Source organism: Oryza glaberrima, chromosome 1 (genome assembly GCF_000147395.1).
Source record: "Oryza glaberrima chromosome 1, OglaRS2, whole genome shotgun sequence".
NCBI classification, from domain to species: domain Eukaryota; kingdom Viridiplantae; phylum Streptophyta; class Magnoliopsida; order Poales; family Poaceae; genus Oryza; species Oryza glaberrima.
In genome coordinates, this window is record NC_068326.1 from 5,469,752 (window position 1) to 5,540,990 (window position 71,239).

The window sequence follows — 71,239 nt, forward strand, 5'->3', positions numbered from 1 at the left end:
AAACGAATGGTCAAACATGTGCTAAAAATTCAACGGTGTCAAACATTTCGAAACGGAGGGAGTATCTTGGGTGTGTTCAGTAGCGATTACTATCGCTGGTTCGGAGATTTGGAATGGTTGCAAACGGACCCGGTCTGGGAGAGGCGGGACGTTACTATTAGTATCTTATCTTGGGTGTATTCAGTAGCGATTACTGTCGCTGGTTCGGAATGGCTGCAAGCAGCAACGACACTTGTGTTGCTTTGTGAGGGTAGTCTGTGGCCTATGAAAGCTGCCAGATGTAAGCGGTCCCGGCCTGGGAGAGGCGGGACGTTACAATTAGTATCTTGGGTGTGTTCAGTAGCGATTAAAAAAACTTATGTTTTGGGATAGGGGTAGGTTTTGAAGTGACTATAACTATGTCGGAATATTATGAAATTTATATCGAAACTCTTAAGTTTAATCTTCGATGTGAATTTTCATTACCCTGCTAAGTGGGTGCCACTTAAAGCTTCTCAAAGCACCTTTGCACGAATGGAAGCATAACCAAATTAATGGAGCGCCTCACTGTCCCTAACAAGCAACAACAAAGGAACAGAAAACTAATAAAGATTTGACCATAACGAAGTACTCCTTGTTGTCACGAACCTTTGAGAAGATTGTGGTGGAATTGGACAGATCAACAAGTTAGAGCTTCTTTTCCAGTTGTTTCTAAAGTGGAATTCTAAAATCACAAAGAAAATCCAGGAGTAGAATATAATTGCGTGTTCAATCCTCCAGATCCCCATGACATGGTTCAATCATATTGTTGAATGCTTCAAAGAAAGAAAAACAATACAAAATAATTACGAAAATGAGAAGACACGGATCAAGATTTCCACGAGATTGGAGACCTAATACTAGATAATGCAACGTCGGATTATCTTTTCAGATAATGCAAGAATAAAATTGCAGATTTGGTGATAGTTATTGTTTAGGCATAATGATTTACTAGCTATAGATATCATCATTGATTATATTCGCGCGTAATGTCGTGTAATATCCTCAGCCACAGGTGATGTCAGAGTTCTACAGCGAATACGCCGCATTTTCTAATCTATGAATGCGACTGCAAAAGACAATTGAGGTAGATTGATTATTGCCTTGCACTGATCCGGATCTGTTTGGGATTCCATCTCGCAGCAACTCCCGGCCATAAATAAACCTGGTTAACTAATACAGTTCTGAACTACTGATGAAGTGACGCAGCGGAAACCTGGGGCGCGCCGGCCGGCCCCGGCTTCGGCTTGGCGTCAGTGCCGGGGCGGCTGGGAAAAGAAACACCGGCCGTCGGCGACGCCACGCGGCCACGCCTGTCTGCACTCTGCACGCGCGGCTTACCGATCACACGCACCAACGTACCGAGCCACCGAGGCACAGTGCTGCTCTGCTCTGCTCCAAGGTCGAGCGCTCTCCAATGCGGCAAATGCCCAATCGGAGAAGCGCCTGTTCGCCGACTGGTCCAGACACCCGAAAAAATAATTAAGGGGGTGTTTAGAAGAGAGGGGCTACGAACTTATGTTTTTGAGAGGGGATGTTTGGGAGAGAGTTTAGTCCCTTAGAAGTTGACTTGCCTAATTCTCCCTTGTCGTCGATTCGCCATTCCTTTCCTCCTCAACGATCTACGCGTAATTTATTTTCGCGACCGAGCAAACTAGCGTACTACTACTACCGAACTATTCCTTCCTTGCTTGGATTTTCTGTCATGCCTAGTTAATTTGTTCCTAGTGCCGGTTTTATTTACTCCCCTGTTTCATATTATAATAAGTCACGTTGAATTTTTTCATAGTATCATCTTTTTAATTTGATTTAACTTATAAGAAAATTTAACAGCATCCAAAATATCAAGTTAGTTTAATTAAATCTAACATTGAATATATTCTAATAATATATTGGTTTGATTGGAAATGTTTATAAACTTGATTAAACTTAAAAAAATAAGTTAAAAAAATTAAAACGACTTATAATATCAAACGGAGGAACTATATATGTTGAAACCTACTAGGGTAAGCTGCATTCAGAACATGCTAAAACGTGGGAGGTGTACCGACTCTCATGCTTGTTTTTGCAGGTTATGTTGCGTGTTTGGACGTAGGAGTATGCATACAAACGCAATCGCTGACGCAGGTAGCTTTCCCTTGAACTCCATTGTGCTTTGGTTTAGCTGTCAGCTGCCAGAAAATTGTGCATCTCCCTAATAGTAGTTACTATAGCTACTTGGTACAGTACTTGCCAACTGGTACTATACTATTATACGTTGCTAGTTTCATTTGAACACGAAACGTTTCTGAAAAATTAAAATAAAGCAATGACCATGGTAGTCGATAAGCTGTAGTAAAATGAATGAAGAAAGTAAACAACCAATCAAATTGCTGCTGCTAATTTTTTTTATATCTGTATTATTAACAGTTTAAAAGTAATCAATATGTATGTTGAATAAATAAAAAGGGACTGCATGTGCACCAATAGCAAGAAAACACATTCCCATCTCAGTCAATTTTTTATCCATCGGATCAATATTCAATAGTCCAATATCAACTCACCCATCTGATATTCACAGCAAACCCGCTTATTTCCGCCCTACTAGCCGCATGTCCTATATTTATCTCAACCTCATATCGGATAATATTTAGCAAATCCGTAATTAAAAGGTGAAACATCATATGGCCCTGCTAATTTTACCCTTCCAGGCAAACCACGCGCGCAGTCATAATCGACTTGCTCGGATAGTGATTCATCATTTCAGGCAGCAGCTACTAGATGCCAATTCTAGACACATTTTGTCCCCGATCATGTGACCACAACATGACATGGCGCCACATATGGCGATTCAGAGCTTTGTTGTTTGTTCACTGGGCTTTCCGTCCAGTTATGCAGTCAGCTTATTGATAATTAGTTAGCAGCACACATAATTAACACCTAAACCGCCGTGGTTTAGCTAGAAGTTTTAGTACCAATTTGTGCAATTTGCATCATGAACTTAACGTGCGTGAGATCCGGGGTCTGCGTGATGGCCGGTCACTGACAGTACCCGTGAGGAGACTGCAGCTCCGCACGTGAGATGTGCCCAGGCGCAGCAGATGGGTCGGGGTCCCTTGGTGAGGATTGTTTCATTGTTTGCATGCATCCATGCGTGACGCGTGAATATTCTGTTCATCATGCCGATCCAAACGTTGTGCGCACATTGTTCGTTCGCCAGTCAGTGTTAGATAAGAAAGCCGTCGTGAATATAATTGCCCGTAGCCAAGATGGATTAGAGGACTACTGGGGTCGTCTGCAGCATTACACGCAGGCACTGTATAGTCTATAGCTCATTGTAGAGGCATTACTGTGGCAAGGAAATTGCATGGCGTCTCATTGTAGCAATTCAATGTAACCCGTCGCTGTTTACCTCTGCCGACATAGCAGTTGCTGTGGTAGAGGAAAATTTTTTATAAAAAAAAAACGAATCGGCGAGCCGCCAATCTATCTATTATATTATTAAAACAGCCTTAAAAGAAGGCACAACGTTCGTTGTGGAGGCTAGAAATTCCCACATTAATCAGAAAAAAAAGAGAAAAAGAAAAAAAAATCTTAACCGTTTGATCATGGTGGGTCTGGATTATAACGGTATAGATTGATTCATACAGTTGTATATGAAATACAATTATATCTACAAAAATAGAAGTTGGGAGTTGTATATAAAATCTGGATCTTATAAAAATAGAAACTAAGAATTGTATATAAATCAAAATATACTTAATGGTTCTTATAGAAATAAAATTTTAGAGTTGTATATTAAATCTAACGGGATATGTAGACTTATAGGAATATGCATATAAGTTTTGATTTTGCGTTCTTTATTTAGAATTGGAACAAATACGTGTACCTGAGGTAAAGTATGTCATGTCACCTTCTAAGCAAAATAAATATGTCCAGGTATAAATTGGTGTCCGATTCCAACTATGGCTTTCAATCAAGTCCCAATAAATACCAACCAATAACAAAAGCAATCACATAAGTACAGAATCTCCAGCAAAAGAACATGCATTCTTGAAAAAGGTTACATCTAGATGCTCTGCAATGCTGAAGGAACTTAAAAAATTAGAGATCAATTCACCGGATACAGTATGCGTCCTTTACTAAAAGATGAGAAATACAAGACGTGAATGAGCTGGATCCAAGTAGCCTGTCCTCAATACAGTGTACCACCATAAAAAATTGGATCTCAGTTTACCAGATATAAGTGTGCTCATTGTGCCTATCGGCCAAGCGTAAGTCGTTGACGCTCAATCTGATTGTCCTAAGCTGCGTAACTAGATCAAAATCCATCCACTAAAAATCTCTCTATCTACTCCCTTCGTCCAGCAAAAACCCATGCGTCCAGTTCAAAATCAAGATTAGTTTTTTTTCGGAGAGAGTATCTATTATATCATTAAGGCATCTCAAAAAAAATCCAACACATTTGCTCCGAAGGTTAAAAATTACCATGTTAAGGAAGAAAAAATATTAACCATTAGATCATACTAGATCTAAACTGTAACGATCGAGTTAATATGTATTGATAGTATGGTTGATAAATCAATAGAACTCCAGTTGAATACGATAAGGATTCTAGATTTAAAAAAAAAAACCAATCGGACATAGGCTTCCATACTATGATACTAACATGGATTTGGACTGAAAAAAGAAATCAAATTTGGAGCTTTGCAACTTACTGTACTGTCTATACGACATTAACTAATATTCAAAATAAAAAAATAAAATAAATTGTGATATTAGAAAAAAAAAGAAAATTAATACTTCAAGTAGGAATATAATTTATAAATAAATAAAATTCAGAATAAAAAATAAAATAAATTTCGAAAATAAAAACAATAATTATGAGAGTTTAACTAGGAATATAATTTATAAATAACAAAAATTCAGAATAAAAAATAAAATAAATTTAGAAAATAAAAACAATAATTATGAGAGTTTAACTTAGGAATATAATTTATAAATAACAAAACATCGGAATGAAAAATACGGAATTTTCAAAAAAAAAAAAAGTCCATCTATAACACAATGATGACAAATGACAATAAAGAGAGAGAAGTACCATGCCAGTAAAGGAGTAGGCTGGTGGCAACCGAGCATATAAAACTATAAACAAAACCCCAAATAAAATACAAATGATGACTAATAAGAGAGATACGGAGAAGCCACTCTGAAGAGTAAAAAAAATAAACCCCAATAACAATCATGCACGATTTTTAAAATTTCAATAAAAACAAAAAGCGAAGTAGCGAGCGGGCTATAGAGAAGTAGTATAGCAAAGCCGCAAACAGTTGACAGGACTTCTTGAAAGTAAGAAATAAAACCCCAATGATAAATATGTTAGACTTTTAATATCCCACTGACAATAAAGAGGGAAGGCAGCGGGCGGGCCGTAGAGGAGTACAGTGGTAATGTTTGACGGCACTTCTAAAATTATAAAAAATAAAATTCAATGAGAATAAACTCTCTAAAAATATACGATCCAATTTTTAAAGGTTTCAAGAAGAATGAATAGAAGTCATGGAAGATCGAGTAAATAAATAAAGGGTGACAAAAGGACTATGAGGTAGTGGACTGGTGTGACTTTTAAAAATTTTATAAAATTAGAAACCCAGAAATGATAAGGTTCGGTCTTTCAAAGCCCTAAGACAAAGGGATAGGTATTTGATAAATTTTAAGTATAATCACATTAAAAATAGATAATTTTGTATATGTGCTAGCCGCGCAATTGCGCGGGCCATCTAGCTAGTTATATTATTAAAACAGCTTTGAAAGGAGGCACCACATTCGCTGTGGGGGCTAGAAATTCCCACATTAATCGGAGAAAAAGAAAAAAGAAAAAAAGAAGAGTCCAAGTAGAAATACGATTTAAAAATAGCTGAAATTCGGAATTAAAAATAAGTACATTGAAAGAAGTTTCCATATAACAACCCAATAGGAGTTTAATCAAAATTCGAAATAAAAATAAAATAAAATCCAAAATTAGAAAAAGGAAAGGAGAGTCTAAGTAGGAATACAATTTAAAAATAGCTGAAATTCGGAATTAAAAATAAGAAATATTAAAAGAAGAGTCCATATAAGAACCCAATATGAGATTAATTAAAATTCAGAATAAAAATAAAAAAAATCCGAAATTAGAAAAAAGAAAATAAAAGAAGAGTTCAAGTAGGAATACAATTTAAAATTATCTGAAATTCGGAATTAAAAATAAGTAATATTGAAAGAAGAATCCATATAAGAACCCAATACAAGATTAATTAAAATTTCAAATAAAAATAAAATAATAACCAAAATTAGATAAATTAAAAGAGAGTTCAAGTAGAAATACAATTTTGAAACAACTGAAATTGAAAATAAAAAATAAAAACATTAAAAGAACACAATACGGTATTAACTAATTTTTTTATAAAAATAAATTCTGAAATTAGAAAAGGAAAAATAAGATTTCAATTAGAAATACAATTTATAAATAATTAAATTTGTGATAAAAATAAAGACTATTGAAAGAAAATACCATCTAAAACACATGATGAGATAAAATTAAGTAACAGGCCTATAAAGGACTAAAGTGGTGGCGGTTGATACGATATGTAAAAATTGTTAATAAAAAAACCAAATAGAATCCTGATGACGATTAAAAGGAGGGACGTCAGGCATGCCGTAAAGCAAACAAGTAAGGCGGTTGCCGGGACTTCTAGAAAGTAAAAAAAAAACCATTGATAATCATATTCGATTTTTAAAATCTCAGTGACAATAAAAAGGAGAAGCAGCGGGCGGGGTGTATAAGAGTATAGTTGCAGAGCCGCCGACGGTTGATGGGACTTCTAGAAAATAAAAAAAATGAATTCCAACGATAGTTATGTTCGATTTTTAGAATCACAGTGACAATAAAGAGTAGGCAGCAGACGGGCTGTAGAGGGGCATAGTGGCATCGTTTGATGGGACTTCTAAAAATTATAAAAAATAAAACTACAAGTCCTATTTTTAAAGGTTCAGAAGTTTTAAAAAGTAAAAAAACAATGATAATCATGTTCGATTTTAAAATCTCAATGACAATAAAGAAGGGAGGCAGTGGGCGAGCCGTAGAGGAGTACAATGGCAAAGCTGCTGATGGTTTGGCAGGACTTTTAGAAAGTAAAAATGAACCCAAATGATAATTATCTTTGATTTTTAAAACCTCAATGACAATAAATAGAAGAGACAGTGGACAGGCCGTAGAGAAGTATAATGTCAATGTTCGACGGGACATCTAGAAATTATAAAAACGAAACCCAATGTGACAATAAACTATAAAAACTATAAAATCCAATTTTAAAAGGTTCCAAGAAGAATGAATAGAAATAGTAATAGATCGAGTAAGCAAATAAAGAAGGAGATGACATAAGGGGTAGCAACTGGTGTGACTTTTAAAAACTATATAATTAGAAACACGAGGATGATAAGGTTTGGTCTTTCAAAGTCTTAAGGCAATGAGATAGCTATTTAATAAATTTTAAGTAAAATCATACTAAAAGAATATATGATTTTGTTTAGGTGCTAGCCACGCAATTGCGCGGGCTAACCAGCTAGTTTTTCTGAATAGGGAGTTGTGGTAGAGGATCTCGTTCCTCCTCTTTAATTTAGTGCATTTGCTGGTAATTTGTCTGCAATTTATAAGTCACACCTATCTATGCATCATTTAATCATTACCCTAATTACGCATTTAACATTGTAGACCACATTAAAAAACCTATGCATGTTTGTGAGAATTGAGAGTTCAAACTAAATATAAATATAAGTTAGTTTTTATTAATTCCAAATTTCACTTATTGAACATGAAAAAACTACAACTAACATTCCTAACCAAGTACATATTTATTAAATCATGATAATCTCCTTTAGTATTTTCAAATATCAGTAACAAGCCGTGCACCCACGTATGGGTTACCAACAAGTATAAAGAAAGTAAACAACTTTCCTTTCTTTCCTACGATACAACAAAGTTACAAACTAGACCTTGCCCCTCCCTTGCGTCACTCAAAGGAGACAACCAAACCCTAGCAGCTGATGTCTCCCTCCTCCCCGCTTTACTACCACTTGAGCTAGTCGCCGGAAGCCCAAGCGGCCAACTAGGACGGTGACGGCAGGCCACAATACCAGATTAGGCAGATAAGTGGCAGGATTTGAGCAGCAATGTGACTATGCATGGTCGATTCATGGCGTGTCCCCCTGTGGGGCTGCTATTTTAAGGAACCTTTAGGCCAATTGTTTATTGTTTAGTTCCTAAAAAGTTTTTCCCAAAAACATCACATCGAATCTTTGGACATATGCATGGAGCATTAAATATATATAAAAATAAAAACTAATTGCACAATTTGCATGAAAATCGCGAGACAAATCTTTTGAGCCTAATTAGTCCATAATTAGCCATAAGTGCTACAGTAACCCATATGTGCTAATGACGGATTAATTAGGCTTAATAAATTCGTCTCGCGGTTTCCAGGCGAGTTATGAAATTAGTTTTTTCATTCGTGTCCGAAAACCCCTTCCGACATATGGTCATCGATGTGACACCCAAAAAATTTCTTTTCGCGAACTAAAAGACCTAGTGTAGTGGCAGCCGGCCGTAGTGGCGTAGTGGTGTTTGTTTGTTGAGAAGCTTGGTGGGGCTTTTGTTTAGATGATGTCCTTTTTTTATGTAACTCATTCGGATTTTTATTTTGTTTAGTGAAATATAATTGGCATCTGTTCTGGTGGTTAGGTTTCCTTTAAAAAAAACAAAGTTACTTCTCCGTCTTAAAATATAAGCACATCTAAAATTTGTCATGTACATCAAAGAGATAAGTGAAGTCAAATAGGGATGCATAGTACTATGTACAGAAATTAAATGAGATATGATTGTAATCGTTTGAAATGAGATAGTAGATGAAAAAGTAGTTGTATTGTATTTTTAAGATAAAATTTAAATACTAGAAAAGGCCTTTTTTGTGACAGAATTGAGTTATACGACAAATGGATGTGGCCATGTGCCATTAAGGACAAGATCGACGGTGCACGTAGGGTATAACTCTCGGGCCGTGTGGGCAACCGAATTAAGTTACCGTGTATATAGTTAGAAATATAGTGTTTTAGAGACGGAGGTAGTAGTACTGTGGAGTGTATACCGTCTGTATTAATTTGTGACCTTGGATAAAAAACTTTTCCAGCTAGCAGTAAAAAGAAATTGCTCACGAAATAGTAATGAGAAAATCTAAGAATTGCATCAACAAGCATTCCAATTGAAAAAATATCATTGGTGTTCAGGAAATGTCATCGTACAAGTGCCTTTGTTTAAGAAATGTCATCGTTAGGTTTCCGTTAGTAGCCCTCCGTTAAATGATATAAAAAGGCATTTTACCCTTAAGAATAGTTGAAAGATGAATAAAACATTTACTCTTTCAGTCAACTTAAAATAATTTAGTGTAAAAAGCAAACTACAAATATTACTGTAAGCGAACGAAAAGAGCAAAAATTTTAATCAACTTTTAACAATTCGTAGGGGTAAAATGATCTTTTATACCGCTTAACGGAAGGATGCAAATGGAAACCTAACATAGATAGTATTTCTGGAACAAAGACATTTGTATGACGACATTTGTAAGAAATTGTGTTCGTTGATGTTATTTTTTGATTGGGACGTTTATCAATGGTATTTTTTGGATTTTTTTTCAATAGTAATCCAGATCAGCCGATCCCACGTCCTGGTTCTTGTCTTTGCCTTCCACGCAAACAGGGAGTACAATTGTACAGTATTCAGAATTTCAGGTTTGTCTTGGCACATGCACGTACGGGCCCGTGCAAGAGTCCTATTGTACTCTAGTACTGTTAGTACGTACGCTAGTACGCGCCGATCTTTCTGCGTTTTCTGCATTGTGGTCTGATGCTTGATGTGTTGGATCTTGGATGTCAATTCGTTCAGATGGTCAGTGCAAGATAGAAATCGTTTTCCTTTTCTTCATCAGATAGTGTGCACTGTGCAGTGTGCTACAATGCCACTAATCGATGGGCTTTGATCTCTTAAAACAAGTCTATTGGCTTGAAAAGGTCTATATCATACATCTGTCAGACTTCAAAGCCATAGAGACAATTATGGGCTTGACAAGGTGGGCCGCATTCTTGTGCACGAGCTTGTTTGGGGGCTAAACTCAAACGATGGCTCCGTTGGAATTAGAATAAGTCTAACAGGATATTATGTTTCCACCATCTTAAAATCGGCTCTTTTGGTGGTTTTGGAAGCAGTGTCTGCTAACATAGCACGTTATCCGCGATTGACTCTTGAGTTAGAAAGTGGGGCCCACATGTCAGCCTCTTTATTATCTCATCTTCTTTCTCAGCCTCCCATAGTCAACCTGTCACATCAGCAGAAACCATTTTCTAAACCACTAGAGGAGTCAGTTGCACTAGTTTTTAAACGTGGGAGAGGCGTTATATCTAGTTTTGCGGTTAAAGAATGCAATGTAATTAGAAGCCAGAAGTGAAGGAGGTAAAATAGACTTAGGTCATAACTTGGGCCAGTTTCTTACCTTTCGGACGAAACATGCACTCCATGGTGTTCCAAAATGTTCCCCCTATTCATGTTTGAGGGCATTTTGATAACATTTTAGCTTAAACAAAACTAATTTTGAAACACGCAAAAAATCTGTGAGACTTTCACAGAAATCTCATACTATCAAACAACTCGATTCCTATCGAAACAGTAAGCATTAACGGGTAGTCGCGTACGACAGCCGAATATTCCTACATGTCCAAACGCATCGCCGACTTCGGACTTCGTTGCGCGCTGTTTCCAGTTCGAGCTGCATGTGCCCACCTCCCCCCGGCAACCGAGAGTAACATGAATAAGACGAAGACCATTCCTGCTCTCCCATTCCAGGTCGGCAAGCAGCAGTGTTTCTTCAGCGCCATGGGTTGTTGTTTCCTGGAAAGCCTTGAAACAGAGCAGCCAGGCTACTTCAGAGCCCTTCAGTAGTTCAGTACAAAAGGTGTATACAGTAGCCTATCAGGAAATATTACAGAGCCCAGACAAACTACATTATAGCTAGTATTTACTACAGAAATTATATTTTATTTTTTTTCCTAATTACATGGAGTTTTAGTGGATTATCTGCCGATGAGTCTGGGCAGCTGTCCGGGGTCGCCGGGAGGTAGATCCAGCGTATGTAACTCAGGGGCGGAGGTAGGCCTAGGGCAGCTAGGGCTTGAGCCCTAGGCCTGCCTCCAAAATTTTGCTTAAATTTTGTTGATTCACTATGTAATTTTTTCAGAAAAGTAATCCTCCATTAGTCGAGCCCTACCTTAGCCCTAGTATTATATAATTTCTGGCTCCACCACTGATGTAACTGCCATGTAGCAGCGTTTTTTTTCTCTAGGGCCAAAATTTACACCACAAACAAGAGCAGACTATCCATTGATGGGGCATCTGCGCCACCCAGGGTTCTGGATTTTTTGAATTTTTTTTCTTACAAATAGATCCTCAGTGTTAGTATCATTGCCACCGCCGCTGAGAGGGACGAGGATGTCGGCACTAGTGTCGTTGGTGTCAAATACGTTGGACCTCGACGTCATTACCGCCAAGAAAAAGATCTATTTCTGAAACAAGTTTTTCTTGGAGTTTTATTTGTAAAATATTTTTTAAAAAAAAACTAAACTGTAAAAAATCCGACCCGGTGGTTTCTCCAAAATGTTTCTCCCTCTTGGGCAAGCTGACGACGAGAACCAGCGAAGCCAGAGTCCAAAACCAACCTATAATTACTCATGCGAATGCCCAAGCCCAAGGATAATGTATAGTCGTAGTGGTACTAACACCAGGCACGTACGCTAAACCTAACCCGTTTTTGCCAGAGTTAACTTGTACCGGCCGATACGGGCGCAGCACGCACATGCACATGCCGCAGACGAACATGCCTATCCCTTGCAGCAAAAGCAAGGCACCTCCCTCCCGGTGACCCCTCTCCTTGTTCACCATTTAAAATCTCGCGATGAAACAGCAAGGAATGTGATGCTTTGGTTGCATGTTTGGTGTCGACCTGCGAATTGCATGCATGTGACTGACGCCGGTGTTACCCTGTACTGCTTGATTGTAAAGTATGCATCACACACCCACAGTCCAATTGAGAGAGAGAGAGAAAAAAATGGTTAGATACTACAGTAACGTGTAGATGAACTTTACATGCGAGCTTCGTAACAGTTGGCAATAACGAAAGTTGGCGAGAGGAAAGAAGGATTAAAGGGAAGAGAGAGAGAGAGACTGATGGATAGCTGTAAATACATACAGTGGATCATACAGGAAAAATGAAGGAACATTACATTTGATTTTATCAGATACAAAAAAGAAAAAGAGAAAAAAAAAACCAGCCAAACAAAACACTTGACCTCACCCAATCTGAATTACAATTCTTAGCTACAACCTTCGCCCAAAATGCCGGAATAAAATTACAAATCAGGGAAGTAGAGAAGAATCAGGAGCAGCAGCAGCAGCAGCAGCAGAGGATGCACAAGAATGAACAAAAGCAACCCGAATGAACAAATCATGTTACATTACACCCCAAAGAATGCAAAACCCAAATTAACAATGCACCAATCCTAACACGGCGCCGGCCCACCCCCGCGGCAACGCTCGTGGTTGTCGCGACGGGCCGGCGCCACCTCGCTAGAGGTCTAGAGAGCGTCCGGATCTCGGCCGATCACGAGTGCGGGCATGGCGCGGCCGCGGCGGCCCCCTCGCTGCCGATCAGGTCGGCATTGTCGCGGCCGCGGACCGGGGCCGCGTCCGCCGGTTGGGATTCCGCGTTCTTGAGGCTTTGCTGGTGGTAGATTTGCCGCAGCCTCTCTATCTCCTTCTTCAGTGCCTCCTGATGAGCTGAGCAGAGCAGAGAAGAGAGAATTCAGAACGAGTGTTAGTTTAGCTGTGGAATTTTGGTTGCGTGCTGTCGCCGAATTGAATTCGGACAGCGACATTGTGAGAACGATATATAGTAGCATAATTGAGGTGGCAAATGGCGGTCACCATCTTTGAAGATCTTGTCCTGCGCGAGGGCGGCGATGCGCTGCTTGAGGTGGCTGTTGCCCAGCGTCAGCAGCGAGCGCTGGTGGTCGAGGAACGCGACGCGCGGTGACAACGCCGACACCTCCGTCTGCTCGGGAGAAAGAAAAAAAAGAGCAAACGGTTGGAGGTCAAATTCACGGCGCGCGCGCGCATGCGGTGCTCGGCGAAATTACGGGCACGAAATGCGTAATTCGGCACGCACCTGGAGCGACGTGACGCTGCGCTCCAGCTCCGAGATGTACTGCAGCTTCCGCACGCGCGACCGCTGCGCGGACTGCCGGTTCGCCAAGATCCTGCGGTTGAGGGGATCGCCAAGAACGATGAGGGAAAATTGGGGAATTCTGCGTTCGCAAGCTGTGCATTGCCGGAATTGTAGTACCTCTTGACGCGCTTGGGATCGACGGTGGCGGGGGAGGCCGGCTGCCCGGGCGTGGCGCCGTCGCACTCGCTCTGCGCCTCATCTGTCTCGCCCTTGTCTTGCTTCTCGTCATTCATGCTGTTGTGGTCCGACGGCGACGACGCGCTCGCCGCGGGCGCGGCAGGCTGTTGCTGCGGTGGAGGCGGCTGCAGGTCGTCGGAGAACATGGACATGAGCTGGTCGTCGTCGAGGCGGTCGAAGTCGTGCGCCCCGACGCCGGCATTGTCGTCGGAAACGGGGTCGAGGAAGGCCACGGAGTCGCTCACAGAGCGACGGTGCGCGCCGCGCTTGGCCGCCGAGAAGTCGAGGAACTCGTCGACCCAGGACGGCTGATGCTGCTGCTGCTGCTGCTGCGCCCCGCCGTTCGCCGGCGCCGGCGGCGGGAGCGGGAAGGGCGGCAATGGCGCCGCGAGGAACGCCCCCATGGAGGGGCTGCGCTGGTGATGGTGGCCGTGGGCAGCATGGTGATGGTGCCCGCCCCCGAACTCCGGCCAAGCTGTCGCCATGGTTGGGATCTTGGGCGGCAGCTGCGCCATGGCCGGGGAGGGAGCCTGGCCCGGAATCAACGCAAATGCGCGCCCGCGATCGATGGCGCGACGCCCGAAACCTTCCCCGTCGCCGAGCGCCCGTATCCTAATGTAGCGCGGCGCGGGTGCCGGAGATTGTGCGGCCCTGTTTTAGCTCGCGTGTTTGTTGGTGCCGCCACCGCCGCCGCCGCCGCTGCTGCGAAAACAACGGCGAGCGCTAAATCGGGCAATGGGAATGATAGGGACAGGGAGGGGAGAGAGAAATAATAGAGATGGGAGTAGGGAGGTCACATGACAAGGGGAGAGAAACAGCTAGCAACAGCTGGTGGTTATAGCAGGTGAAGAAGAAGGAGAAGAGGTGACACTCCTCTCTGCTGCCCTGCATGGTTTATGCCTACAGCGCTGATCCGTGGACCTCCCTCTCACTGAAGTTCATTTTGACAGCTTAGCACAATAAACTAAACATTAGTAGTAGTACTGTGATGTACAATACAAAATGAACTAGAGGGGCTTAAACTTCTCGTTGTGAAAAATAAAGGAAGCACAAAAAAAAATTACTACAAACATATCGACAAATTTTTGAAAAAAATAAGTCGGTAGGACATAGCTTACTATTCCTAAGTTTTATAAGGTCTTCCTAAATTAAATTGATCATCTAATATGTGTGTATTTGTTTATTCGCGCATAAATAAATGGTATTATTGTATACATGTTCGTTAATTTATCTGTGCATGAGTAAATAGTAGTTTTGTTCTCTACTATTAACTGATGTTAGAGGATACTACCTCTGTTTTTTAATAGATGACGCTGTTGACTTTTTCTTACATGTTTGACCATTCGTCTTATTCAAAAAATTTACGTAATTATAATTTATTTTGTTATGAGTTATTTTATCACTCATAGTACTTTAAGTGTGATTTATATCTTATACATTTGCATAAAATTTTTGAATAAGACGAATGGTCAAACATGTGAGAAAAAGTCAACGGCGTCCTCTATTAAAAAACGGAGGGAGTAATAGATTTTGGATAGAGAAAATTGACGTCTTAGCTTCCAAGTTCAGGCTAAGGGCAGTCCCAACCTATGGTGTCCATAAGTAGTGTCTATGGTGCCATGTCAATAAGAGATCACAATAGAAACTACACTCTACAACCCATGGTTACTTAAAGTGGGCCATTAATAAATACATCATCTCTCTTCTCTACCAATCATATATATTCTTCATCTATTATAAAGACACTATTCTCTCCCAATGCAAAACTTGATAGTGTCTAGTGCATAGGTTCTTGTGTTGAAGCTGTGTCTTGCATGAGACCCAATTTCTTCCTCTCTTCACTCTCTCTCTTAATCTATCTATCTATTATATCTTTAAAGTAATAGAAAAAGGACCCTCCACGTTCGCTCTTATAGCCTAGAAATTCTCACATTACTCCAAAAAAAATAAGAAAAAAGAAAAAAATAGAACTAAATTAGGATTAGTTAAAAACTGAAGAAAGGAAAAAAAAGGCATATTAAGAAACACGAATCGGACAATCGGTAAAAAAAACTAATCATACTACTGGAATCGGACAATCTGTCTTAAAAAAAAAGAAAACCTAATCTACTGGAAACGAAATGTACAATCGGTCAAAAACAAAAGAAAAGAAAAGAAAAGAAAAGAAAAACCTAATCATATTATACACTGGAAACGGACAATATTTTGGGAATACGCGTGTTGACACCACTTTTAGAAACATTGAAAGAAAATAATCCTAATCAAACTCTGCCATTTCCGAATTATATCAGTATTGTCATGCCAATAAATACATAACCAAGCCAAAAATACATAACCATGTTCGCTGTGGAGGCTAGAAATTCCCACGTTAATCGGAGAAAAAAAAAGAAGAGTCCACATATAAATACAATAAAAAATAGCTGAAATTCGGAATTAAAAACATGCAATATTGAAAGAGGAGTCCATATAGAAACCCAATACGTGATTAATTAAAACTCGGAATAATTAAAATAATTAAAATCCCAATGACAATATAGAGAAAAGACAGTTGACGGCCCGTAGAGGAGTATAATGACAGCGTTTGACGAGACTTCTAGAAATTATAAAAACTATAAGATCTGATTTTTAAAGGTTTCAAGGAGAATGAATAGAAATAGTGGTAGATCAAGCAAACAAATAAAGAAGGATATGACAGAAGTAAGGGGTAGTAGCTGGTGTGACTTTTAAAAACTATATAATTAGAAATACGGGGATGATAAGATTTAGTCTTTTAAAGTCTTAAGACAACGAGATAGCTATTTAATAAACTTTAAGTAAAATTATACTGAAAAATATATGATTTTGTTTGAGTGCTAGCCGCGCAATTGCGCGGGCCACCCAGCTAGTTAATATAGTACCACATAAGCTAAAAGTCCTACATGATAATGTAGTTAATGCCATAGACACCATTCTAGGTGGAGGGTTGGGACTGCCCTAATAGCTTCCCAGAAGTATCCCTGCTTGCATGCAAACACAATAAAGATGCATGCATCTGTTGCTTCGTTTTGACCAAAGTCATTGGAAAAATAGAGTGCCACAGGACTCAAACATAGAACTCAATACTTTGAAAATAGTGGTTTTAACAAAGTGAGCTAGATAAAATTATTGGATTGTGATGTCCCTGAATGTATCTAGGGCCTGTTTGGGGAGCTTCTAACTGCTGCAGCTTCTTCCAGAATCAGAAGCTCCCCCAAATAGTCCAGCTTTTGGTCCAGATTCTGAGATGCTGTAGAATCCAGAAAATAAACTAGAAGTCAGAAGCTGAAAAACCCAACTTTTCCAGATTCTCATAAGCTGCCAGCTGCTTCTCAGAATCTTAAGCTCCCTAAACAAGCCCTTAATATGGGTATAGCCGGGAATATGTGTCCCAATTAGGGCATGTTTAGATCAATTTGCTGTAGCAAATATTTTTGGCAAAAGTTTTGGTAGCAAAAGATTTGGTATTGAAGTTTTATTTATTGGTGTGTTTAGATGCATGGTAAGATTTTGCCATTTTAGAGAGAGAGAGAGAGCACGGCTTCCAACGCACTATTTTGGCAAAAATTGCTACTCTAGACTCCCAAATGATAAATGTTAAATTTGCCAACTTTTACTACTAATGATTAGATCCATTTTGACAAAAAGTACTCCAAAACTGCAAAACTTTTACTATTTCAGAGGAACTAAACATAGACTTAGAGCACCCGCAATGATAAAGTAAGGTGCTCTCTATAAAACATGTACATCTCAGCAATAGACTAGATTAATAGTAAACCACCTCAATAGTATGTCTACATAGGTATCTATAGCTCTCTCATGCATTGCCTCGTTTTTCTCTATAGACTATCTCTAAGTTAGTAGATAGCTTTGCTCTCTCTCTTCATTTAATATCTTCCAAGTAGAAAAATATGCTGACATAGATCTCTTATAAAGAGCTTATAGATAACCATTGTGGGTGCCCTTAGGTACTTATTGGTATTTAATGTTGTTCAAAACGTAGTTAAAATAGAACCGTGAGAGTATTATTGCATGTCTCGCATGCATCCATTTGCTTGTTTGTGTGCTCATATGCATGTCTAACACATCACCTTGATCTATGAGATTAAATTTTAGAAGAAATGATTTTTTTTCTTGGTCTTCATATCTTTTATAAGTATGATTAAATTGGGATGACGGGAGTAGTTGGTTAGTCAAAATAAACCCGGGCATATGTGTAATTTATGGTGCTAGTGTTTGGCAGAGAATAATGAGGTGACTATATACAGTATGATTATTTGTCACAAATGCTTCCTCCGGCCAAAAGTACTCTTCGTTTCCATCGTACAAATGACTTGCTCGTAGTTTCTTTTACTGTTGGAATTGGCGAATAATTTTAACCAAAGGGCCGGAGTGATATATACTTATCAGTGTTGACATGAACTCATCTCTGGAGTATAATGTTTTCCACAGGTTTTTCGTTTATCATACTCGTAGCATCTACCAAAATTTATGATTTCAGTACTTCTTTTTTTTCTTAAAAATATACATGCATTAAATCGGAATAGTGAAATACTCCGTATCATGTGGCTCTCGATAGTACTCTATCCGTTTCATAAAAAAACCAAAACATATTTGATATTACTATGAATCTGAGTAAGATATGTCACGTTCAATCATATTTTTTTTTAAGGATAAAGGGAGTACGGTTTTATCTACCGGCGAAAATTATAGAGTAAAGCATTGGCTCCCGGGCCGGGCCGGGCGGGATCTTTGACGCGCAAAAATGGACGGCTGGATGATTCGATCGGTGCACGAGGGCGGGTCATGAACGCGGTCCGTGCCGCGCGGCGCCGTCAATGGGATTAAGCGAATCCCCCCCGCCGTGTGGATTAATGGATTAAACGGCCGCGCGCTCAAAAGTCGTGGTGGGCTGGGCCTACTGCGCGGGGCGGTTAAATTAACTAGCGGGACCAGCCGCCACGTGCTGACGTGACCCCTAGGTTTTTCCGGTGGGCCCGCTCCGGCCGCCTCCTCTGTTCGATTTTATTTTCTCCCCTTTTTTTTATCCCACCAAAGGCCGGGGCGGTCGCTAGCTACTGTTCGATCTCTTCGGTTTTTCTTTTCAGCTTGGGTCGTCGTTGTTTACTTCTCAGTGAGGTGTACTCCTACTCCGTAGTCCGTACTCCCCTTATTTCCCCTCACTGCTCGAGTTATTATGGCCTAAAATACGGCTCCAGCGCTGCTGCGAGCTCCGTGCAAGGCTACAATCAGAATGTACTTTAATCTTCCTATAGGAGTAGTAGTAGAATTCAAATCAAAAAGAAAAAAAAAGAACTCTTACAATGCGTCGTACGCTGTACGTAGTTGCTGTGATGCATTGCATTGTGCGATTTATTTGTGATTTTAATTTGTTTTTTTTAGTTTACGCCTGCATTTGCACTGTGCCATTTGTTTGGACCGCCAGGCCCAGTTCATATCGTAAGCAAAAAATGTGACTATGGAGATCTATTGATTGGGGTAGATCTAAGAAACGGTTTTGGCACTGCAGGGTAGACAAAACGTTTCTACACATGTACGATCATGCAGTGGGCGACAAACAGATCGATTGGCCATTATTTGTTTTGTTTCCGATCGATCTGCGCGCGGTTGAGCGATAAATTTGAGCAATTTGAGCCACCCACGCATGCCTGCAGCATGGCTGCATCTGCGTGCATCGATGGTGCATGATCCACCGAGTGTGTCAGCTTAGCGAGGCTCAACTTGCATATGTGAGAGATAGCCCCGGCCCAGCCGGTTCTTCGGATCTCACACTGTTCTGGTGAGCATTTTCCAGCTAGCTAGTCAACTGTTCATCACTCTGCTAGCTATAGCTGCTGGATATATGGTTGGAGTATTAAAGTTCTTCAACTTGGCGCCCAGAGAGCATACGTACGTGCAAGCATTCGACCAGAATTACCTCAAGCTGCAGCACTTTTATTCTGGGAAACGATAGTAGTAATACCAGACACAGACAGGTGGATTTGTACTTCCAAACTGTGCAGTATAAACAGCGTGCTTTCCAGTTAGTAATTTATTTGACACCTTGCATGTGGCATGCAATGTTCATGCATGCATACAAACGTCTTGAATCAATTAAACTAGTGATCAATCATCTTTGACACACCATGTGAGAAATTTCGCATAACTACCCGTCTCGAATTAAAGCGGTACCTGACAATGCTGGCCACATGATCAGAGAGATGATGGAGACCAGTGTAAAATCAAAGGTGTTTTTTATTATTATTCTGTTATAAACAATTGGGCATTGGAGATTATTGGTTTTGATATTTGGAATTTACTCACGAAGTGGTTTTGGAGATGATTGGATTCACAGGTGATCACAGGATTTGTTATTTCATGTAACTGGTCAGACCGGGCTCTGGTAGCCGGTCAGACCGGCGCAGCCCTCGGTCTGACCGGCCGACACTGTGTCGGTTTCGGTTTCGGGTTGTTTGTTTGTATATCCGAGTTTATTTCTTGATTATGACTTCTAGATGGATACTATATGTATGTAATACTGTTGTTTGCTACTAATGAGTCAAGTTGGAGATAGCTTGGTCTCAGAATATGGTTTCTTTGTTTATTCTATGTGTAGGTGACTCGATGCCTCGGGAGAGTATTTGCGGTGATGGACCGGGAGTCGGCTTGGGGATAAGACGACGTCCGTGGTGGTCAGAGATCATGCGGGATACTTAGGCTAGAGTTGATGCACATGGTTGATGGAGATTTCATATGGCATACAATGGAGTTATTGTGTGTGTATGGGATGCGGAGTCGAATTTGAAAGGAGTCCAAATTTGGTACGATTGGTTATGTAAAGTTTCTTTCTTGTACTAGAGGGTTTCCTAAGGTGTTTAGGACCCTTAGTATGAATTTGGTTTGTGGCTTTAGGCTGCCTACCTCATGTATAAATAGAGGGGGAGCGTGAGGCTCCCCGGTATCGCTTTTGAGAGCAATTGAGTTGAGTTTTGAGTTAGGGTTTCGAGTTTAGTTGAAATTTTTGTAAGGAGTGCTGTTGGTGCACTTTGTAAACACAGAGAGAATCAATAAAGTCGTTATCTACTTTAAGAGTTTTTCGATTTGTGTTTACCGGGTTCAGGCGGTCCAACCGGCGATCTACCGGCGGTCAGACCAGCGGCAAGCGGCGGTCAGACCGACGGCAGCGACAGCGAGCAGCAGCTGATCTCGGCGGTCGGACCGGAGATATAATATCGGTCAGACCGACGGCAACCAGGCTGTCAGACCGGCAGGACAACTTCGGTCAGACCGCGATCCGTCGATTTTGAGGGTAACTTTTATTTCAGCTAAGAGTTTTCGGTTTTTGGGTATACCAACCATTCACCCCCCTCTGGTTGGCTTAGTTCTTGTGATTCGATTCTACAACCAAGTGACACTGCAGATATATAGGAGTACGTGGTAGACAAGCGGCCATTGCATAGTAGATGTATATTAGTAGGGCTAGTACTATTTATTAAGTGGTTTTCCTCTCCATGTGCTATTCTTTGTGGCAGCTAGCACACACCAATGTTGTAATCCTCCCTCCACGGCACAATGTGTAATTGGTCCCAACTCCCAAGCTGTTATAGCCATGCCTGCATGATCCACCACATGCACCACATGCATGCAATGCTAGCTCTATATTTTACCCCTTTTCTCCCCCTTTTTTTAGGCCTTTTCTCTATTTGAAACCACTATATTTATATATACATTTTCGATTGGCTTGCTGGTGCCTGTGCTAGTGTGCTCCCGTTGTTTCCTACTACGTGTCGTCTTTTTTTTGTTTCGATGGCGTGCATGCATTGATGGACTCACCGGCACGCAGCAACTAGCATGTGGGCCCCCGGGGAGCTTCCATGCATGTATGCTAGCTAGCTGCAGGGTTGTGTGTTCAGCTTTTGCCTTGTATCCTCGCCTCGCCCTCGTTTCTGCATTTGCTGCGCCCTTATTGGCTGCCGCCCGCAGTGGTTGGGAGCTCTGGGATGGAGCTAGTGTGTGTTGCATCATGTGCAAAGGAAATATGCAGGTTGTACTACTCCTTGAGAGCAGGGGCAAAGCCAAGAAACTAGCGAACCCTGGAATTTAACAACGCATGCATCTTGCTTTATATCTTTATACTCCGTATTGTATATAGGAGTACTTTTTAATATGACGTTGGAAAGAGATTTAGGAGACATGCTTAGGGATCAAGGCCTAGTTACCATAGGCTTTGTTGCACCGACCAGTGTCGAATCTAACGGCATCATCAAAGCCAAACGACAAATAACGTTTTTCAGTGAGATCAATTAATTTTCGTAGGCGCCGTCAAAAAAAATAAAATTCGTAGGCCATTGCCAGTCAGGTAACAGTAGTGGAGTCTAGGTGGCCGCCGCCTGACCACTCCGGGAATTTGGCTAATTGGCTCCACCGTTGGATGAGATATTCATATTATCTTTTTTTCTATTCTTTAATTTCCCTTTATCATCGTCATTAGTCTTCTATCAAATATACTATACATACGAAAATTCCTATCTTACAGTATAAATTAAATATATGAATGCATGGCACATCGATCATTATATTATCTTTTTTTTCTTTTCATCTCCTTTTATCATTCGTTATTAGTCTTCTGTCAAATACACTAAAAAATCCATTTTACCGTAAGAATTAAATAATTAAATGAATCACTTTCTACATCGAGATATACTTCGGGGGTAACTTGACACTTTTGAGTTTTGATCGTAGTACTCCACTAACCAGTGGTAGCGAGATGTCTTGCATGGGAATTAATTGGACGGCCGTCGTGGCGTCTCACGTGCCGCCACGGGCGCGCCGCGCGCCCACCTACCAGCAGCTGCATATGATCGACCGATCGCAATTGCGCGCGGAACCGTCCGCATGTTCCGTAATCATCTCCCGCGCGTGTCGCTCTCGATCGTTCGATCGATAGAATACGAGACACCAATCCATCCCATGCATGCACGTGCATGCCACAGCTGGCGCCATATACACGAGAGGTACGTTTCGCACCACGTACGTACTCTCCTAGCTATAGCTGCATTACCCCTCTCTACATACCTATGATTGAAAAAATGCCATGAGTAGAGATGCACACCTAACCCAGCCTCACGATTCAGATCAAGTACAGCCCAACTATACGTATGATGATATGCTATACATGTATGCGTACGTAATTCCTTCATCCTATAAAAAACCAACTTAGTACTAGATGTAACACATCCCTAGCACTATAAATCTGGACATATCTCTATCTAAATTTATTGTACTATAATATGTTATTCCCTCCGTTTCATAATATAAGTCATTTTAGCATTTCTCATATACATATTGATATATATATCTAGATTCATTAACATCAACATGAATGTGAAAAATGCTAAAATGACTTACATTGTGAAACGGAGGAAGTAAATCTAGTACTAAATTTGGTTTTTTAAAACAGAGAGAGTATATATGATACACGGTCTCAATCAGATCGTACCTATACGTGTGCAAGTGTGCATCACGCTGTTGACGCAGGCTGATTTAAATCGATCATGGGACCGGAGGCTGTATAAACGAGTTTGGGCAACCTAGCCACCAGCTGGCCCACCTGCAGGCTGGAGGCGCCGGGCTTACACTCGTTGATACAAACTGATGCACTACTACCATACATATATATACGACGAGAATCCAGCGATGATCTTAAAATAAAAATTATGCAAGGATCCAATAATACATACTAATACTAATTATATGATTACTAACTGATATCCTAATAATTAACATGGTATAATTTAGTTAGAATATAATAATCTACACTGAGTCCTGTGACCCAAGAAGTATATACGTGGGAACACCACTGGACGTATCTGCCCACTCTCATAACACTGTACATGTACAAACACTGGTGTGTCCTCTTAAATACACGCTTAAAAAAATGTGTACGGACAATAATAAACCCTTGACTTCTCTAAAATCTTATTGAAGATACAACACTTTATGTGCATAATTAATTATGGGCATTATATTGGAATAATGACCAGGAGACCAACAACTCCACCGCAACATCTCTGGTAGTCCTAAAATAAGTTTATTTTGTGCTTTCATATCTCGGTGAAATTTCACCCTTACACTATCATTAAAAAATAAGTAAATTTCATAAAACCCTATTTATTATAATCCAAGCTGCACAAAACTATTGGGATTTTGGCATGTGGCACATTACCATATGTATTATGGTCCTAAAGTTTCACGAGACCATACTATTAATTATTTTGACTTTGATCTGTCATACTTTTGAGTTCTACAATCACACCTCAAAATTATGAGGATGTCAAATGGTACATATTTTTTAAAATATTTAATACATGAGTATGTCAAATGGTTAACGATGTGGTTTCATGAAACTTTAGAAATATAATACCCGGAGTTATGTGTCACGTGTCAAAATCCTTGTGTCTTTTTGCAACTTGGATCATAATAGGTGGTGTTTTATGAAATTTACTCTTAAAAAATAGGTTTGGCCTCTCATCATCTGCTTCACAACTGATAAACCTTAAAAGTTGAATAATTAACTAGAAATAATTTATGAATAAGACCTTTATTTTTAATTCTTGGTGATTTAAAAACCAATCATATAGAAAATAAAATATGATGAAAAAAATCCTTAAAATCAACTCTAAAATTAAGTTTCAAAATTCAAATTTTGGCTACAAGCAAATGATTTGTTATGAATTATGACCAAGTACCATGTACAACCTCCTGGTCCTCCTCCTCATACTGCAATTTTGGAGTTGAGCAGTTGTTTGCTGGTAATATATAAATCACTGAATTCACTCTTTCTTCTTGTTTAGTTCACTGTTCACATATCCACTGAGCTGAAGTACGGAGTAAGTAGTAAGCAGCAGCGCAGGAATTTAACGAATTCTATTAAGAAATTTACAGAGAAAGTAATTCGTTGCATACAGGAACAGGAAAAGAAAGTTCCAGTGTCACGATAACCACTGCAAGTAATTCCGCACAGGAAAAGATGAATGAATGTCCTGGGGCAGCCAGTGTCACTGTCACAGAAAAGCGAGTAAACTTTTTTTTTAAGAACAGAGGGGGCCATGACCGTGCAGATCTAGGAATAGACAGCAGCAGGTTTCAAGGACGATAGTATGGTACGGCCTGATTGATTCTGAGAGCCTTGCAGAGTCGCTTGTAGATATGCGGTTGTGCATGCTAACGTAATTCTGCGTCTCTTTTCCGGACCCGAGAAGATTAGATACGTTTTGCAGCAGACTTCTCATTTCTAAATAGTTCAAATAATAATAAAAAAATTAGCATTATAAATTAAAATAAATATATTACTCTACTACACAAATGTGCACGTTTAAATTTAACTTCTACCATCATTTATAAAGAAGAACAATTTAAACTCTAGCATATACAGGCAGTTGAAAAAATGTTAAAACTTATAAAAATAAAATTTAAACTTAAATATTGTCAGTTTTTTTTTAGTGAACGCCTCCCGCTCGGGCGCCCGATGTAAAATTGTTAAAATCGGGCGCTGACGTCGCATGACGTCAGCGCCCGATTTACGTGCAAAAATATTTTAAAATGATTTTTCTCTTAAATTACTTATCCAAATCATGATCCAATTGCACCATTAAATTCGTTACAATTAAATATTCAAAACTGACCACACATGGATATATTCCGACGAAAAAAATAGCTTATTATTGAATTATTTTTAAATGTTGCACGATGTTCTACTAGGTATATCGGAATTGTTTCACTGAGCAGATCGAAAATGTTTCACTCGTTTAAATCGGGTGTTGTTTCACCTTATATAAAACAATGTTTCAGCAAATAACGAAAGAATGTTTCAGTTCACTGCAACATTAGATCTATACACAGTGAAACATTGTGAGTACACTAGGTGAAATATTTTTCGATGGAACAAAAAATAAATCAAATTCCCTTAATAGGGGGTTTCCAAAATATATGGGTTTTTTTTTGCAATAGAATGTTTCGTTCACTGCAACATTAGATTTATATATAGTGAAACATTGTGAGTACACTAGGTGAAACATTTTTTATAGAACAAAAAATAAACCAAATTCTCTTAATAGAGAATTTTTAAAATATGTGAGTTTTTGTTGTAAAAGAGTATTTTAATTCACTGCAACATTGAATCTATAAATAGTGAAACATTATAAATACACTAGGTGAAACATCTTTTGTTGAAAAAATGAGAGAGAGAAGTGGGTGGGCCGTACGCACGTGGGGGAGGACGCGTGGGGGGAGCGTCCGATCCGGCACCCCCCGCGCCGGACGCCGGCAATGAGCATTCCCGGTTTTTTTAAAACTATTTCTACGAGATATAGGAAACGAGATAACATCGAATCGGATCGTATTTTCACTATCTTGCTTCACGTAGCGCTTGATGGAGTAAATTTCCCCTACTCTACGTGCGTACAAGTCGCATGTGGAGATGATTAGGGGAGAGCGGAGAGCAAACAAGCAGCGCAAACCGGAGTGGTGGTGCCGTGGTGGAGGCGGGGGCGCGCGGGGACCGGCCCGACACCGCCGCGACACCACATGCACGAGCCGCGTCCACCGCGCGCAGCAGCAGCTGCATATATGCAGGCGGCTGGCCGGGGCGACGGCGACGGCCGGCACCATCCACATCGCGATCGATATATCTCGTCGCTCGGTTACGAGGGTGCATGGCTACGCTAGTAGTTCCGGCCGGAGCCTAAAAAAGGGCAGGCACATCGCTTTCGGGCCCTGTCACGTACCCTGTCTCCAAAAGAGTTGGAATATCCTGATGACGGTGCATGTATGCATGAATGGATATGGATTCATGGATCTGTTTATATATGTGTGCGCATGATCTACTACTACTTTAGTAAATCCTGGACCAAAATCCCTCTCGTTTGGTATGTCTCGATGTTCGATACTAGTACTAAGAGCATCTCCAACAACCTCCTTAGTCTACTCTTCAAGTTAAATTTTGACAATTTTGATCAAAATTTGTCCTCTAACAGACTGGCCAAGCCAAGCCATCCGGCTGGACAAAGTGCTGGCCAAATTTGGCCAGCCAAAAAGACCTAGCCATTCGTGGGCCCCACGCACGTGTACTACTCCCACCTATCCTCTCCTCCACAGATCGCGTTTTTCCCTTCCCCCAGATCCAGCGCGCGCATCTCTCCGCCGGTGCCGCCCCTGTGCGCCACCCCTCCGCCGGCGTCCTCTCGGCCAGGGGCGCCCCTCTGCCGTTGTGTTTTGTTGCCAAGACGCCGTCGACCACCGCCGTTGTCTTTTGCCGCCAGCGCCGCCCCTCTGCGCCACCCCTCCGTCGTCGTCTTCTGCTACCAGGGCCGCCCCTCCGCCGTCGTCTTTTCACTTTTGTTGCCGAAGCCGCCATTGACTGCTGCCGATAGGACCTGCTGAGCCCGCCGCCGTCCCTGCTGAGACCACCCTGCCGATGCCCATAGCAAAGCAGGTAAAACCCCCATCCACCACTCCTTTCCCCTCTGTATTGGCTCTGTAGATCGAAAATCCCCTCTGTATTTGCTCTGTAGATCGAAAGATCGAAAGAAATATGTGTGCAACTGTAATGTGTATTTGCTCTGTAATGTGTGCAACTCTGAAGATCGAAAGAAATATGTGTGCATCAAATGTACCTTGTTGTTATAGTGTTTGCGTTTGCAAGTGCGTGGAGAAGCATGGTGCTCACAATATTGATTTTGTATGAACTGCATTATTTTGCTTGACTGGACCAAGGAAAATGTACTATGACTCATTGCAAGCTGAAATCCTTGGCAAGCGGTTCAAGGATTCCGAGTGGGGTATCTTTATTTGCATCAAAATTAATCACCTCTAAACTTTTGTGTACTGCTACGGACTAAATGCAGTGCAATATGATGGACCTTTAAATCAGTGGACTAATTGCAATGCAATGCATGGACCTTTAAATTATTTGACTTTTGTAATGGAATGTATGGACCTTTAAATTACTGGACTGATTGCAACGCAATGTATGCAGTGTAGTGTATGGACTTTTAAATTAGTGAACTTTTGTAATGCAATGTATGAACCTTTAATTTACTGAACTGAATGCAATGCAATGTATGGACCTTTAATTTAGTGAACTGAATGCAATGCAATATATGGATATGGTATGTATGAACTGAATGCAATATATGGATTTTTTGAGAGGGAACTAGCCGTTAGGATTTAGAGAATCTGAAATGGAGAGTCTGTTGGAGTGTGCAGCAGATTTGGAGAGGAATCTTTATGGTTAGTTGGCTAAATAGACAAATGGAGAGCCAAAAATAGCCATGCTGTTGGAGATGCTCTAAGGCTGCGTTCGTTTGGGTGATAGGGAGTGAGAATGCACATCGTTTTCCACGCGCACGCTTCCCAAACTACTAAACGGTGTGTTTTTTGCAAAAATTTTCTATATGAAAGTTGCTTTAAAAAAATCATATTAATCCATTTTTGAAATTTAAAATAGTTAATACTCAATTAATCATGAGTTAATGGCTCACCTCGTTTTGCGTATCTTCCCAATCTCCTCAATCCCCTTCTCCTCAAACACACCCTAAAGCCGTTTTCGGCAGTTTGGGTTAGGATTTTTTTTATAATGAATTTTCATTAATCTAGCCTCTATATCCACAAATAATATACACAACCAAAATGATACGTGAGTACTTAGACTCACACCTCAACAAGGAGGAAAACACACAACCAAAAAACGAAAAGAAAACCAAACAACCTCGACACATCCTTGTTTCTCTACGTCCCACCTTGTTCTCTTGAAACAGCCCGATTTGATGAGTGGAAGTCGTCTAGTCGCCGCCGCCCCTAGTGCGCCGTCAATGTACACCTCCGTTGGTGCCATCTTTATCCATTTCAGATAAGCTGACGCCACACGCCGCCAGTTAGCCCACTTTCATGCGTCGTCATTCGTCGTTTAGCTGAAACTAGCCAACCATACACGAACCAATGGGATCAGCTTCCACTTTATCGGATTCACAGTGCTCAGACTTCCACTGTCTTGGGACGCTGCAGCCCCTAGGGCAGCCGCAGCCGCCGAGCGCCGTCGCTGTCTTCCGCCGTGCTTCGCTGTCCCTACCGCCGTCCGGAGGGACTCCATCGCCGACGCCTTGCCGGTTCCCGCCGCCCTCCTGACCACCTCCAGCCATCCCCAACCCACATGGCCAGGCGCAGGACCGGCTGCCTCTGGCCGCCATCGCCGCACCTCCACCTCCCACTTCCCCTCCGCCACCGTCCTGGCTACCGCGCAAACGCCGGTCAGCTTTGGCAGCGGCAGGACCAGATCTGGCTGGGGGAGAGGAAGAGACACGTGGGAGAGAAAGCGCCGAGCATGAGAGGCAAGCGTGAAAAACACGTGATGATTAAGAAAATTCAGTTTGGGTTTTTTTTTTGGGATAGAAATTCAGTTTGGGTTAGGATGCATACCTAAAATGAAACAACTCATTAACGTATATCTTTAAAAGTTTAAGAAAAAGAAGGAAAAAGATGGAACAGAGGAGGGGAGGTGTGATGAACGAACGCAGCTTACTTAACATCTTTAGAATAGACCTATGTTCCTAATTTGATCCTATGGGTTGAGAGTTGAGACAGAATGGCTCGGCACTCGGAACATATCTGCATATATTGACCCCAGAGATGTACGTATTGATGATTAATTTGGTCAGCTTTTGTCGTGCATGGACGGAAAGCAAGCGATGATGAGACGTGCATGCATGGAACCTCGATCACCAAATTGGGGGTGGTGTCGCCTTTGGATACGTCCGCTCGATCAATCCATCGATCGATATGATCTGATCGACACGAACAACCTACGATTACGAGGCCAGCCCTTCCGGACGATTAACTCGATCCTGTGATTGGAACAAATAGATGTACTTTTGATAGCAAGGAACCTATATACAGAGTGCATGATTAAAGAGAATAGAGTGGATCGTGGAATTCATGGCTTATCATGGATGTTGTCGAGGTGCTTTATTCTAGTACAGCTCCTACCTTTTAGCCGTTGGCATTCAGCTTTTATCGATTACTGGTGAGAGGAAAACAATGTCACTGCGAACTAAAGAAGTAATAGTAATATGGTGATGGAGTCGTGGGTGTATGACTACACCTATGAAGGTGGGCTTTTAATATGATTTTAGTGAGATCAATGATATATCGTGGGATTTCGTCTTTTTAAGTTTGTGTTGGGGAGCGTATTTGCACAAGTCAAAATGTGATATGGTGCATGTGCGTCTACTGTGTGATAAGAAAATTTAGGAACAATCTAAGCTACTAGCACTTAGAAGGGTATACTACACCACTGTAGCACATTCAGTTGGCTGCCTTGGGCTGTGAATCGAACCGACTTGCCAGAAGTCCAGCACCATCGCATGTGTGAGGTTTGATTTTAGCCCATCAATCCTCAGGAACCGGGCAACAATCCTCATATGTCTATTTTACCACACTCAACCTTTACTCCGGATCGGATTGCCTCTCTCAACCGTAATACCGGATATAACGCCTCCTCAATCTTTGAAACCAAAGCAAATTATTTCGTTTTCGGAGATAAACGAGGAGTTATATCCAGTATTGCGGTTGAAGGAGACAATTTAATCGGGAGCATACAGTTATCAGGCAAAATAGACTTGTTCCTCATTCCAAAGCCTAATAGCCCATCCAAGGTGGGCCCAAATCAAAAGCCCATTTGAAGCACCGGCAGTGGGCGGGCCTCCCACACTATCGCTCCCCCATCCACCACAACACGGACACACGGTCTTCCCCACCGGCGACGACGAGAAGCGGCGGCGCGTGCCATGTCGAGGTTCTGGAGGCCGGGGTCGGAGAAGCCGACGGCGGCGATCGTCGAGGACGAGGAGGGCGGCGTCCTCTTCCTGCCCACAAGCACCAGCTCCTCCTCCTCATCCGGGTGCTCCCCCAAACCCTAAACTAAACCCCTCTCTTCCCTCTCGCATTCTCGCGCGCGCTACTCGCGGTTTCTGAAGGTGTGGCTGCTCACCGCTGCTCTCGCCGCGGTTGGTTTTAGGTTTGGGTACGCGAGCTTGGAGCGGCAGCGGCAGCGGCTGCCGGTGTACAAGTACCGGAAGGCCATCCTCTACCTGGTGGAGCGGCACGCCACGACCATCGTCGTCGGCGAGACCGGCAGCGGAAAGTCCACGCAGATCCCTCAGGTATGTGTTCTAGGCGTATGAATGGCTCTCGGTTTCCCATTGCAGTTGCCACTGGGACGATTTTCTTGGTGTGCGGAGAGATCTGTCCGAGGCATTTGGTCGAACACCTGGGTTTGCTTGCGTGCGACCGGTGCATACGTAGTTGCATCCGCAGTTTATGCTGCACCTGCATGCACTTTTGTCTGGGTGCCTTAGGCAGCATGGTGGAAGGTTACATTTCAAAATTGTGAATACTTGCATGTCATGTCTGACTAATTCGTTTTGATTCCACCGAATACCTCATGTCTGTTCCCTAGTAAGAGAGACTGAGAGTAAAAACACCTTGTGTGCAAGACTGGCCTATGCTATGAGCTCTGGGTGCTTGACTGGATGAGAGCATGTGCTATGGCTTGGATCTCCAGTTTCATTTTCCTGCTTTCTGCATTTAATTGAATCACTTTGGTGCTATTGTTTGATTATATTCACCTTCTGTTAATGTATGTCATATTCTAGGGACATATATCAATATAAAGACATATCATAGTAAACATGAACAATGGCCTTCAAATCACCTAGAGGAATTTGTTTAAATGTTACTTACTTTAAAAGCCCATGAAAACTGCAAACAACATATAATCTGCCATTGTCTTCTGGCGGATGATGTTCCCTTTCCATCTTCATTGTATATTGAATCAGCACTACATAATTTCCCACCATCTTACTGGCAAATGATTTTCATTTCTGGCTTCATTGTATTCTTTTATCAGTACCTTAAAGAGGCTGGATGGGCCGAGGGTGGTCGACTTATAGGCTGCACTCAACCAAGACGATTGGCTGTGCAGGTATCCAGTGTTTGCAACCTTTATTTAGTTTTGCAGCTGTCTCTAGATTCTACACAAAATCGTGTCTTTCTGATTGACCATCTGATGATGACATGTGACATTATTTTTTCTTGGCTACAGAGAACTATTTCACTTTGATCTCATACCATGCCACTGTTGTGCTCTGTTGACTCATCCTCATTGGAAATACCTGCATGTGTAGTCCAATAGTTCAAATAAACATGGCATCTGAGCTAGAAGATTCTTCTTAAGCATTAGAGATGGTATTTTTGCAGTATGTCTCACATTTCCACAATAACTTATCGAACATATGTATTAGACTGTTTGCAACAGTTGTCCATGTGGTTAATGATCACAATCCCTATTTGGATTTGATCTTTAGAGGTAAGATTATATTGAGTTGCTGTTTGCATTTTCTTAATTTAAAAGATGAGTGTATGAAGGGTCAAGTCACCCCTTCTATATAAGGCTGATGTTCCATCTCTTTTCATTGCCCTTGCGGTGTCAATGCCTCCATGATGCAGACATGCCACTTGGGTCCAGGAACACCTTGACTAGGCCTATGGGCCAACCCTTAACATGCCCATTACAGTTTCTCACTTTCCATTCTAGATCATTTAGTGGATAGAATTTCATGTTTACTGACTTAAAGGATGTCAACTGAATGAAATTTTTTACAGTTTCATTCGTAGATGACATTCTTATTTTCATGCTCCAGTTCTGATAGACCTTTACTTTTCTTAGATTGCACCTGCAAATGCTTCTTTTTTTTATCTGATAATTGCCTTCCAACTCATAATGTTAGTAATTTGAACAGTCAGTTGCATCAAGAGTAGCGGAAGAAGTAGGTGTGAGACTCGGAGAAGAAGTTGGTTACACAATCCGATTTGAGGATCAAACAAATCCAGTATGACCCATTTCCTTTTTATGCCTGTTTTTTTTATATGGATTCTGCAGTATGAAGCATTGTTGTATATCTACAGTATTCCTTCACCGTTTGTCAATACAAATTAGAATAAAATTGTTTTTTTTTTCTCTCTCTCTCCTGTTAGTCTGCTTATTCCTTACATACCTGGTTTGGCAGGGTATGACCATGATTAAATTTCTGACAGATGGGGTATTGATCAGAGAAATGATGGAAGATCCTCTTCTGACCAAGTATAGGTATCAGTTTATATCACCCTCAACATCGACATGATCATAAGATGGCCATTCAAGTAGTCAACTGTCCATTTGTATTGATTATTGAACCATGTTTGATCCAATTGCACAAGTTTTGAGTGAAATACTTTGAGTGACATATTTTCAGTGGTATTAAACCCTTTTTCTAGTTTAAGAAAATGCATGACTAAGCTGTATTATTTATTGTCTTGCATGGTTTAGTTTCTTTGATTCACACACTAATCCTCTTTTTTTTTGTCAGTGTAATTATGGTTGATGAAGCCCATGAACGATCCATTTCAACTGACATGTTGCTGGGTCTTCTGAAAAAGGTTTTCATCTTTGGAATGTGCTAGTCTGATCTTTCCATATCTTCACGTGTGAATAATATTTTATCTGCCACGATGCTTGTATATTTACATGAATATAATCATATATACCAGATTCAACGACGTCGGCCCGACTTGCGTCTAATCATATCCTCTGCAACAATTGAAGCAAGATCCATGTCAACTTTTTTCAACATTAGGTCATTTCCTTATCTAGTAAGAATTAGCTTTGTTCTTTCATCTTTGCCCTCTGTTGCTTTTATGTATAGTACTTTAGGAAGTACTAAATAGGTAAACACAAGCAGGAAGTTCTTGATAAAGTGATTTAGTTCATAAGACCGTTTGGTGAATAATTGTGAAATTCATAAGACCGTTCCCCAACGAGACAGCTACTATGTCTGAACCTCATTGTAACCATGGTTAAGGATGCAGAACCAACATTATTAATGTTCCACCATCGATTGCTGCCCCTTTTGCAGCACTAGATCTTACCTTCTGTCCTATGACACCCATGGGCCAAGCATCCAAGGGGATATAAAACTGTTACAATAGTATTGGTTGGTATTAAATTAATACCAGGTATAGTTAGCACTGCAGCAGAATGTAAATATCAGCACACTGGCCTCAATAGGTTTCTCATGCATCATGCCTTCCTTTCTCGACTGTTTCTCATCAATAACAGCATGAAAGTACAGAAATGCCTTACCAGGGCAAATGCACCAAAATTTTTATTCCTGAGAATCTGAGATGTTTTATGACTGTTAACTTTGATGCATGTTCAGCTGTTTGGTGCTTCATTATATGCATCCATCACTTTAATAAAGTTCATGAGATCATTATATGCACTCTAGTTTGTCTATCAAGTTTGCGTGAGCAGCGGGTCTGATATTTGGATTTTTTATTTCATCTTCTATTGCATACAGGCGAAAGAATTCTATGCTTGAGTCTGCTGATCATTTGCCCAACCCAGAACCTGCTATTCTTTCTGTGGAAGTATGTTCTCCTTTCAAAATGGAACACACTTGAGCAAAGGCAGCCTCCTTTGTTACCAATAAAAGCATAATGTAATTATATTTTTGTTTTATAGGGTAAAGGTTACACAGTGGAAATCCATTATGTTGAAGAACCTGTTTCAGACTACTTACAGGCTGCTGTGAATACTGTACTTATTATTCACGAAAAGGTTAGTTTCTTCGTGCTGTCTGATAAATAATAGATAATTCTTTGTGTTATTATTATGCTTCTTAGTAGGATTTAAATGACTACCTAGACTTCAGGTTTTACTTATATCCTATTTTAGACTTGATTTTGCCTGGTTCATTGATTCCTTGTAACATAACAATGGTCATTATATACTTTTGTAGGCCATTTTACTTCCCAGTAAAATATTTAACTCGATCAGATTACTGTCTGTAGTACAATGAAGGTCAATTGCCGTAAACTACACCGGATTAGGAGAAGGGATGCAAATGGGTTGGCCCACGGGTACCCATCGACCCACGCTAGTTCCTTTGGTTTATAATTTTGCACCTAATACGAACTACAGAACTAGGAAATGAGAGAAACACATATCTTAATAGAGTAGTGTGGGTCATGGGGTGCCCATAAGTGGGTAAACTTGCATCCCTAACTAGGAGCAATATACTGGTACATGTAGTTTCATGCTCAGTCTTGTAAGCACTAAAACTAAAATTTTACCATCGCAGCTATCATGAAGATACATGTGCCCAAATCTTAACAATTATCCTTTGTAGTTAATAGACATTTGTTGAAAATTTTACCTTCACTGCAAGCATGATCTCCCCCAGCCTCTCTTCAATTTGAAGTCTTTGATATCAAAATAGTGGTAAAAGAAACTCAAGCTGATGTGATCATAGCACCACAATTAATTAGCATGGATCTCCGATATTTAATTGCATAATAGTGTCAATGAAATACTCTGCCACATTCTTCTCCATTTTACATTAAGCTCCTTTTTCTTTTTTAAAGAAAAAAAATCAACTCTTTTTGTTCAATAAATTTCATTTTCTTCACTCATCGACCATATTTATGCAGGAACCACCAGGGGATATTTTGGTATTTTTAACTGGCCAGGATGACATAGACGCAGCTGTTAAGATGCTAAATGAAGAAATTCAACACCGTGGAAGACATTATTTAGGTTGTTATTCTTCTGATGGTTATATAATAATGAAATAAACTAAGCTAACATTTACTAGTCACTCCCAGATGATCCTAAAATACGTTTTGGAATGGATGTTCTGGTCCTTTGCTGATATACCTTTTTTCTGCTTGGAGTAATTAATCATGTTTTTAATGCATTCATATTGTTTGGATTCTCAGACCTGCTGATTCTGCCCTTGTACTCTGGCCTTCCGCGGGGAGATCAAGTAAGTGATCATCAGTAGTTTTGTAGTGTGAAATCTGTTGTGTTTACTGCTTAGCTATTCTTCTCTGGCATTTTAGGACCTCATTTTTACTCCAACTTCAAAAGGGAAAAGGAAGGTTGTGATATCAACAAACATTGCTGAGACGTCATTAACTCTAGAGGTAATGCATATGTATATGTATGCTAACAAATTCCATGGTGGTTGTTACTAACTGCTCTCAATGTCGTGCAGGGCGTGGTGTATGTTGTTGATAGTGGGTTTTCCAGGCAGAAGTGTTACAATCCGGTACTTTCTATTTATACTCAATTATATGGTCCACTGTTCTTCTAGATATACTACACTTCTACAATTTGGCTACCCTAGATATATCTATACTCTTGTTCCTTTTCATAGAACCTTTTTAGTAAACTTTTTTCTAATCTTTCTTGTATATTTCTTGGTTTAGTCCTTTTCCTGTCTATAACTTGCATCCTTTTGGCCTAGATTTCTGATATCGAGAGTTTAGTTGTCGCACCAATATCCAAGGCATCCGCAAGACAAAGAGCAGGCCGAGCTGGAAGGGTGCGACCAGGAAAGTGCTTTAGGTCTGTTGGACAGTTTTCTCATTGAAGTTTGTGTTTTTATTGATAGTTCCCTTATAGTGATTTGTATCTATCCTCTTCTAGCGGCAATTATATTTGGTCAGTTATGCTGGTGTTGTGTTTTTATTATTATATTATAAAATGTTCCATGATTCTATTTACCTGAGTCTGTGTTTTCTGGATGACTTGCTGAATACTTTGAGCTATTATTTTATCTACTATTTTCTTTGTATGTTTCAATCCTTCATCTTGAATATTTTATGAATAAATCTGCATTCATATAGTCCCTTGTCAGTGTACTCAATATATTAAAATTTGACAATCAGCTAGCATTCTGCCCGCAAATTGTGATGGATGCAAAACAAATATAGTGTAATATCTAAAGTTCATAACAAAAATAGAAAAGATTGTATGATATAATCAACCATGGAACCACCTACATATACACTTACCGAAAGAATGCGGTTTCCTTAAAAAGATTGCAAACAAGTGAACAACACACAGATGTCTATGTATATGCAGGCACACACTTTTTTTGGTAGTGTTTGTGTAGAGAGCATCATCTCTCTCAACCCCTCCTTTTATAAGTAATAGAGATACATGCAAAGGCATACAGGTTGATATGTGAAATACTCCATCCGTTTCAGGTTATAAGACGTTTTGACTTTGGTCAAAGTCAAACTACTTTAAATTTGACTAAGTTTATAGACAAATTAGTAATATTTATAATACCAAATTAGATTAATTAAATCAATAATTAAATATATTTTCATAATAAATTTGTCTTGGGTTGAAAATGTTATTATTTTTTTCTACAAACTTAGTCAAACTTAAAGCAGTTTGACTTTGACCAAAGTCAAAACATCTTATAACCTGAAACGGAGGGAGTAGTGTATATGCGAAGGCATAAAGATTGATATGTGAAATAGTGTATATGATTTTTAAAGATCTATGCAAACACATATATACTGAGATGTGAAATGGTATATATGTTTTTTCTTCTTTCCTGCCACAACATGATATAAACTGTAAATTGTTGCATTGCAATCAGTGGAAAGTCAAAAACTATATATTTGTGGATGGTGAACATTTATACTCATAGATCAAATGCTCTGTAAACTGTAATGTTCTTGGCTAAGGTTCAATATTTAATTTCCTGGTTTTGTGCATGTGATTGTTTGGTATCTGCTGCAGGCTTTATACAGAGGAATTTTACCTTAAAGAAATGCAGCCAGAAGGGATTCCTGAAATGCAAAGGTCTAACCTTGTTTCCTGCATAATACAGGTGTCCTTCCTTTCCAAATTATCTCGAATAATACAGTTTTATGCTTATACTATACATGGATAATGCATGAACATGTCATATTCAATAGTTACTACTAACTTACTATATTTTTAGTCCATTAGTTCTTCTAAAGAGAATAATTTGCTGAGTATTTTAAGATGGGTAAGCAGTGTGTAAGCGAAAGATTACCTTGTAGTCTTATGGCCTTGTATGCTGAATCAAATATTGCATATCATAAAAATCATACACATAATATTTCTTCATGTTGAACAGTGATGTTTTGTGGTGGTATTATTATTTGAGTATGCCATTGCCAATTGACAATTGGCAGACTAGGAAAGTACACCTCGCAGGAAATATTGATTGTACAACCAAAAAGGATTTTCTATCTTCCATTAGTTATTTTCCTTTCATTGATAATGTTTGTCAGCCTCAACCTAGACTGCTAGAGTGCAGCTAATTTGGGCCACTTGTGGTCAATGGAACTGACTATAGATTAAACAGTTAAACATTGAGATTATACGGTTTGTTTGAAAGCTTTTTAGAATATTAGGATTTTTTTTGTTTGTGAGAAGAACTACAGGAACTTTTACTACTGTGTCGAATTCTTGTGTCATGAATAAGTTGCTAAAGTCTAGCTTGGCATGCTGAGTCATGAGATTAGGAAGATGCGCACAAAACTTTAATACACTGCAGAAAATCAGACAAAATTTCTTTTAAACATTAAAGCATGTTAAACTTTAAAAATGTACATAGACATGATTAATTTATACTCCCTCCTTCCCAAATTGATCATCATATAATGGAATTCAAAATTTCTCAAATTGATCATCATATAACCGCATGGATACGGATTTCATCACAATACAATTAATGTAGCATGGGAGAATGTGTGCATGCTAAGGTGTAATTGGCATGGTGTTTTAATCGATGCATACATTATGGGAGATTGTGTGCATGGTGTCTTGATTGATGTGATTTAAATAATCCTTGGTCTTGGTGCATAAATATATATGATGATCAATTTGGGAAGGAGGGAGTATTGTTTTCTGAGTTGTATGATGGCATATGTTGCTAGTTTCTGTTGTACATAAGATATTATCTGAAATTATTACATGATGCATTATTGAATTATTACATTCTGGGATGGCAGTTGAAAGCTCTAGGAATAGACAACATTTTGGGATTTGATTGGCCAGCTTCTCCATCACCTGAGGCAATGATTCGAGCTCTTGAAGTTCTATATTCCCTGGGAATCCTTGATGAAGATGCCAAACTAACAGTACCCCTTGGCTTCCAAGTTGCTGAGATCCCTCTGGTATGTAGCTTATTACTTTATTTTGTGACCTGAATTATATCTACACTTGGATTTTCAGAACCTTTTACAATTAACTACTTGAACTAGTTATTGTAGTACCAAGCTAGTACTTTATTTTTCTGTTGTGAATTCTATCTATAACTAATGAGTAATGATACTTTTCTAAAAAAAAACAGCATGGGTTATAATTTATAATCTTCCGTAAGTTCATGATTTAATTAAATGCTCATTGAAAAAAAAAACTATTATCTGTTTGATTGTATCTGCGGGGACACATGGATTTGGACGTAAGAAATGTAATAAGGCTCTTTAAATGATGTTGCAGCTTTAATGGTCGTTGAAAAAAACAGCAATTATTTAGGATGTAGTACATCTCACAGTTGAAGAATGTATCATATTGAAGTATCTCGAGTTGAATAAAACATTTAGGTCATATAGAATGAACGATGTTATGGTAAAACAGGACATATGTGTACTATGATTAACTAAGCACTAAGGTCATTGTGAAACTAAGAACAGTTACGTCTTTGTGTAGACCGATGTTCAAAGACAAACTAAGGACATGCATGATTATTGTAACTGCTAGCCCAGAATAGTCCTTATGGGAGTAGGATGGATTATAGTATCTTTCTAAATTGTTCATGAAAGTACATTTGCAAATTGCTACTTAATCTTCTTAGCTTCGATAGATGCATGGTGGTAAGTATCTGTTTCCTGCAGCCAATAACTATTTCGATATGTTCTACTGTATTGCTAAGCTTTATGAACTGTGGTGGTTGTTTGATGACTATGTCTCTACCTTGCCATATTTTATTACATATCAGTTCTGACAGCGTTTGACATCATGCTGCTGCATTGGTCATTATACTTGAAGCTGAAGGACTCATGTCCTATTATACTTCTTCAAATGTTTTTGTTATCTTTTTACTTAAGTGTACTTTTATGGCGAACAATTCTCTCAAGATATTTATATGCACATTCTAATCTCTTGCAGGACCCTATGATTTCAAAAATGATCCTTTCAGCCAATAATTTCGGATGCTCTGATGAGATATTGACCATAGCAGCATTTCTATCTGTTCAAGTTAGGACTTCTCTAAGATGCTTCTCATTTGTTTGCTACTTCTGTACTCTTTATGCTTTGGGCTGTTCTAATCTTCAGTTGTACTGACACTATTGATTTGTACAGTCTGTGTGGGTTTCCATGAGAGGAGTGAAAAAAGAGTTTGATGAAGCTAAGCTCCGTTTTGCTGCTGCTGAGGTATGCTTGATCAACTTGCTGCTAACCTTCCTTGGTTCACTCATTAGTCATTAAGCTGGTATTATATAGTTGCTGCTAATATTTACACACAAAATAAAGGAGTGTTTTGTCAATAAATAGATCCAAATCCTAATATGCTTGATCTCTGATGATGTTCCAGAACTAGACAGTTGCTATTATGTTTGCAATTGATTTCTCGTACCACTTTTATGCACTGATTTATGATGGGGGCATATAACCAGTAAGTTGACTCTAGTAATGTGCTGCTGGTTACTATCTGAGCACAAATTGTCAGAAGTGTGCATTGCACCTAACTGCCTATATTTGTTCTTGGTTGTTTCTTTTTGTGGTCGTTGTTGACACTCCTGAATATATCTTGTACCCCAGGGAGATCATGTGACGTTCCTGAATATCTACAAAGGATTTCATCAATCTGGAAAATCTAGTCAGTGGTGTTACAAGAACTTTTTGAACCACCAAGCATTGGTCTGTGCTCACTGCATAGAGACGATATTTCACACTTGAGATTGTGCACTTATCCAATGTTTTTTGTTTACATTGCTACACTTACACATATTGATTTGAAGAAAATCCTCTCCCTTTTTGCTGCAGAAGAAGGTTATTGACATCAGGGAGCAGCTTGTCAGGATTATCAAGAGGTTTGGCATACCACTAACATCATGTGATAGAGATATGGAGGTATTGTTTCACATTTCCATTAATTTGTATTGGTACTTACAGGATTCACGTTTTCATTAATTTGCTTTGGTACTTAGAGAACATTAGCTCTCAAATGTATTCTCTAATTCCACTGTAACGTACAGGGAGGAACTGTTCATGTGATAATATTCACCTGAAGAATACCCTTAGGCACAAAATCAGATTGCACTCTTATCTTTAAATTGAAGTTAGGGTTCCCCTTGGAACATTCAGATGAATTAACTCTCACGTCTTTCGCTACAGCTATAGATGCACCCTCTCCTCTAAGCAGCTCTTTGAGAAATCACTTATAGTCTCTTTTCTACGGTGTTATTATTGAAGCCATTATTTTGCTTATCCCAATGTCTCGTACATCTTTCGATAATGTCACTGTGGCAGTTATTCTATTCTAGCCCAACATAATTTTTCCTCATTTTAATACTTAATGCATTTATACTTGGATAGTTTGGGGTGTAAAATATTAGTTTTGACTATTTAGGTGATTCAGTAATAATGTAATCCTATGTTAACACAGAATATATCCAAATGCAAAGAGTATATGTAAATACATGTATTAAGTGGGGATATCCTGAGCAAACCACTATTTGTACTAACACAACTACCATTGGCCCACATCTTTGTTAGTTTGTTTCAATCTTAGAGCTGTTCTGTTTACAATTCTTTTCCTCCATGTTACTAATACCATAAGTCCATAACTTACTGAAGCTTTGATTTGCATATGCTAAACACATTATCATCTCGATATTCTGCAGGCAGTAAGAAAAGCTATTATTGCTGGTGCATTTGCTAATGCATGCCATCTAGAGGTATTTGCTTGATTAATCTTATATCCCATTGCATTACAGGGCAGATTTTATTCTCATACATCTCCAACATATAGTCAGAACGTAATATCCCTGAAAAAGCCTAATATAAGGTTTGGAACTGAAAGTTGTTTATTGTAATGTCGACAAACTGGAATCTGATGTTCCTGCATGATTTTGAAAATATGAAACCTAGAGGATTGGACCAGCCCAGAGAAAGAAAAGAACCCTGCAATCACCTGACCTTACTGGGATTTTGATGAACTGACCCACCTGTGTTATATTCAAAAGAACAGTCCAGTTGTTACAATGAAATGAATTATTAGAAACTAGTAAGTGGTAATCTGAGTTGAGTTGTACATGAGAATCACTAAGGCCATTGTCCTGGTATATAAGACATACTACCCTCTAATTTGTCTGAGATGAAGTTGGGTCCTCCTACAGTCAGGTCTGCGAGGGAGCTCGGTCACAAAGCATAATCGGATCGACTGAATCAAACATCTGTGTTGAGTTGGGCATATATATACAGTTGGAAGTGCATCGCTACCTGTGTTTCATGTGTCATTATTTTTCTGTGCAGGCAGTTTAGAAATTCAATAAGGTGGACCTATCTTTTATTCTTCCACTAAGATTAGTTACCTACTATAGCTATGAAAAATTGACAGAAATCTGAACTATATATTTGAATTCCTGTGGAAATGATGTGTTCTTGCACATATGTACTTCATCTAAGTTTTATATGATTCTTTTCTCTGCTATATTATAGGAATACAGCCAGAATGGGATGTACAAAACAATAAGGACCTCACAAGAAGTTTATATTCATCCTTCTTCTGTGCTATTTAGGTGAGTTTAATTACAATATTCTATTTTATTGTAATGGGTTTTCTTGTTATGTAGTTTTTCTATAGACTTCTTGACATCTTCCTTGCATTTTAGGGTTAATCCAAAGTGGGTCATCTACCAGTCTCTAGTTTCAACTGATAAGCACTATATGCGTAATGTTATTGCCATTGAACCATCATGGCTTACGGAAGCTGCACCACATTTTTATCAGTTCCGGACACCCAATCCTGCCCTTCACTAACTATATGATGGTAAATTTATTTCTTTCTGTTTACTCATTATCAACCGTCTTCCATAGTTACAATTTTGTGAAGTTTATCCATGTTGATCGCAGAAAACTGCTACTTGATCTTTGCACCTTTTTGCCCTTTTTGGCTATTCTACTTATTACTTAAGGGTAGTTGGATGGAGTTTCACCACTTTTAGCACTCAACTGGGTGCTTGGATGGTTTGCACTTTTAGCACTTTTAAGGGTAGTTGGAGGGTTTGCTCCGTTGTTACATACTAACTGCTTTCGTGTTAATCTATTGAGGGCACATTGGGAGGCAAAGGAGTACGTGCCGTGTAGACTGATAGTTCTACTATGCCAGCGGAAAGTAGCTGCCATAGCTTTATATCCTTCCTATTCCTATATTGCTGCAGTCTACTGCGTTGAATTATCTGTGTGGCAATATGAATGTTGTCGTGGCATTGTCAGAGAGGAATTATTTCTGTTAATGACAATCACTGTTACCCTGCGTCATGGTATATGCAACTCATGGGTATATTGTTTTCATCATTTTTGTGGGGATAGTCTGATGCGATAGAATTTATTGGACTAAAGAGTAAAAGACCAAAAATATTTACTATTGTTAGAGCTTTATCTACTTGCCAATCAAGTAGCATCATTCTAATTTGCATTGTACTCTTACTTCAGTTCAAAATAAATGATCATGGACCTAGATTCTCTAGCATTATTTCAAAGCAAGTCAAGTATCTAGCTGCCAATAAGAGCAATCCATTTGCTTAGCATTGTCTTGTTTGTGGTAGATGGTATAGGATATGTTCATCCGCCCCTGATTCTTATTCCCTGAGAGCAACATGTTGTTTGCTTGCCACTTGGCTCCTGTTGCTACCAGCTTCTCCCAGAGCTCCGTGCAAATAGATGCTAGCAGGTGTGTGTTCTCTCAACGATAGGATAATGAACCGACTGATCTTTTGACTACTTTAGAATGAACTATGCATGAAGTCAAGGACATATGAAAAGAAGCCTCGAAGTGTATAATATCTCTATAAGAAACGGAGTTTGGGACTTGGGGTTGCTGTTTTTAGAACCTGCTTTCACCTTTTTCGACAAGTGGAGAACATCTCAGTGATTGTGAGATGTCTTGAGCACAAGGTAAAGAACATCTAGATTTAGTAAGCCGTCAAACCTAGAATGACCAGCCAGCATGTTTTATCTAAACTAGCAAAATACCGGTGCATTTCATCGAGCTCTAATTGAAACTAAATTATCACTCTGTGAATAACAATGACAGGATAAACAATGTGTTGTACACTATATATGAAGCAAATATAGCTTCTCACTCTAGTACATTGTTGGTCAGTAATGATGAGCCCACAAGATAGATGGTGGCCCCCACTTGTCAGATAGATGGGGGGTGATAGAACCACCACCACCATTAGCTTCTTTAGGATAGTATAGATAATCTAATGCTCTTATGATTTACTAACTCATACCTTGCAATCCAGTTGCTCATTGCCAAAAAACCAAAAGGAATTCTCAATTAAAAATAAAAAAGAAAAAGGAATGCATAAATATGCTTGAAGCAAATAATTTGGTGTACGGATTAGATTGGTTGGGCTGAGTAGGATTTGGAGACATCCCTTTTATGATAGGGTACTAGAATCGATAAGTTGAAAAAAAGGGTCCTGTCGATGCGGTTCATTTCTCATCTTTGGATAAATATTGTGATTAGTGGTGTGACAGGAACATAGATCATAGGATCGTCTGTTTGCTGGCTGTAGCCAAATTTTAAAACTTGATTTTATAGCTAATTTTAGGTTTTTTTTATCGTAGTATATTTTTAAACTTTGATTTTTAAACCATGAGTAATACAAATATAAAAGCTTTACTTTACTCATAAATTATTGTTGTTTGTTTTCACATTTCAATGGCTTACCAGAGGTAGCTCAACTAATAAGTCCTTGATATCAGCATTAATTTTATTCAGTTTACTGTCTTAAATTCCCACGTCTTTACTCAAAATAAGTTGAAGCTGATATCGTGTTTACACTTAAAATTCACTCCCAACTGTTTCTTTTGCTGCTGCATGATTTTTTTTTTCTGGTAAGATTTTTTAAAATGGAATTCTTCGCAATGTGCATGGGCAGGTGGTTAATGGAATCCTTTTAGTTATGTATACAATTTTGGGTACGATTATAACCTTTTAAAAATTTTATTTTGTGCAATGTGCAGGCTGTAAACCAGCCATATGCCAGTTAAGTATGCAAATATGTTTTATTCACCTGCAAAAAAGAGAGAAGAAGAATAAGAGGAAGCTTGTCTTCATTATTCTCAGTTTGAACCACATTAAGGGCATGTTTTGGGAGCTTAAAATTCTAACAAGCGGATGTTTGGTAGCCAACTTTCGAGAATCTGGAAAAAGCTTTTTCAGCTTCTGGTTTTTAGTTTATTTTTTGGATTCTATAACCACAGCTTGTCAGAACTATACCAAAAGCTAGATTATTTAGGGAGCTTCTGATTTTAAGAGAAATTGCAGCAGCCGGAAGCTCCCCTAACAGACCTTAAAACACAGCCGTGGCCACCAGAATGGGCTCACCTGAGCCATCTGTACTTTTGAGATCGACTTGCCAGAGGTACACTTTTTGGTCCTGTGATGGGAACGGCAAGGAAAGAGAAGCCACGTTTTCTGCTGATAAACATGCCACAGGTCATATAGGAATTATGTGGTTTGATGGAGCTATGGACCCTGCACCTGTCGGGATTGGCGCGTAAGACCCGCGTTAAGGAACTAAGTAAACCATTCTGATTAAGACCACCTGGAATTATCTCGTGATTACGGCACAAATCGATGAATTTGGCCGACAAGTCTAAAGGCAAAAGAGAGCCACTAGATCTCATTCCTGAAAAAGTATTTTATTGTAATAACCTGTGGGTGCTGATCTTGCTTGTTATGTTGTCGTATTCGGAATTTTAAGGGGTGGTTAGTACAAAAATAGGACAAACGTAAGCATATCAGATAAAGCAAACTCATTAGTATATTTTTTTTTAGGGAAACTGATTAGTAGAATTGATGTCCGCTGCAAACCAACTCGCTATTAAAGTGGACTTCATGGTCCATGAGACCATGACTGCGGATATAGATTAATACGGAGTAGTCTTTTTACGGTGATCGCATAGAGAATGTTTCAGCAAAACCAACCAAACTAAATCTCGTCATCGTAGTGATGACTGACCACTATGTTTTACAGTTGATATTTATAATGGTACAAAAGTCACAATGGACGAACTGGCTACTGGCCAGCAGCTGGTGCCGGCTGTCATAAACAACTTTCAATAATAATAACAATTGCACAAGACAGGATAATAACACGGGATTCTTATTCGTGTTACGCGTGTATTCCGCGGATCCAACGCTACTTATTGTAGCGATCAATAATCCGAGTAGTTTCTTTTGGATTGCCAGCGTATAGCTTATCTTTCATAAAGCTGCGAGTGACAGACTAGTTACCCTTGTTCGAAAGCTTGCCTTTTCTGCAGTCCGAGGATCCCGTCCCCCGCCGTAGCTGTAGTGCCGTCAGCCACTGACATGTGGGTCCCAGAGGACCATCTGTCTGCTGTGCCAATAAAATTTTGTCAATGATAAAAGAAAATTAGTGTACGGAATAGTTTATATGGAAAAGATGATATGGTACACATCGTCGAAGGCGACCCGGTGCCTTCAACCTAGCAGGGTTGGAATAGCAATTTGCCAATATGGTGCTCCAAATTGTGTTTATCCACATGTTGGCTTTTTTTTTTTGGGGGGGGGGGGGGGGGGGGGGGGGTAATTGGATCCAAGCCACTGCAAATATGCCAATTCGAAATTCGAAAAAATGCCACTGAAAATTGGAGAAATTGAAACTGTACCACTCTATATTTTCCGTAAAAAATCCCTATTACCCCCCTACTGCACGTGGGCCCCACCTCCCTCCCCTTTCTTCTCTTTCCCCTTCCTCTCTCGCCACCACCATTGACACGGCAGGTGTCGTCGCCGTTGTCATCTTAGAGATGGAGGTCGGGCCGGGTTGTGCTTGCATCGTCGTCGTCGAGCGCCTCGTCTTAGAGCCAGCTGGTGGGGCTGCGCTGCGTCGTCGTCATCGTCGAGCGCCTCGTCTCAGAGCCGGCGGGTCGAGCTGCACTGCGTCGTCATCATCGTTGAGCCCCTCGTCTCGAAGCCGGCGAGCCGGGCTGCGCCGTCGTCATTGTCGTCGAGTGCCTCGTCTCAGAGCCAGCAGGCCAGGCTGCGCCTGCGTCGTCGTCGTCGAGCCCCTCGTCTCGGAGCCGGCAGGCCAGGCTGCGCCTACAGTGTCATCGTTCGCTCCCCCGGCAAGGTCCTCGGCCACCGCCCCTGTGCCGGTTGCCACCCAGCCACCGCTGCGTCACCGTCCTCAACCCTTGTCGCCGCCACCACCGACCTCCTTCCCCCGTGCCGCTCGTCCCGCTGAGCTTCGCCCTTGGCTCCCTGGTTGCTCATTCCCCTTAGCCGTTGTCCTCTTGGGCTCGCCGGCCTCCATGGTGGAGAAGCGCCCTGGCCGTTGATTCCCTTAACGACAGCGGCGAGGGTGTCGCGTCCGCCGGTGGGGACGATGAGGAATGGACGGGTCATGGCTGCTGCCGGCGGAGGAGCAACGAGAGATGGAGGGGACCGCTTGCTAGCTGCAGTGGCAAGGACCAGCGAGTCCGAGGTGGAGGGCTCACCGGCGTCCATGGCGAAGAAGCAAAGAAAGGAAGAGGGAGAGAGATGATGGAGGTTGACAGAAAACTGGATGGGAGTGGCATGATTCCAATTTTCCCAAATTCCAGTGGCACGTAGCCGATATTGTAAATAGTAGTGATATTTTTTCGAATTGGCATATTTGCAGTGGCATGGATCCAATTAACCTCTTTTTTTTTTTTTGTCTTTTTGGCAAAGAGTGCCATACAACAGTTGTGTGCCCAGAAAATGTTTGCTAAACTGTGATTTAGCTAATTGTGTGTATAGAACAGATGGTACATTAGACTAAGATTTTAGAGTGCACGACGAACTTTAGCAACCAAATGCCAGCCTTAGAAAACCCTTTTGCACTAACAAACTCTTTGGGGGCGTAGACGAGGAATTGAACCGTGCTCACCATACACTACTTGTGAATTCTCATGATTTTATCTTTTCTTGTAATAAGGGGTTTCATATAGAGGACACCAGGGTTATTGGATCCTGGTACTAAGCTTCGCCCTGCTCTTTTAATCCGGGGAAATGCCGAAAGTGTGGTAGGGGGTTGTAGGTGGCTGTGTTCGTTAGGTCTGTTTCCCAACCCAAACAATGCGCACGAAAAATGGAGTGGTCCATTAGCGCGTGATTAATTAAGTATTAGCTATTTTTTTTAAAAAAATAGATCAATATGATTTTTTAAGCAACTTTCATATATAATTTTTTTTTAAAAAACGCACCATTTAACAGTTTAAAAAACGTGCGCACGGAAAACGAGATAGAAGAGTTGGGAACAAGGGTAGCGAACAAAGCCTTAAGTCTACCTATTGGGATTTAAAGCTTGATTTTCATAAATATGGTTGTGAATATCTTTAGTTGGTACATAGACGAGTTACTTCCTCCGGTGAATATTAATTGTCGTTTTTGGCACACAAATTCTACTAAGCGCAGGTCAATTCAACTGTTTTAAACAACATATGTTTTAGAGGGAGTTTATTTTAATTGTTCAAAAAAATATAATGAAAAAAAACAACAATCCATTTTTTGAAAAGAATAACCAACGGGATTGGGAATTTACTTGTGTTTTGCTAAAATGGCATACATAACTCGCCTATTTGTAAATAGATTTGAAATAGCACATGGATGGATGGATGGAGCACTGGATTATCCTGGACTAACGGCACAAGTTAAGATCTAAAAAATAAGTTTAATAATAATAATAATAAAATAACTGATGAACCTGCTGATCTGTTGGATGAGAGTGGTAGATCTATTCCTCAGGATCAGATCACTCCAAATTATTAATTATAGAAACAAGGTGCCTACTGTGCGGACACATGCAGCGCCAATCAGCTGGAACATGAGTGACCTGAAAAGTACTCCCACAGAAAACAGTGTTTGCTCATTAACACGTGATTAATTAAGTGTAGCCTAAAAACTTGAAAAATGGATTAATATGATTTTCGGAAGCAACTTTTCTATAGAAAACTTTGCAAAAAAATCGAATTGTTTATCAGTTTTAAAAGCGTACGTAAAAAAAAAAGAGAGAGATATGAGTTGAGAAAGAAGAGGGAAGAACAGAGTCTTAATTGAAATATAGGAGTAGATTTTATTTGCCTCCGTTTAAAAATTTGCACTTGCAAGAGCGATTTGCCTTTGTTTTTTATTTGTCCATCTCGACCAATTGTTGGTGGGTTGCATGACCATCCTAGTTTTTTATTTTTTATAAAAGCAATTCGTAGCTTATACAAGCAGTCTGCATCCAGTTGCTAATGCAGTGCATAAGCAGATCTATAAGCACTTGTTTTGTCAAACATCCAGCGGGGTCAGGCTTTACACACGGTGACACGGTCTTCAGAAAGAAAAAAAAAAGCATTGAAAATCGCCATGTTATTGTCGTATAACTTGTTGCCTGTTGGCATCACCGAGTCACGATCATGTACCACTGTGCTTTTATATAGCAACGAAGCTAAGGATAGTAGGACTTAAATGACCAAATGCCAAAGCTATCCTCGCAAGAAAAGAGAAGAGCAAGACGATATATCAATTTCTGAGCTCAAAGAGCTGAACTTTCGGTTTATTTGGGAATGAGAAATTAGGATCTGATTCTAAAAAATTATATGTGGCAGCAGTGTGAACTCTGGATCCTCCACGGTCCATCCAAAGATCTCAAACAAACATCAAAATAAATCAGCGGGTCCCACAGTTTGATTTAGAAAGCTAATCTCTTTGACAGTTATGGCCATGTATGCGGCCGAGCCATAATTTTTGCATCGTTTATGCACATTATTGAGCCAAATGGACTCTTAAAACGAAATTCAGGATCTATCCTCCGGGAGAGCTGAGGAACAAAATTCTTGAACATATATTCTAAGTTCCTGTGCTCATCATAAAAGTATTAAGGGTGTGTTTGATGCTTTATATTGCTTGGATAATGAATGGCTTTTTTTTTATCCATTCAGCCTGCAGGGAATTATTGCTAGGCACGTGATTCATGAATAGATCCTTACGTATTATACAAAGGAGGAACCTCCCAAGCTCCATCACCACTAGTCTAGCGTCTCAAGAGTTTCACTGATGTCGGATCGAGCATCCCTAAGTGATACTACCATCGAATCCGGTAGCCCCAAGCTTCACAAGTACCAGATCGGGGCATCCGCATTCCCCAACTTGCGACTGCCGCCATTGCTCATCATTGTCATAGGCACTACTTTGTGAGAAGCTCGTCATCATAGCTGCAATAGCCACCTCAAGCTCGTCACTAGTAGTTATTGCCACCGTCGTTATAGTTATGTGTTGTAGCCGCATGAGCAACCTTGCCAGAATAGGGATGAAGACTGGAGAGAGAAGAGAGAAGGGATCAGAGGTGAAGAGAGAGAAAAGATAGCGGAGAAATGGCTGACATGATGCGTGTATTTTTTTTTCTCTTGAAACGAAGCACACAAGATAGGTGTGAGATTTCATTTTAATGTAGCATGAAAAAAATAAAATTACAACCCTGAAATGCTACGATCAGGAAAGAAAAGAAAAAACCTCTCAGATACCAGCTTAAGAAAAGAATTAACGTCGAGCTGATCACCGTTATACGTGATTGGTCGCCATAACACTACAATAGAGACATAGGTGCTCTCCCCTACCACAACTCCAAGCTACTAGCCACCCACGAATTCCTAGTCGTCCGTGCAGAAAGGGGTTGATGAGATTGAGGGCGAAAGGGAAAAAGATCCACACATTCCTCTCTCGTAGTATCAGGTGCTCGCACCAAAGCATTATTTTAAAATTCTAGTTTTTTTTCTTTTGTGAAACCTCAAATTATAGATTTGCCTTGTTCACAATTTTTCAATGTTTAAGCTCATGGTAATTTCTGCACACAATAGGCCAAAATATGGTTTCGCACCTTCCATAGTTTTTATACGCGTATGTATAACATGTCATAGTTTGATTGTTTGAGTGTGGTTACTTGGAAGAGACAATCCCTTATATACCCCTGAAATTTTACCTAATCCCTTCTATACCCTTGAATTTTGCTTAATTCCTTGTGTACCCCTAAAATTTGATTTTGATCCCTTACATACCCCTCCCGTCAGTTGACCGTGTATTTTCTATAAAAATGACCATTTTACCCTTGGATGAACAAAGAAATTCATGAATTACATTATTAAAAATATAAAAGCTTATCACATGAGACTATTATAGTTATGAGTTTGTTGTGCGATGTATTATTTATCCCAAAAAATATTTTTAGATAATGAAATAAAAAAATACGTATTTATTTTTTAAAAAGAAGTCATAAAAATGAGGAGCATTTATATAAAGATAGGACTACCCATGTTCACAACATTTTTTTTATGAATGCTCCTGATAAAAAAATCCATTGTCCTATTAAAATTTCAAATAAAAAATTTAATTTATTACATTTATTTTATTTTCAAAATTTATGTCAAAATTTTCTGCACTAATTATTTAGTCCCATTAGTTTTATAAAATACACATACTGTGCACTCAAATAAAATTTTCAATTGTTTTTGAAGCTTATATTTAAACCTAAAGCATCAAGGGTAAAAATGACATTTACAACCAAACGTAACAGTGAAATGATGGAAAATGTAACGGTGGGGGCATACAAGGAATCAAATTGAAATTTCAGGGGTATAGAAGGGATCGGGTAAATTTTAGGGGTATGAAAGAAATTGAGTGTGTTTTCAGGGGTAAAAAGTGAATTTACTCTAGTTGGAAAGGTTAAAGCGTACAGATCGCTACGTAAGGAATGTATAACGAACCACTTTAACCAAGGCGTACATATGATCATTGGATCCGGCTCTTCAGCCAGACAGCCTCTCCTTGCCGTTGATCCACACACACAAAAAAAAATATTACTATATTATAAACTAGTAGTACTCCTACTAAATTAATTAAGGAAAGAAATACATAAATCAAATATCGCACAGATCGCACCATATAAAGCTACGGGCACCAAACCCATCCCTACCCGAGAAGCCCCTCGCCTCCGGCCGCCTCCCGCAATGGCGACTCGCCGCCGCTCCTTCCCGCTCGTCCCGCTCGTCCTCTTCCTCCTGGCCGCCGCCGCGTACGGACGCCTCATCTCCGACGGCTCGCCGGCCTCGGCGTCCGCCACCTCCCTCCTCTCCAACCCCGTGTCAGCCGTGATACGCCTCACCACCTCCAACTCCGCCTCCGCCTCCTCGCCGCCGGCCGCCGCCCCGGAGGAGAAGTGCGAGCAGTCGTACGGGTTCCTCCCCTGCACCACCACCGTGCTCGGGAACCTGTTCCTGGTGCTCGCGTATGGGTTCCTCATGTACAAGGCGGCCACCTTCCTGTCGGCCGGCAGTGAGCTGCTGCTCGAGATCATGGGGCCCGGCCTCGTCGGCGGCCTCCTCCTCCCCATCCTCGGCGCCCTCCCCGACGCGCTCCTCGTCCTCGGTGAGCTCGTATTTCGGTTTGCTTCCTTCGTTAGCCTCTTCTGTTCTTTGATGAACCGACAAGTATTCGATCGGTTGCCTACTCTCTGGTTGAGGTTTAGGACTTATTCAGGCTTTCTTCTCACTCACTCTAGCAGTAAGACTTTTGGATTTTATAGTGAAACTTTTTGAATTTTTTAACATTCGAGGATGCAAAGTTTTTCTTGGAATTAGCACTGGTAAAATCTTGCGTGTTTATGAAGGGTAAAAAAGTAACTCATATCCGTAATTTAGAGATTTGTCTGTTCTTGGTTTGCTTCAGATCTAAAGTTTCTGTTAGTCTTGTGACTGAACCAGAGTATGTTCTACTATTTCAAAAGAAAAGAAAAACAGAGTATAAGCTCTAGCAAAGTATATATGCCTTTTGATTAACCTCCTGCTTATTCGAGGAATTAGTTCTACTGAGCTCTGCTTTTTCTCTGAAATGTGTCAGATAAGCTAGCATGATAAAGTTCCACCAGTGCTTGTCCTGTCATTTTGACCTTTCCCCTTTTCTGTTTACTTTTCATTATTACGTTCTTGCATAATTGACCCTTTTTGTATGGAATATTTCTTTGTGCGTTGCACCTATCTGATTAGTGGATGTGATCAAGTGATCGACTTGCTTTGATATGCACTTTTACTGTGTTGCATTATCTTGTACTATTCTTGTACGTAGCAAATACGATGGTTTGTCCTCAGAGGAAATTAATAGGGCATAGATTTGATATTTTACTCATAGAATTTTACATCCAAAGTTCCAAATTATATATTTGTAAAATTGTATGCAACCAAATTATTGTAGTTTAACTGAACACATTGAAAGGCAACATGTTGTGCAACTGGATAGAGTGGTTGGACCGTTGGAGTTTAGCTTTCCAGAAATTATGCTTTTTCGGTTCCGTCTTCCTTTCAAGACCGTTGCCGATCTTGTCACGTGAAAATAGCAGATCATACTAATCACATGCTTGAACTATCACGGTAAACATTTGTGACGTAGTAGTACTGAAGTACTCCTTCCGTTGTACAATAAGTTCATTTTTGGCTCCTCCCGTCTATCCCAATATAAATTTATCTTTAAAAAATCATTGCATCGGAGTTTGTAAAAATAGGAAATAAATGTAAGTAGATAAAGTAGGTAATAATTATGTTTTTTTTTTTTGAGAAAACCGACGGCAGGAGCTCTGCCGGAATTTGATTTGAGAAAAGAAAAACCGTGCAATGCAGACCAGAGCGAGCAAAAAAATAAAATAGTACAAGTAATAATTATGTTGGGATTTGATATAGTGGGAGTATCCTAGTCTTTTTTATTTTGTGTTGGTACATGTGGGATGAGTGAAAAATAAACTTATTTTGCGACATAGGAAATAGTGATTAACGTTTTTTTTAACTACTCTCTAAGATTCATAAACTTTTATAAGAGGAAACCCTCTTCGTTAAATCCTTTCGTGTGCCATAAAGATTCTAATTCTCCATAGATAATAGGCAATATTGCTCTAATATTAGTGAAATTTGTAGCTATCTGCTCATTTTCAGGTACTCATTCATTAAAAAGAACACAATACTGATTTGGCTACACTTTACTATGATAGCATGGCTGCACATGGTTCATTGATCGCAATGAGATCTGAAATGAAATATGTATTCTACCGATGTAGGACTTGCCTATAGACTTAAATGTGGATGCTGGTACACCTTTTTTATATGATAATGCTACATTTGATCAACTCATTATTCTAGAAATTTTGCTCTATTAGTATTTGTTTTCCACCTTACCAGTCTTACCTAGGGCGGAGACAGGCGTGTGTCCTTCCCCATGGATTCTAATTTCACACTAAATTTACTGTAGCTTTGGCATACTTTGAAAAAACTAGCACTGTTGGCCCTCTTCAACCATTTTTTTTAGCGTTTCTGGCTCTGCCACTCTTAAGTCTAAACATCAATGTTCTTCTGTGCCATTAATAAAAAGAATATTTACTCCTATAAAAACCAGTTCTCTGATTTTGACCACCGATCTTGTATTATGGTATGATGCAGATTTTGACATTTTGCATATCCATATTGCTCAAAACAGATTTCTCCTGGTACATATGCTACAATCATGAAGCTACTCACCTTTTACTGCTCTGAATATCCAACTATATCCAATTAGAGTTCTGATCTCTTTGTTCTGTCACATTAACAGTGTCTGGTCTGTCCGGGAGTAGAGAGACCGCACAAAGTCAGGTCCTGATTGGAATGGGGTTGCTTGCTGGTTCGACCGTCTTTCTTCTCACCGTTCTATGGGGAACCTGTGTTGTTGTTGGCAAGTGTGACATTGGTCCAAATGGCGTTGCAGTTGATTTACAGAACAACAAGGGCTTCAGCTTGACTGGTAAATTGCCTTCTTGTATTTAACATTGTTATTAATGTAGTCTTTCTGATAATTGTTGATCCTGTTACATCTAAATCCTAAAGTAGAATGGAGTTTAAGTTACAAACACTGATCTTTGTCTGCTTCTTTGTAAGGATGCATTCAATTTGGAGGTTCTGGTTAACATGTTAAAAACCACAAGCCACTATGTTAACCTTACCTTTACACTGCTTTGACCTACTGGTTCTGTATATATTGAATGTAAGATGCACAAATTTTCTTTTGCAGGCACTGGTATTTCAACTGATGTCCAAACCAGCTATGCAGCTCGGATCATGGGGATTTCTGTTATTCCCTTTATCATTGCTCAATTCCCCAAAATGTTGAAGACCCACCACGGACAGCGCCTAGCTGTCTTGCTGGCACTTATCGTATCATTCTCGCTTGTGCTCGCCTATTGCCTTTATCAGGTAAGCACAATTATGTTTAAGGACACTTGAGCCTCCTGAAACGATGGCATAGGTTGGAAACTCTTGTCTCTAGATTTTGACTGTTAGGTTCTGCATTTTGCATCAGGTTTTCCAGCCATGGATTCAGAAGAGGAAGCTTGCATACGCAAAACACAAGCATGTGATCTCCGGAATCCTCAGGCATGCCCAAATGGAAGCGCTCGGGCGGCTGCTTAATGAGGATGGCACAGCCAATGAAGATGTCATAAAAAAGTGGGTGCTTAGACATTTTGATTCTCTTGATATGCCAACAGAAAGCTCGTGAACTTGACATGAACCTTGTATATCCTCACACGCAGGTTGTTCCACAAGATTGACATGGATGAGAGCCAAACCCTGTCCCGTGCTGAGCTTCATGCACTTATCATTGGTATCAACTTTGAGGAGGTTGACTTTGACAAGAATGACGCTGTTGACAAGATAATGGATGACTTTGACACGTCAGGCAATGATATCGTCGAGGAGGCAGAGTTTGTCTCGGGGATGAAGAGATGGCTTAACGAGGCCAAGCGCAGCGTCCCTACCAGTGGTGCCTATTCCAATAAGTTCATCACTGATTACCATGCGGTATATATTTTCCTTCCTCTAGTGCTTTAGTTTCTGAAAATCTATATCAAGTAGCATAACTTAGACAGGCGATACACGAAAAGATTCAGATATAGGAATGTGACTCAGACGTCTAGAGATTTAAGTGCTGAAAAAATGTCTGAATTCTGCAGAGAACAAGGCAGGAACACGACCTTCTGGTGGACAGATCTGACGAGACAGTTGAGAGCGTTGAGAACCCTGGCTGGTGCATCACCAAAGCCGTGGGACTCCTGCTTCTCGGCAGTGCCATTGCTGCTGCATTCGCAGACCCGCTTGTTGATGCTGTCCACAACTTCTCCAACGCCTCGCACATCCCATCCTTCTTCATTTCGTTCATCGCCCTCCCGCTGGCGACCAACTCCAGCGAGGCTGTGTCTGCCATCATCTTCGCTAGCAGGAAGAAGCTACGGACCAGTTCCCTTACTTTCTCTGAGGTACATTATAGAAGCAGTTATTCTTCCTAAACCGTTTCTAGTTTCTAAATCTACACAAAAATGTTACTGATTCTAAGCGTTTGATTCTTTGTTTGCAGGTATATGGTGGTGTGACCATGAACAACACGCTGTGCTTGGGCGTGTTCTTGGCGCTCATCTACATCAGGAACCTGACATGGGACTTCTCATCGGAGGTGCTCATCATACTGCTCGTCTGTGTCATCATGGGACTCTTCACAAGCTTCAGAACCACATTCCCGCTCTGGACCTGTCTGGTGGCGTACATGCTTTACCCGCTTTCGCTCGTTGTCGTCTACATCCTCGACTTCGTCTTTGGCTGGTCATAAGCAAATGCTTCTGAACTTCTGCTTCATAAGCTAATGCATCTGAACTCCTGTTTTTGACGGTTACTTTTTCTTCGGTTTGATCTTGTAAATTTATCTCCCTGTAATTTATCTGTCTGCACTTCACGCTGTGCATTGTAACTTGTGCCTATCCTAAGGTTCCCATTTGTTCTAGTTTATCCTGATCTTGAACAGAGATGAGCACAATATATAAATTGAGAGTTGCCTGAAAGTAACCAAGCAAGCTTATTTCTGTAATTGGCGTCCTTGACAGTTTTAGAATTCTGCTAAGACTTTACCCTTTATGTGAACAAAAATCAACTTGCAATGCAACCGTAGATTACATCTTACATCTACACAAACCCTTTTGAATTTCTAATTGGCACACACATCATCTATGTCTGAAAATGTTCAGTTTTCTACTGTGCCTTGTGCTAGATCTGTGAAAAAACAGACCCCACAGATTAGCTGTATTGCCCATCCAGCACATGCTCTCTCATTTCCTTGTTGAAACTGTTGCTGCATCAACACCACATGATGTATTCATCTGACACCCTTTTCTGTTGAGTTTCTACTACATTTGGCGCGATCTTATCTGGACCCATGTGTGTAATATAAATGCTTCATGTTTCCATTATGGACACTCTTTTGCTTTGCTAGAAATGAACTGGGGACAGAGTAAACCATCAGCAGATGATTATTGGGAGGGAAAACATCTTCTAGAAGCAACTGATTATACATCTGGTCTTACTGACTAAACAAGTTTCTACTTTTTTTCACACAACAGGGTAATTGGGTAAACCTCATTGCAGTTTTTTTTTTTCAGAAAGCAACAGGACAAGTTCAGTTCAGCAATTTCCTAGCTTCAGTTCTAAGTCGACGCCTTCAGACACATCGGTCTTGCACTCGCTCAAGGTCCTTTCGCAACGAACCGGACCGACTGGAAGGAAGCTGTAGAATGGCTGCGACGACGATGATGAAATGTTGCTTCCCTGAAGTTCACATTCATCATCAGTTAGTCCACCACAATTTCACAGCCAAGTCACACATTACTGGTTTCAGAATATGGTAGAGCATATCATTCACTTGCCTGAGATGCCATGGCACTGAAGTCGTTGTATGATGGCACCACATGAGGCTGCTTGATGAGGTGTGGAGGCTGTGAGCTCAAGGTGAGGAAGGCAGGGTCTCTGGCACGGCCGTTCTCCTTGCTGCTTTTGCAGTGAGCAAAGTCAGATGTCCAGTCTGAATAATTTGCATTGGCACTGCACATCACAGATCAAAAGTAAAATCAAATTATCCGTGAGAATCCAATTCGAAAAGAGAAAAGAATGCACCCGAATGTGCTACTCTTTTTTTCAAGGAAAACAAGGTATTCAAGTTCATTCGTTTGGTCTTTGCCTTTTGCTACTATGTTGTTGGGACACAGAAAACTCATGTTCAGAAAAAAAAAAGGCAGAGAAAACCTAGTAAGATTTAACAAAAACGGTGAAATACTTTGCAGTGATGCAAATGAAATAACTAGTTCAGCTCCAGCAGAGCAAGAGAAAACCGAGTAAAGATTCACTTTTTTTAATGAATGATTGTACTTCTGAAAGAAAAACAGAATCTTTGTTTCGAAGATACAAAGCACAGAATCAATCAACAAGTTAATTAGCATTGCAAATCTACCTGAAATAATTTGTTGCTCTGAACTCGTATCTGCTCAGGTCAGGACCAACATCGGCCAACCCTGCCAGCTCGCCGGTGGTCGTCGTCCTCGCCGAGAAAGGCGCCACCAGAGGAGGAGCTCTGCTCGTCGTCGTCCTGAAGGCGGCCATGCCCTCGAACATGAAAGGCCATGACCTGTCCACGCCGCCCGTCTCCTGCAAAACCTCTAACCAAGCTCACATTTAGCGACCATCACAGACGCAATCACTCGGCACGCGGCGAGGCTTGAGACGTACCCTCTCCTCCTCCGCCGCCGCGGCGCTGCTCCTGCTGCCGCTGCTGCTGTACATTTGGTTTGAAGGGGGCTCCGTTGGGTGGCGCGCCGACGCCGTCAGCGACAGGCCCGTGCTCACCTGATCAGCCAAAGAGATTTGAGCGGGTTTGAGACCAGACCACGCCGGCGGGTGCGCGCCGCGCCGCGACACGGAGAGGTTTGAGAAAGACACGTACCATCGGGGATGGAGGCTGTGGGCACAGGCTCCTCTTGTACGGGTGTTTGATGGGATCCACTGGGCTCCAGAGCGCCGCCGGGAAGCCACCGTCCGCGGCGGACCTCGACTGCAGGGCGCTCAACGCGAGCGACGGCGGCGGCGGAGGAGGGAGGTGGCCGAGGACGCCATCACCGCCGCCGAGCGCGCCGTGGGAGGACAACGCGGCGCCACCCTCCATCTTCTTCTGCTCCTCGATCCGGAGCTTCTCCAGCTGCGCCACGCCGAGGCCGCGCTGGGGCACCTTCTTGGGCTTGTTCTTCCTCGACGCCCGCGCCACGCCGGTGCCAGCCACACCGCCGCCGTACTTCGCCAGCTGGTGCTGATGCTGCTGCTGCAGGTGGTTACTCCCGCCGTGCTCCTGCACCATCTTTCTCTCTCCCTCCGTCCGCACCAAGATCAATCAACCGCGCATCGATCAGAAAGGCGTTTCTTGATCACAGTTCAAGCCGTGACAAGGATCGCAGACGATCGATCGATGGAGGCGTGGTTCTCGGAGGAACACAAGAGGAGTTGAGCCGCATGCAAGCACGGATGTGGCAGGCTACCGAATCGATGGAGGAGGGGGTATATATATAGGGCGAAGAGTGTGGGAGCGAGCGGTGAGTGGTGGCAGGAGCGGGAGACTCGGGGAGCAGGAGGAGATCCAGATAGATAGAGAGATCGTCGTCGTCGAAGGAATCTTGTTCCTTTCGCCCGGCTGATTTGCCGCCCAAACCCTCGCTCCACTTTGCTCCCTATTCTCTCGATCGAATCACGCGCCTCCCTTCTCTCCCTCTCCTCTCTTGTCCAAGGTTGTAGGAGAAAATGGGGCCGAAATGTCAGGGGCAAGGCTCCCTCTCATCCGATCTCACACCGAGGCTGTGAGAGAGTTCAGAGTGAAGCCACCTAAGCCCCCGTGATAATTGGACTCAGTTGTTTTTTTTTTTTTTTGGAAACTGTCAGTTTGCGGTTTGGGGATTTTTTAAAAAGGTAAATTTCACAAAGTTTTGTAAATATTTTATGGGACTATCTTAAAAAAATACCGTAAGTTTTTTTATGGAAAAAATTTAAATTGTAATATAATTTTACCGTAATTATACTACAATTAACTATAAGTATTAAAAAGTCAATCTCATGATATGCCGTCTCAATTTTTCGGAGGCACTCGTAAGGGTAGGATGTATGTTCATATGGGTGAGTGTGCGCGCGTTATGAGCGTCTGCGTTTGTACTGTGTTTCTCCAAAGAAAATTAAAAAGTATGAAACTTTATACTAAGTTATATAGAGATAATAATATAGTTATACAGTTTAATTACACTATAGTACAAATTACATTATAGTTAGACTACAAGTAGTTACATTTAAAAGTTTATAGAAGAAAAACTTGTGGCATCTTTTTTAAGCAATTGTCTATTTTATTATCAGGTTATTACAATTCTGTAAGAGTACCAACTCGTTTAGTAATTGTGCATGTGAGGATAGAGCTCAAAACATCTTGTAACTTACTTGCAACAACTCGTTTAGTAATTGTACATGTGAGGATGAACCTCAAAACATCTTATAACTTACTTGCAATTGTCTATATTATTATGAGGTTATTGCAAGTATGTAGGAGTACAACTCGTTCAGTAATTGTGCATGTGAGGATGGAGCTCAAAACATTAACTTGCATGCAATTGCTTATATTATTATCAGGTTATTGTAGGTATGTAGAAGTACCAACTCATGTACAACTCGTTCAGTAATTGTGCATGTGAGGATGGAGCTCAAATATTAACATTAACTTACATGCAATTGTCTATATTATTATCAGGTTATTGCAGGTATGTAGGAGTACCAACTCGTTCACTAATTGTGCATGTGAGGATGGAGCTCAAAACATTAACTTACTTACAATTGCCTATTTTATTATCAGGTTATTGCAAATCTGTAGAAGTATTAACTCGTTCACTAATTATACATGTGAGGATGGAACGCAAAACATCTTATAACTTACTTAACCGAAATCAGTGTATAGTTCTCCTACACAAACTTTTAAGAATAAATTTCACAAAACTACATATGCTTTGGCTAAATTATCACAAAACTATAGGTTTAAAACAATGTATCACAAAACTACATATTCAACACTAAATTTATCACAAAACTATGTGTTTAAGGTGAAATGTCACAAAACTATAGTGTTAAAATAAATTAAATCACAAAACTTTGATATCTATAGCTCAAACACAGCATTAGCGTTAAGGATTTAAACCCCAAAATCTTTAGTTTTGTGATAGTTTTATCATTAAATTTATAGTTTTGCGATACTTAGCCTTAAACCCTATGTTTGTGATAAATTTATTGTTAAATATGTAGTTATATCATCTTAAATATGTAGTTTTGTGATAATTTGATCAAAGTATATTTAGTTTTATAAAATTTACTTAAATTTTAAATAATATTTAGTTTTGTAATAATTTAGGTAAAGTATCTGTAATTTTAGATTTGACTTTTCTGGTTAAGTATTTAGAACTTTTTATTAAAGAAAATGTTTTAAGATAACTTATTTCCAATATAATATATTGAGAAATTTTACATTTTGACAAGTGATTGGTTTTACAAATTGCCATCAATAAATATTACTTCTATGAAATAGCATCCCACAAGCATTTTTTTTTTGTCATTGTCGTCAATGGACTTCCGTTAAAACCAAGCAACATATCATGTTACCCTTAAAAGTGTAATATAACATAGTGAATACTTCTTCATTTATGTAGGGTAAAAATTACTTATAAAATTTTTATACGGGGATAGCAAAGTTCTAACTACGATGATAAAAGGAAAGCCATATATGTAGGGTGAAATATAATTTTTATAAGGGGTTGGCAAAGTTCTAACTACGATAATAAAAGGGAAGAAAAACAAAAGTGTGATGATTTAGTTGAACTCATATCTATCAATTGCATTTCATATAATCAATTACTTATAAATGTAAAACATATAATTTAAGAAAAAAATTTATATCCCAATGTATTTTGTAAATAAATTTGTAAAAAATTTAATTTCTTAACCAAACTATTGTACTACTAGAAATTTATAAGATTAAAATAGTGTATACAAAATTAAATTAAACATTAAGTCTATGATCAAATAAGGGTAATAATATTGCAAAACTGTAGGTTTAGTGGCAGTATTATCACCAAACTACAACACTTATAATATCACAGGGTAATAGTGCTAGCAATAACTCTATATAGTTTTGTGATAACTTTATTACTAAATCTCTATAGTCTTATGTATGATAGCCAGCCTTGAACCCGTAGTTTAATAATAATTTTGATAATAAATCCATATCTTTATTATATATTATTTTAAATCTGTAATTTTGAAATAGTTTGATTAAAATATTTGCAGTTTTGTATATTTTATTTTATTTTTTTAAAAAAATTGACTAAATATCGTTTCAATATTGATTTTGTTTTCGGGTTGCCTACATTTGCACGTATAATTGAAAAACTTTATTGAACATAGTAAATTACATATAGATGATACGGTTGTCTTAAGAACACTACCAACCTTTGCATAATTACTTGCCCGTGATTTGCTACATATAAAATAAGATGCATTAATGTGTTACCCATCTTTTTAATATAGGAAATATTTATCTTAATATAATTTTGTACGTGACTATTTATTTAGATTTTATTTTTTTAATATTAAGAAGTTTAAGGGGTAACTGATTTACTGACAATAACCACTGGGTATAGATAAGAATGCATACAACCAACTCACACGCACCCAAAGATAAAACATAGTGGATTACATGAGAATTAATGGCCATCAATTCTAAGAATATATCGATACCGAGGACCTTGCGTAAAAAAAAAACTCTTTCACCACCATCTCCAACTATGATACACTGCAACCATTGCATCCATATTGAAACAAAATCTAACATGCATAACAAGGACGCCCCTCTCTCGAAGGGAGCTCAAGTTTAGACTCGTAGGAGGGAAGACGAGAGGAAGAGAGTGATGATGGCAGTTCAATGGGAGACCCTCCTCCCACTTGCCCCTTGAGGGTCCTATTTATTCATATGTAACGAAAAAAATATTGTGTTGCCCTTGGGGCTTTCTTATGGGATTGGCATTGCTATGGGGGCATAATAGTTGTTTATTACATTAGTTTATAAACAACTTAGGTATGGGGTTATTTCTCAATAGTACACCTTAGGTATAGGGTTATTCCCCATTAATCCCAATAAACCAGACTTCTAAAGAATAACCCTATATACAAAGCTGGTGTCACCAATATATGACCGTGGCATAAAGTATCTTGGTTTTTGTTGCCATGGCATGAATATTTTGTGCTACTGCAACTTGCTATAGCATACCCAACCTTGGGTGGTATGACTAGAACATTTGTTTTTAAAAATAAGTAACAAAGCTTTACTTTAAAGCAAATTAAAAATATAAAAGAACAATTGAATTCAGATTCCGCTGGGATCTTGGCCACTTACTTTTAGAGCTTTCTATTGATGGCACGTACAACTTGCCAGTGTACTGTTTTTTGTAAAAGGATTCCGGTGAGTAGTCGTGGTCCCATGAAACTTCAAAACTCACATGTAAATATGTAGTACTATTGCCGATTTCCTCTATTTTGAGCAAGTGAAGTTCTTATTGAACCTATTCAGGTATGGTTTGAGAACTTTCGGAAGTAATTTCGAACTTGTTAATTAGTTATGTTAATTGTTAATTTCAGTTGAAAGAGCACTAAATAATTCATTCTTCTGTATGAACTGGAGCTAAAAAAGCAGAGTCTTCAGCATGAAGCACGGTATTATCTCTTACTACCTCCGTCCCAAAATAAGTGCAAGCATAGATATCCGTGTTTAGCATTTTGACTGTTCGTCTTATTTGAAAAATTTATGAAAAAATTAAAAAAAATTAGTCACACATAAAGTACTATCAATGTTTTATCATGTAATAACAATAAAAATACTAATTATAAATTTTTTTCAAATAAGATAAACGGTCAAACGTTAGACATGAACAGTGCTAAAACTGCACTTATTTTGGAACGAAGGGAGTAGCATATTTCCTTTGTTCTGTTAACCATATAAACTGTCTTAACATTTAGATCGCCTAGAAGTATTTTCGCCCAAAATCCAATTAACAACCCAAATCATTGAGGGATTAAAAACAAACCACTCAAGATATGTCGGTCCAGTATTTCGAACATATTTATTGTGATAGGATGTGCGTGTGAACACCTACGTTTATATAACGTGTCCTTTTTTAAAAACAAATGGAACCATAAGCTGTAGTGCACATCATGTACTTCCATCAAAGGGAGGAACCCTATCTAGTGGACCTGAGCCTGACAAGGTTTCCATAGAGAGACCACAATGATAGACCCCAAATGGCCTAACCTCCCTAATCCTGGGTCCTGGCCAGTGAGACGGGGGCCACGCAGAAGCATTTCAATGGAGCCAAGACAAGAGGGGCAGCCAGCTCTGCCCAGCTATAGCTAGCTGAGCCGGCCCCCACCACCACACCACAAGAAAGGAGAGCTTTCAGCCTTTCGCTGCCTCTCCCTCCCTGCAAATCTCCTGCGATTTGGAGGCGATCTCATCGTGATCTCCCGACGCTTTCACCGTCTCGTTTCGGGCATCCCGCTCGGCTCGGCAACGCGCTCGCCTCCTTTCTTATCCCTCTCTCGAGTCTCGCCTCCGGGCTCCGGCCTCCGGGCCTCCCCTACGTTTCCCGTTTCTGCAGAGCCACCTGCAAATTGCAGAGATCGGTTCGGAGGATCGAGTCGGAGTCCTACCGAGATCGTGTCGTTCACTGCACGAGGTGCATGTGGGCGACCTAATTAGCCTAGATTGATCGATCACGCATGCTGGATCGGCTGGGGTGGTGGTGTGTGTGATGCTCTGAGAACAAGAGACATGTATGTGGATCGATGTGTGTGCGTGTGCATGGCATTAATATGCTAGCTAGCTTCTTTCGTTTATTTCCCTGTACATCATGGGCCTTTTTGCCACAACCTAACTTTGTCAAAGGTGTGATCAAAATGTGGCTAACAAATACTTATCCATTAATTAAGCGTGGCAATGTTTGGTTTTAAAAAGGAGCCTATGACACATGAGCAAGCGAGTTAGTAATGTGTGGTTTGCCATGTTAGTTTTTCTGGCTGGCTAGCTAGTTAATTTCATGACCAGTTCTCTGAATTTAGTGGTGCAAAGCTAATTGTCTAGCGTGGTGCAGTGATCGTACGTACATGTTCCGAACATGGATGCATATATGTACAGATGTATTGGCGTGTTGGAATATACATATTGTTCCGTGCAACTAGCATCAGGATTTGTTTTGGGTAGGGTTGTACATGCCTGCTGCTGCTGGTCCAAATCCACAGCAGCAACCTGTCCCACAGAATTGCATGATGCATATGTAAATCAATTGTGGGTTGTTTGGATCAAGTGGATTAGATAGACATGTTCAGTTTTGTACGTAGATTTCGCTTTAATGGACCATCCAATTTCTATTGGAAAGCTAAACGTGTGTACATATATATATGTATGCTCCACCGGCCAAATTCTGGAATCACTCAGGTGAAACCACATCAGTAGTTCAAAACATGAGCTTTATAGAGTAAAATATTAACATGTGTAGTTACCGTAAGTTCAAAACTAGGACCAAGAAGGACGAGCTTTAAGTGTTTTCTTTTCACAGGTACCATTCAGTAAAGATCTTGTCAGATTTTATGCAAATCTTTCAGCATCACAGTAGATACTAGTACGTTCGAAGTCTTTACGAAGACGAGTCATCTCGCTACTACAGTCTACAGATCGCTGAGATTAGCACACATCCTGCACTAATTTTGTCTGGGATTTTGTCAAGGAGCTTCAAAGTAGAAGAGGAAAAAAAGCATGGCCAGGCTCTATCATAACCAATAAGGTGGCAAAAAACTTATGGGGGACCAAAGCTATCTACGCAACCCAATCCCTACCTCGATCGATCAGCTTTAGTACGATGCAACTGCAAGCAACATTCATCAAGGGAAAGAGTAGCTAGCTACCTCCATATTGTGGACATGGCATCTCGATCTCCCCATGTCACCGTATATCTAACAACCAGATCTTTCTCGTGCACGTATAGAATATCTCTTCCCTTCTAGCTAGTTAATTAGCACCTAGACGACTAGTCTTGGACGTGTACAACATCAATTATATCAACTAATAGCTGGCCCAAGATAAAAAGAAAAAAAATGCTTCAACTAAACTGAACTCTCATCAGGAAAACGTACACTAGCAGTCGTGTGGTTGCATGAATCCATTCATTAAAGTTTAAATCTTGGTGCATGCATATGTGCTTTCAATTATATTAGATCCATTGGGGCTAAAGATTTGTCGTCGGTCTTCATCTCTTTGAGAATGTTAGAGGTCACACTTGCGGGTACATGAGTGTGGTGTGTGTTTAGTGTCGTTCCACTATCCCAAGACATCTCATAAGTGTCGTCTTAATGAACATCAGCGTCGACGTGGATGATTCCAACCAACAAAAACGAATAAAAAACCAACAAAAAATTAGCCACATAATCAATATTTAACAAGTCAAAACATTAATCATATTGGAAGAACGGAAACTAAATTACACAGAGAAAGGGTGTCGGAGGCCGAGATAACCCTTATCGCTACTGCTCACTGTGGTGGAGAAGTCCGCCCATCCTAATATATCTACAGCAACCTACATCTGCCACCGTTGAGCTAGCACTCTAAACTCGGACAACCTCGCATCTGGCGGTTTTTGAGCTTGTGGCGAACAAATCCAGTAGCTCCTGAGCCCTAGACGACATGATTTAGAAAGAGGGGGAGGGAGCCACCATGCCAACGAGAGTAGGGAGCGCTCGCTGGGTAGAGGGGGATCGAAGAGAAGTGAGAGAATGAGAGACAGAGAGTGAGGGGGGAGACGATGGGGCTAAAAAGTTCTTTTGCAGGCTCTCGGTTTGGCTCGGCTTAGATTATTTACATCGATTCATTTAAATTACGGAACTAATAGTTTTTCACATTTTATAATCTATTATAATTCTGATACAATGCTAGTTTTTGCTAGTATAGAGCGCACACAAGGTTGGGTAGGGTGGACGGGAAACCCCATCAATGCTACTCTTTTTTAACTATTATTGATAGGAAATCATATTTAACGTATTATGTAGTAGTATATGTGTATATGTTTTATGTATAATAAAAAAAATTAAAATGTGACCTAGACCAATCACTTCATGACACTACTACAGAAAGGGTTTTTTGCGTGCGGGCCAAAAGGCATCTTCCTATGCAAAAGGCCGGCCCACACACCCAAGAAAGTTTGTGATAATCATATTTTCGCATGTGGTCGGCCCAACCGCACGTGAAGATACATTATCCCGTGCAGTCGACTTAACGCGACCGAACGGGAAGATGCATCATCCAGTGTGGTCGCTTAAGTGGACCGCACGCGATGTGGACGCATTATCACGTGCAGTTCGTTAAGAGGACCACACGCGATAATGCATCTTCGCGTGTTGTCCATCATCAGGCCCCGAGGGGAGCAGTTTTTCCAGGCGTGGCCACTTATGGCCTGCCTGGAACTTTCCGGGAGCCTCATACAGAAAAACCCTTTCTGTAGCAGTGTGAGGAGAAGAGAGAAGATAAGGAAAGTAAAGCATCTATGAAACGTTGCATCTAGTTTTAGTTCAAGATAAAAGGAAATTTTGCTATATGATGGTGGAGAGAGGAACTTTTAGAATTGTCTCTTATATATATATATATATATATATATATATATATATATATGTGTGTGTGTGTGTGTGTGTGTGTGTGTGTGTGTGTGTGTGTGTGTGTGTGTATACTACTTAAAAATACGAAACATTTCCTTCGTCCATCAAAATAAAATAAATAGCGAAAAAAAAATCTAAACTTAAAAGTCCGATTCCCAGAAGATGTGGAAAAAAATAAAAAAAATACACCCTTAAAAAAATCCGATTCTCAGAAGATGTGGCAAAAAAAATAAAATAAGACCGTAGAAGTCCGATTCCCAGGAGTAGCGAAAAAAAACGTAATTCCCCTTAAAAAGGGAAAACAAAAAAATCCGATTCCCCCTATAAAAGGTGAAAAAACCAAAATAAATCCGTAGATCCGATTCAAAATACGAAATGTTTCCTTCGTAAGTCAAAATAAAATAAATAGTGAAAAAAACAACCTAAACTAAGTCCGATTCCCAGAAGATGTGGCAAAAAATTAAAAAAATACACCTTTAAAAAATCCGATTCCGAGAAGAAGTGGCAAAAAAATAAAAAAAAGAACGTAGAAGTCCGATTCGCAGGAGAAGTAGCGAAAACAAAAACAAGGATCCGATTCACCTTAAAAACGGGGAAAACAAAAAAAGGAGAAAAATCTAAAAAAAATCCGATTCCCCCGATAAAAGGTGAAAAAACCAAAAAATCAGACGAAAAAAAGGCAAAGAAAATCGTAGATCCGATTCCCCTATAAAAGGCGAAAAATAATCGTAGATCCGATTCCCCTTAAAAACAAACGGGAAGAACAAAAAATAATGATTCCTATGAAAGGCAAAAAAACAAAAAAAAGTTCGAAAAAATAAAAAAAATCGGGTAAAACATTAAAAGAGAGGCGAAAAAACGGTTCGTAAAATATAAAAAAACTCACAAGACTGTATATATCTTTTCTCTATCTCTAATCAAATCTAATCTAACTATATAAAAGTTTTCATCGTACAACTAAAAATAAAAAAATACGCGATAAAATAAAAACGGTTTTAAAAAGTGTGAGAAAAAAAGCAAAAAACGCGCGAGAAAATAAGTCAGAAAAAAGCGCAAAGAAAGGTTTCCGTCGTCCTAAAAAAATAAAAAAACACATGAGGAAAAATATTTCCATCGTCCGTAAAAAATTAAAAAATGCATGCGAGGAAAAAACTGTAAGAAAAAACTGTGCAGGAAAAAAAACAATGTTTATAAAAAAACCAAGCTGCTCTGAAAAAAACTGTCAGAAAAAAATACTAAATTGATGGACGCTTGGATCGGATAGGAGCCTTCAATCTTTTTCATCTCCTACACGACTTTTGTTTCGTCATTTATGCTCCTATATTGGAAAAAAGCAAAAAAAAAAACACTCAAGAAAAAACAAGCAAGAAAAATGCGCGAGAAAAAAATGTCAGAAAAAACAGGCAAAAGAACGCGCGAGAAAAGAAAGCAAAAAAAAGCGAGAAAAATACGGTTTTCATCGTCTGTAAAAAAAAGAAAAAAACGTACTAGGAAAGAAATTTCAGAAATAAATGCAACATTTGTGAAAATGGTTTGAGAAAATTGCGCAAGAAAAAAACACCGTTCATAAAAATACAAGCCACTCTGAAAAAACTATTAGAAAAAAAACACCATTTATAACAAAGCCAAATCTAAAAAACAATCGGATTCAATGCGAGAAAAAACCGTTGTTTCTACAAATGGTTCGAGAAAACCGTCCGACTCAACGCAAGAGAAAAACCTCCTTTTCTACAAAAAAAGGCTAGAGAGAACCAATCCGACTCAACATGAGAAAAAAAATACCGTTTATAATAAGAACCGCTCTGGAAAACCGTCCAACTCAACGCGAGATAAAATTGATGGACGCTTGGGTTGGATAGGATCCATCGATTTTTTTTCCATCTCCTACACGACTTTTGTTTCATCATGTATTCTCCTGTATTGTAGACCTTGCACGTCTCTATATGCAATTATCAGACTATTTTTGTTAAGTATAGCTACTATTCTTGATAACATATGATATGGAAATATTATTAAAAAATAAACATATTTTTAATTGTTAGTATTTAGAGAAGAGTGCATAGTGACTCTGTTTTGTGTAGATTTGACCATGCGATGCAGTGTAGGATTTGATTTGATTTGATGTTGTCATATGAATAATCTAATTATTTAGGTAAATAAGCATCGGTAAGGTTGCCATCGTTGAGGTTGGGTCATTACATTGAAGATGTTCTAATTTTCTGATTGTCTTATCAACAAATGATCCATACAAACATTTGCATTAACATGGTTATGCATGAAAATACGTATATTATCATTATAATTTTTCACCCGTTGCAACGCATGGGCATTTTTGTGTGTGTATATATATATATATAGAGAGAGCTTTTAGTCTCAATTACTATAAGTTGTGTAGTGTCTATCATGCTTAATTATAACTATTATATTGTATACTTGCCTAGTTACTCCTTAGATCTTGTCGATATAGATGAGGAATATTACTCGGAAACAATTCACGGCAACCTGCCTTCCTGCCTCCTGGTTCCTGCGCGCGCCCTCGCGAGCGATCGCCTCGCACGCATCACGCGCTCCCGCAGGCACCGCACACATGCGTGGGTGTGGCCGTGGACCGACGCACGCACGCACGCACGCACGTATGCCGCGCGCGCGTGCACGGGGACGCCTTTCGCGGGGTGTCGCGCGTCACACCCTTCCCCCCGTCCGGCGGGCGCCCCACCGAATCCTTCCGCTTTCAAGCTCCAACAGACTCGCACCCCCCACACAGATCGATCCTCCGTGGATCTCGCGTCGTTGCCACACAGATACGGTGCCCACATTACGTGGTACGTTAATTTTGCTATACGCACCACACCGCCTACTCACTGATTACGCAACGGCATCGCGGCCGGCAGTGCATGCACGGATGAGTTGAACTCTTGAACCATGCAGTTCATCGGCCGATCGATACCATGGCCGTGTAGTAGTTGAGAAAGGAGCATTGTTGTAAGACGTGGGCAGCAGCTGTGTCGACTGTGCCGGTTATTAATCCCACTGTACTGTAGCAGGCAACGCACGCTTGTGTAGTAATTCCGGGTAGTTTCTGGCAGAGGAGGCAGGCAGGAGTTGAGTTGCTGGCTGGCTGGCTTGCTAGCTAGCCCAGCTGCCCAGAGCTTCCTTTCGTGTGGTCCTCGCTTGCCTTGTGAAGATCTCAGCTTCTTTTAGTTCAGAACGCTGCGTAGCTTGCAACCATACTATCGCTGTTTGTGCCATCTAGGAAGCTGATAGAGACCTCCGGTGGTGCATGGTCCAGTTGTCAGCTGTCGGTATTTCGTCACCACGTTCTAAATTGCCGAACTATGGATCTCTAGGAGATTTTTCTATGTCATCTACCGAGAAATTTTTAGCGTAAATCATAAAGTGTAAATATCTCTACTAAAACTAAGCTGTCAGCCGTCTGGGCATTGCGGACTTGAGTACAACGGGTTTCGCTCTACGTCTTCACTGACTTTGGCTTCAGCGCTCTGGCCACTCCTACTGGATGGGTCTGAAGGCCTCCGTCGAGCTAAGCGTCTCCTACATATTTGCGGCATCCACCTTCTTCGTGCTAGGGGATGGTACGTCAGCTCTTTTCTAGACTGATCAATGGATCGACGGTCGCTCGGTGGCCACCACATCTCAGGGCTTCGTGTACGGTTGCGCTTTTGCCCTCACCAGCAACTCTTGGCTGTGGGACATCCATGGCCCACTCCCTGTCTCGGCCATCCCCCAGTTCCTGATGCTTTTGGGACATGGAGCTTCATGTCCAACTCTCTCTGAGCACTGAAGACCAACTTGTCTCGCACTGGATGAGAGATCA

General features: G+C 40.2%; 4 protein-coding genes and 1 pseudogene across 9 annotated transcripts; 3 read left to right on the plus strand and 2 right to left on the minus strand.

Moving 5' to 3' along the window:
* Nucleotides 1–12,208: 12,208 nt before the first annotated feature.
* LOC127766325 (basic leucine zipper 2-like) lies at nt 12,209–14,366 on the minus strand. The gene is made up of 4 exons (XM_052291403.1): nt 13,479–14,366; nt 13,302–13,392; nt 13,061–13,187; nt 12,209–12,913 (listed from the first exon to the last, which is right to left on the minus strand). The coding sequence occupies exons 1-4, from the start codon at nt 14,051–14,053 to the stop codon at nt 12,738–12,740; spliced, it is 969 nt and encodes a 322-aa protein (XP_052147363.1). The 5' UTR covers nt 14,054–14,366; the 3' UTR covers nt 12,209–12,737.
* Nucleotides 14,367–30,331: 15,965 nt separating this feature from the next.
* Nucleotides 30,332–49,990, plus strand: LOC127779371 (probable pre-mRNA-splicing factor ATP-dependent RNA helicase DEAH9). Of its 5 annotated transcripts, none has more exons than XM_052306141.1 (24): nt 30,332–30,507; nt 30,625–30,769; nt 31,516–31,590; nt 32,408–32,497; nt 32,675–32,754; nt 33,014–33,083; nt 33,195–33,280; nt 34,004–34,073; nt 34,168–34,263; nt 35,136–35,241; nt 35,424–35,470; nt 35,547–35,630; nt 35,702–35,755; nt 35,954–36,054; nt 37,246–37,336; nt 38,490–38,654; nt 39,649–39,738; nt 39,844–39,915; nt 40,303–40,401; nt 40,528–40,614; nt 41,388–41,441; nt 42,205–42,284; nt 42,378–42,535; nt 49,699–49,990. In XM_052306141.1, exons 1-23 carry the CDS (start codon nt 30,395–30,397, stop codon nt 42,523–42,525), a joined length of 2,103 nt encoding a protein of 700 aa, XP_052162101.1. In that variant the 5' UTR covers nt 30,332–30,394; the 3' UTR covers nt 42,526–42,535; nt 49,699–49,990. The 5 variants fall into 5 exon arrangements, with proteins under 5 accessions (XP_052162101.1, XP_052162093.1, XP_052162084.1 ...); XM_052306133.1 differs by lacking the exon at nt 49,699–49,990 and adding an exon at nt 44,743–46,100; XM_052306124.1 differs by lacking the exon at nt 49,699–49,990 and adding an exon at nt 42,817–44,733.
* LOC127754939 (uncharacterized) lies at nt 46,558–47,480 on the plus strand (annotated as a pseudogene).
* A 1,725-nt stretch (nt 49,991–51,715) lies between the features above and the next one.
* LOC127782572 (sodium/calcium exchanger NCL1) lies at nt 51,716–56,596 on the plus strand. Its single transcript, XM_052309835.1, has 7 exons — nt 51,716–52,177; nt 54,380–54,568; nt 54,836–55,017; nt 55,124–55,269; nt 55,356–55,623; nt 55,776–56,078; nt 56,177–56,596. Exons 1-7 carry the CDS (start codon nt 51,760–51,762, stop codon nt 56,423–56,425), a joined length of 1,755 nt encoding a protein of 584 aa, XP_052165795.1. The 5' UTR covers nt 51,716–51,759; the 3' UTR covers nt 56,426–56,596.
* An 83-nt stretch (nt 56,597–56,679) lies between these two features.
* Nucleotides 56,680–59,374, minus strand: LOC127782579 (protein SPEAR2-like). Of its 2 annotated transcripts, none has more exons than XM_052309849.1 (5): nt 58,583–59,370; nt 58,369–58,485; nt 58,094–58,287; nt 57,518–57,687; nt 56,680–57,419 (listed from the first exon to the last, which is right to left on the minus strand). In XM_052309849.1, exons 1-5 carry the CDS (start codon nt 58,988–58,990, stop codon nt 57,271–57,273), a joined length of 1,038 nt encoding a protein of 345 aa, XP_052165809.1. In that variant the 5' UTR covers nt 58,991–59,370; the 3' UTR covers nt 56,680–57,270. The 2 variants fall into 2 exon arrangements, with proteins under 2 accessions (XP_052165809.1, XP_052165816.1); XM_052309856.1 differs by having other exon boundaries at nt 56,766–57,419; nt 57,518–57,633; nt 58,583–59,374.
* Between the last annotated feature and the right edge of the window lie 11,865 nt (nt 59,375–71,239).

Excerpts from the sequence above, each read along its gene's own strand:
- LOC127766325 (XM_052291403.1), bottom strand. The coding sequence starts at position 14,053 with ATGGCGCAGCTGCCGCCCAAGATCCCAACCATGGCGACAGCTTGGCCG. Across the intron at positions 13,188-13,301 it reads GCAGCGTCACGTCGCTCCAG|ACGGAGGTGTCGGCGTTGTC; the intron begins GTGCGTGCCGAA and ends TCTCCCGAGCAG. Across the intron at positions 12,914-13,060 it reads GGACAAGATCTTCAAAGATG|CTCATCAGGAGGCACTGAAG; the intron begins GTGACCGCCATT and ends TGCTCTGCTCAG.
- LOC127779371 (XM_052306141.1), top strand. The coding sequence starts at position 30,395 with ATGTCGAGGTTCTGGAGGCCGGGGTCGGAGAAGCCGACGGCGGCGATC. Across the intron at positions 36,055-37,245 it reads CGACCAGGAAAGTGCTTTAG|GCTTTATACAGAGGAATTTT; the intron begins GTCTGTTGGACA and ends TATCTGCTGCAG. Across the intron at positions 38,655-39,648 it reads AAGTTGCTGAGATCCCTCTG|GACCCTATGATTTCAAAAAT; the intron begins GTATGTAGCTTA and ends AATCTCTTGCAG.
- LOC127782572 (XM_052309835.1), top strand. The coding sequence starts at position 51,760 with ATGGCGACTCGCCGCCGCTCCTTCCCGCTCGTCCCGCTCGTCCTCTTC. Across the intron at positions 55,270-55,355 it reads AATGAAGATGTCATAAAAAA|GTTGTTCCACAAGATTGACA; the intron begins GTGGGTGCTTAG and ends CCTCACACGCAG. Across the intron at positions 56,079-56,176 it reads GTTCCCTTACTTTCTCTGAG|GTATATGGTGGTGTGACCAT; the intron begins GTACATTATAGA and ends CTTTGTTTGCAG.
- LOC127782579 (XM_052309849.1), bottom strand. The coding sequence starts at position 58,990 with ATGGTGCAGGAGCACGGCGGGAGTAACCACCTGCAGCAGCAGCATCAG. Across the intron at positions 57,688-58,093 it reads AGAGCAACAAATTATTTCAG|TGCCAATGCAAATTATTCAG; the intron begins GTAGATTTGCAA and ends TGTGATGTGCAG. Across the intron at positions 57,420-57,517 it reads CGACTTCAGTGCCATGGCAT|TTCAGGGAAGCAACATTTCA; the intron begins CTCAGGCAAGTG and ends ATGAATGTGAAC.